We start from the raw sequence: 72089 nt of genomic DNA, 5'->3' as shown, positions 1-72089 counted from the left end.
GCCGAGTCATCATTAGTGTCAGAAGTGAAAGAGAAACAAGATCAAGATCCCATTTTGCTTGAGTTGAAGGCAAATGTTCAAAAGCAAAGAGTATTAGCTTTTGAACAAGGGGGAGATGGTGTTTTGAGATTTCAAGGTAGATTGTGTGTACCTCTGGTAGATGGACTTCAAGAGAGAATTATGGAGGAAGCTCATAACTCCAGATATTCCATTCATCTGGGTTCCACAAAGATGTATTGTGACTTGAGAGAAGTTCATTGGTGGAATAGCATGAAGAAAGGTATTGCAGAATTTGTGGCTAAGTGTCCAAATTGTCAACAAGTGAAAGTTGAACACCAAAGGCCCGGTGGTTTGGCTCAGAGGATAGAACTTCTGGAATGGAAGTGGGAGATGATCAATATGGATTTCATCACAAGGTTGCCAAGGTCTCGCAGACAGCATGATTCTATTTGGGTGATTGTCGACAGAACGACAAAGTCAGCCCATTTTCTACCAGTAAAGACTACCATTTCAGCAGAAGATTATGCCAAGTTGTATATTCAAGAGATAGTGAGACTTCATGGAGTCCCAATCTCTATTATTTCAGATAGAGCTGCACAGTTTACTGCACAGTTCTGGAAATCTTTTCAGAAAGGCTTGGGTTCAAACGTGAACTTGAGTACTTCCTTTCATCCTCAGACTGATGGGCAAGCCGAGCGTACTATTCAGACTTTAGAAAATATCTTGAGGGCTTGTGTGAATGATTTCAAAAGTAATTGGGATGATCACCTACCTCTCATTGAGTTTGCCTACAACAACAGTTATCACTCCAGCATCCAGATGGCCTCATACGAAGCTCTTTATGGAAGAAGATGTAGATCTCTTATTGGATGGTTTGAAGTTGGTAAAGCACAGTTGATAGGACCATATTTAGTTCACCAAGCTAAGCAGAAGGTGAAAGTGATTCAAGAGAGGTTGAAGACGGCATAGAGTCGTCAGAAATCCTACACTGATGTTAGGAGAAGGGAGTTAGAGTTTGAAGTAGACGATTGGGTATATTTGAAAGTTTCACCCATGAAAGGGTTTATGAGGTTTGGTAAGAAGGGTAAACTTAGTCCCTGGTATATTGGACCTTACCGCATAGCCAAGAGAATTGGCAATGTTGCTTATAAGTTGGAGTTACCACAGGAACTAGCAGCGGTTCATCCGGTATTCCACATCTCCATGTTGAAGAAGTGCATAGGTGATCCTTCATTGATCATACCAACTGAAAGTATCAGGATCGAGGATAACTTAACTTATGAGAAGATTCCTGTTCAGATTTTAGCTCGCCAAGTTCGTAGGCTGAGAACGAAAGATGTAGCATCAGTCAAGGTCCTTTGGAGGAACCAATTTGTTGAGGAAGCTACTTGGGAAGCCGAAGAGGACATGAAGAAGAGATATCCCCATCTCTTTGAATCCGGAGGAAATGTAGATTGAGGTATTAATTTCCTTCTTAGTGCTCTTTAATTATAATGAGCATGTTGTTGTTGTTGTTGTTGTATTTGCATGGTTGCATGTTGGGTGTTTGAGTTGATGTTACACCCTTAGCCTAGTAAGAATAACCTCATTCGAGGACGAATGTTTCCAAGGGGGAGATATTGTAACATCCGGCAATTTGAAATAACTATGAAGAGGCTTAGAATTGGAAATAGTCATTTTGGAAGGAATTCAAAAATCTAGAAATTTGGATAAGTGTGGGAAAAAGTGAATTTTTGGCCAACTTTGAGCAGTCATAAATCCTAGCTCAAAATGAGTTAGGAGTAGTTCCAGTTATTTTTGGAAATCCCTTGGAATTATCTTTCCAACGCCGCCGAATTTGCTCGATTCCGAGTTCGTATGAGTGAGTTATGCCCTTTGGAAGTTGGGCAGTTGGCAGGGAAATCCGTCTGGAAATTTTAAGGGTATTTTGGTCTTTTCCCTAACCAATTCTTTTGGTTATATTGTTGGGTTAGACTGATTTTTCGATCAGTTTGTCCCATTTTAAAGGAGTGAGAGTGAGAGTGAGAGTTAGGGTTCTTGAGAGAAGAGGAGAAGAAGAAGCAAGGTTTCGTTAAGGATCGTCGTGGATATCGTCGGGGGTGATCCCTACTAGGTATGTGAGTTCATAGTGTTGGGGTTGGACCTTTCCCCCACACTCCAAACTCGTTTTATTTTCAAGAAAAGATTGGTTGTGTTGTTGAAGTTGTTGGTTGTGTTGTTGATTTTGTTGTTGAAGTTCTTGTTGATTTGGGACATGATTTGGTTGTGTTTTTGAGTTGAATCTCTTGTATGTTGAGGGATTTTATGATCCTTAGTGTTTGGGGTTGAAACCTTTGAAGTTAGGGTGGTTTAGAGTTGTGAAAAAGAGGAAGAAAATTCGAGTTTTCTGGGGAAAGGGGTGGCGCGTCGCGCCTGTCAGCGCGCCCCAAAGGAGCTTCTCAGCTTTCTCCATTGGGGCGCCACGCCTAGCAGTGCGCCCCAGCAGTCCTTCTGAGCTTCGAGGGCTGGCGCTCCGCGCCTTGCAGAGCACTAAGGACGCCAAGTTTCCCCATTCTTTTCACACTTTATCATGCATGTTCCTTGGTATTGTACCTATGTTTCCTAGTCGTTTCCAACACTCCAAAGTACTTCTAAACGTCAAGAACTCATCCATAAACGTGTGATTATATACCTTGAATCCATAATCCAATTCAAGGCGAGTTTGGATCAAAGTCAAGTGAAGTTAAGGGTCAAGTCTAGTAGTTAAAGAAGTAAGTCAAAGCAAGTCTTTAAAGTTTTTCAAGAGTCTTTATTGAACGTTTTAACTTCGTTTTATGGTTCAAGTTTCAAGTCAACCAAAGAGTATAGAGTTTCAAGCTAAGTAAAGAGTCTCAAGTTTCAAGTCAAGCAAAGAGTAATGAGTTTTCAAGTTAAGTCAAGAGTTTAAAGTTGAGTTCATTTCTCAAAAGCTATTAGGGAACTAAGTATTCCCAAAGAAGTTTATAAATGTTTTTACATTTGAGTAAGAGGGGAACCATGTTTTCCAAAAGAGCCTTTGGGCTAACTTTTGAGTAATTACCTCAACTAAACTAAAATGTGTTTAAATACACTTATGAGCCAAAGTATTTTTGGGAGTAGTATTGAGCACCGAATTGGGGACACGAGTTCATATTAACTCAATTCTCCATAAGAACCACGCGCCAACATGGGACTTGACAGGTCATTCTTTTTAAATGACCACGTAAGATTAAGCTAGCGGATCCACTAAGTAAAGTAAGGTCCTATATCACGGCAAGGTATAGGATGGTCCTTGGGCAACGTGAGGTAAAACGTTGTATCACCACTAGGACTCATAGTGGTGGTTGTCGGTTAAAGAATCTCCCACAAAAGATATATTACTTTTATATAAGCAAAGTTGAGTTGTTATTGTTTTATCATTAACGAGCTAAGTTGTTTACACTGTTTTACAAGTTATTTATATATTGCATGTGTCTTATTGCTTTATATATTGAGTTCAGTTATTCATGAGTCGAACAGAGCCGAGGTAAGTGTTCTCTTGCACTCTATCCAAGCTTTAGTTGTGGTTTAGCTTTCCAGCTCGCATACTCGTACATTCCATGTACTGACACCAGTTGGCCTGCATCTTATTATGATGCAGACGCAGATACCCAGGATCAGCATCCAGCACGCCGTTGATCCAGCTGAGCATTCCAGAGTTAGTGGTGAGCCTCTTTATTTTTTGGAGGACTCTGTTATTTTGTATTCTTAGTTTTGTTTTGTTGGGATGTTGCGGGGTCTGTCCCAACATCCATCTCAGTATTATAGAGGCTTCATAGACAGTCAGTCAGTTAGTTTTGAGTCTCTCATCTATGTATATATGTAAATATAATATTTTATCTTGAGACTCGAATTGCCTTTTTGGCCAGATTTTTATCAGTTGGTTTGTTTTATGACCGTTCGTTGCATTGAGTTATTCTGTTATGTTAGGTTTCCGCTGAGTTAAGAAAGCCAGGCCAAGGGGTCGCTTGGGGCCAGCAATGGTCTTCGAGTGCCGGCCACGTCCAGGGTGTAGGCTCAGGGCGTGACAACTAGCCTATGTGGAAAGGATTCATCTAAAAAGTAAGACCTTTTTCTACCCATGATGGCTACATGGTTTATGGAGGATGTGAGTTGTCTGAACTCTCCCCCATATCGGTGCTCAATACTACTCCTAAAAATATACTAGCTCTTATGTTTTAAAAACATACTTTTTTCTGCTGATTTGAGATAATTGCTCAAAAACTTAGCTCAAAGGCTATCTTGGAAATCTCAGTTTCCCTGCTTGCTTCATTTAGAAAGCTATTACTCTTTTCTGAAAACTAACCTGAAGGCCCTTTGGAAATCTCAGTTTCCGTTCTTATTTAAATGTGAAAACATTTATAAACTCTTTGGGAATACTTAGTCCCCAAGAAAAGGACTTTAAACTTTACTATTTACTCTTTACTGAACTCAAAATTTAAGTCTTAAAACAAAGTTAAAACGTTTGTAAAAGACTTCTTAAAATATGGTTCATACCGAATTATGGGCATGAACTACTCAATGAAAGGTTTTCAATAACCATAGATAGAACTCAAATACTTGGAACTTAAGAACTTCAATGATACTACTAATTTCAAGAATGCTCAACTCAAAGGGTTCGTGCGGAATTATGAGCATGAACGACTCAACTCAAGGATTCAAAGATACTTTTCTTCTTAAGACTGCTCGACTTATAGGATTCATGCGGAATTATGGGCACGAACAATTCAACTCAAAGATTTTATGGATAACATGTAATAGTCTCATGCTTAGAAATATAATCTCAAAGGGGATTAGGAACTCAATACTCAAGACTTAGAACTTGAAGATACTACTCCTCTCAAAGATACTCAACTTCTGGAGTTCATGCGAAATTTATGGGCATGAACGACTTGACTCGTAGGTCTACATAACATTATGAAACTCATGTATGTGACTCTTCTCATTCTATGACTTACTTCCTCAAAACATAGTTCAAATCGATAGTTGATCTCAAAGGATTCACAATTGAACTTAAAGGCTTCCTTGATCTCTACTATTAACTCTCTCTTGAATTTGAATTATGAATTATGAATTCAAGAGTTATGATTCATGATATGAAGGATCTCAATAACAATATAGCTATTCGATAATTAGGAATATAACTTTTAAAAGAAACGTGAATTCAAGAACTCAAAATCAACTTATCTCAAAAATACTCAAATCTAGGGAAAGTATCCTAGATTACTCTTTTACTGATCTGAAAATAGATGTAGGGAGTGAGGACAAACTAGTCCAACACTATGATAGCCTTACATACATAGAAGAACAAGATTCTTGAATAATCTTGAAGAAGAACTTGATTAGAAGCCTTGAAACCCTAGCTTGAAGGTAAACAATCAAGAAAACCTTTCTTGATATTCTTGAATTAGTTTTCTTGAAATCTCTATGGCCAAGAATTATGATTTTCATTAGTGAAGATGAAAATCTGATTGTTTTGAGCCTTTATTAGTCAAGAAATTCGTTTATGGTTTTCTTGGAGTTAAAAAGACAAAAACGATTGTTTTTAATATTTTCCCGTCGGCTAATTCGTAACAGCACTGTATAGGTTACTAAAATAGTCATAACTTTTTACTCAGAAATTGGATTGACATGAAATTGGTGGCGTTGGAAAGTAGATTCAAATATCTTTAATTGGATAGGTTATGGCTCATGTAACGCTTTATATTCTAAGAGATATGGTCGTTTAAAGTTGACCCAAGCAGAAACTTAGATCAAAACTTAATGAAACTTCAATAACACTTATCAAGAACTCATCAAGAACTTAAATCCTTAAATTTCAAGAACGAAATTACGCTGAATAAATCATGATTGGCGTGTGGGTGAAAGAACCCAACACTATGGAAGCTTACATACCTCTTAGGGATTAAACCCATGGTGAAATCTCGACGAACGCTTGATCCTCTCCTCTTTTCTCCTCTTTTCTCTTCTTCTTTTCTCTCAACTAAAACCCTAGGCGTAAACTAGGATTACAAAACTGAACCTAATAGGATTAGACCCTTAAAATATTACTAAAAATGAATTAAATCTGATTGGGTAAGGAAAAGACCAAAATACCCCTCTTTATTTTTGGCTAACTTTCCTTAACTGGATAACCTATGTTCAAAAGGCCATATCTCACTCATCCGACCTCGAAACTTAGCAAACTCAGAGGCGTTGAAAATATAATTCAAAGATCTTTCCTACGGTATATGGTAGAACACCTAACTCATCCTGAGCTAGGATTTATGGTCGTTTGAAGTCGACCCAAAACTCATACTTAACTTGCAAAATTCCAATTTAATTCTTTTTGGAACTCAAGGTGCTACATCTAATGACCTTAACACTTAAGAAATTTTTAATTTCTTGCAAAAATCTCACTCACTACGAAGAAAGGTTTGGGTCTTAGCTCAAAAATTTTCTGGGTGTTACAAAAACCTTTAGTGTTATTCCGTGAAATGCTTACGTGACCATCTATTTCGTTTTGTACACGGTAGTGAGTATGTTTCACTAGCTATAATTACGTGTATTTTCACTTTTATGGGTGGATCCCTAGTGGTGGATCATGGGTGCCAACCTTGCGATGTTCCCTTGATGGAGTGGGAAGATTAGGAAGATTTGGTTATTCCAAATGACATATTTGGTGTTGTCTTGGAATTGCTAAATTATTTAGTGGTTCTAGATATACCACCTTGCTTATGAGAATTTCTAGAGGAGCTACCATGCAAATTTGTGGTTGTCCGACAATCATAATGTTCATCTTGTCGTCAAGGTCATGTATCGATTTTGTGTGGTTGAATATGGGAATCATTGGGTCCAATTCTACTATTCTTAAGAGGTAATCTACAATTTCTAAATCTTGCATTTTGATAGTGTTGTTGGAGGGTTTGTGTGTTTGGACATATCCCACAATGAGTATTTGATTTATAAATACCAAAATTTTTATAACTTAAACTCATGGGAAATTGGGTTGTGAGATGGAGATGTTGATAAGAACTATGATTGTTTGGGTATTATGATTGTGTGTTGGTTGGTTCAAGTTCACCTCTAATTGTGTTTATTTTTTATCTAGGATTTTATCATGGTTATGTGAGAAAGGATTCGTCATGATGTTTGTGTCAAAGTCCTTGATAACATGTTGCAGACATGTGTACGATCAACTTTGGTGGTTATAGGGAATAGCTTTATTGTTAGTTAAGTGCACATACAACAATAATTATCACTCGAGTATTGTGATGACTTCATTAAGGCATTGTATGGAAGGATGTGTAGGTATTCAATTGGTTGGTTTGGGTACAAAGATTATATCATAAAGTGAGACTCAGTTGTGCTAGACAAGACCTTCTGTATGAAGAAGAATCGGTTAAAATTCTTGATCTCGATGTTCGGAAGCTAAGGACATGCGAGACAAGTATCCCATGTTGTTCAGCGATTCAAGTAATACTCCACCCTTACTTTAGACAATTTTCCTAAGTTGTCACTCGAGGATGAGTGATGGGTAAATTGGTATATATTGTAACGATCGGGTTTCGTCGTTATAGAAAATCCAGCGGAAAAAAAAAATTGGGTCGAAAAACTTTTTCGTAGTAACTTAAAATTCCGCAACCTAGTCCAGATTTGGACGAAATCAAAGTCATTAAGGTGTAGGGAATCTGGTAACAATCGATTGATCTAATTATAATTTTGATTACAAGTAAATAGCTAACGCATTAAGAAATCCGTACGACTTTACGAAAATGACTTCAGGTGAGTAGAACTCCCGAAACTGACCTTAGCGTGAATGGTTAGTTTCTGAGTGTCGTTGGTTAAAGGCGTGTTGTGAAATTGAGGTTTTGGAATTCTTTAAATAGCTCACTGTTTCATGCAAGCCGCTTTGGCAGTGGTTTTGGTCGCCAGGGCGGGGCCGCTGTAGCGGGCTAGTGCCGGTGTGGCGAGCCAGACGCGACTTAAAGTCGTAAATAAACCCCAAAAATATTTTATTCTGCAATTTTTTTAATTTGAGAGCTAAGGAACGAACCCCGGTCTTTTCTTGATGGTTTTCCACCATTCATGAGGCTAAAGGTAAGATTTTAACTCTCCGAATCCATTTTTCGATTTGTAGAACGTAATCTAATGAGTAATTATCAATGGGGGAGGGTTTTGATCTAGAATGTATGGTGGAAACAGCCCTAATTTGGATACTTGGGATCATGGGTATGATCTAGGGTTTATAAAATTGTTAGTAATTCGGGTAATTAGTGATTGTTTATTGATTCTCGTATTATATTGATTGTTTGTAGACCAAGAACAAGCAGAACGAATCCGGAAAGGGAAGGATCAAATTTCTTAGGGTTTCAAGCTTGTTTCGAGGTAGGTGATGGTTATGATTCTATGATTGTGTGATGTATGTTTGTCTTGCTTCATTATGATACATGTATGTATTTGGATGTTGCATTATTGATACACTTGTTGTAAATGAGGAAATATGATTGATGATTGCTATTGAATCATGACTTGATTGTATGATTATGATAATGTACTTTGTGATTGTGATTGTGGCTTGTTGAATAGATCGGGTGTTACATTCCGACACACTAACTTGGATCAGTTGTCATGTTCTAGCATAAACATTGGATAACTGTTTGGGTTTGGGTTCCATGAGAGGACCAATGACTTGTCATAATTGTGTATCTTTAGAAATGTGAAGTTGTTCGTTGTTCGTAAATGTTGATAATATTGTATATGTTCGATAAATGCATGTGATTACATTGTTGTATTAATTTATGTATGTTACACTTAGTGGGATAGCCGTGTGATCCTACCAGTACAATGTGGCTGTGTACTGATACTGCACTTGCTCTTTCTTTGTTGAGTACAAGGCATCTTCAAGTGGCTATTGACAGACCTCGCTTAGAAGATCAGTGATCATTCGAATTCAAGGGTGAGCCGTTTCTTTCGGGCTGCCATGAGTTCTCTCTCTCTCATCTATGTCCACATTTCGAACTTAGACTTTTCTAGTTAGTTATTAGTCCATTGGCTTGGGGTTGTATCTCTTCTTGTTTAGACTTTTGGTTCATTGTTAGATGTTTTTGGTACATTGACTTTCAAGTTCTAAGTGTATTTTCCGCATTGTTAGTTGTTAGATCTTTTGAAAGTTTATGGGAACTTCAGTTTTAGCTATTATTCATGTTTTCATATCCTTAAATGCTTTAGTTTTTTATTTAGTTGCATGATTTGGGTTGTAGTAGTAATTCTCCCACCGGAGGATTAGTGTGAGTGTCAATCACGACAGTCTGGGTCATGATAGAATCCCAATCTTTTCCCTTGTAAATAGATAATTGTAATAGCTAGCATCTTCTGATAAAGAAAAATCAGTATATCCAACTAAGTAAAAAAACATATTCGCATCAATCCTTGTGTGATGTGGGGAAAAGAAAGGTTGAGAAGATGGAATATTTGTGTATGTTGTACAAATGGTGTCCACATTATAACTATATCCGTACTTGTACAAAGACAAGAAGATATAATTAGAGGAAGGAATTTAATTTTGTAGATTCTTCTTCTTTAGTTCACAAAATGATTTGCCCAAATTCCCTTTATATTCCAAACAGCTAATATGTAGAATGTGTGTATATATATGTATACTTATCATCATATCAAGTGATTCTCACAAAGAGAAAAATGGCTCAAGGGATAGAAATGGGTCAATATTATCTCGAAAGGCCATATATAGTTTACATGGTAGAGCTACAACATGAGAATGTGGCAAAAAAAATGATTGTTATTTTATGATGACACCTAATATATTTACTAAAGAATCAAGTTCTTCAGTTGCTTTAAAGTATCGAATATAATTAACGCAAGAAGTTTTATAGTGAAAAACTCCTTGGTTAAGGGAGTAAATGTTGAGTTTAAGCAAGGAGTGAATGGAAAACTAGAAATGTGGCGGAACTAATTTGGAGGGAAATGAAAAGTCATTAAATGAAGTCATTGAAAATGAAAAGTCATTTCTCTTATATTGGCAGAAGAAAGGAAAAGTCATTTAATCAATCTCATTAATTAATTTCTTTTTTCTTAAAATTAATTCAGAATGTTAGTTAATTAATTAACGGAATTAATGTCGCGTAACGAAATTGCTTGAAAATTCGCATAACGGTAAAGTCACTCAGAAGGGACATGTTCCTTCCAAACAAATACTTCTTTTCCCAAAAGACACAAATGTTCTGGAAAGATATGTCTGAGTAGGTGCGTTCACACTAGCGTAATGGTAAAGTTGCTCTCGTTGCTGATTTTTGAGTTCGCTAGAATTATTGAAGTTTGAGATCGCTATTTCTTTAATAGTTAATTCGTTTTATCTTGGGAGGAATTAATCTACAATCTCGGGTACTTGAGGGGATTAAATTTCTTAAGGATAGTGGGTTATGTGGATTCAGATTATTTATTTTTTGTCTGTCTATTTCATCTTTTCTGTTTCCGTTTTACTAACCTGAATATAGGAGATAACAGTAAATAACCACGACCCTCTCTTCTCTTGTAGGTTTACCTCAATCTCCATTAAAACAAGAATTGTTTAAGGTTATAAATCTATAAGCCCAAAAGGAGGGTTTTGAGATTTAGGATTCAAGGGTTATAAATATGTTTAAAACTCTATTAATTAATAAGAGTAAAATGATAAACTCATCATATCGATCATTGTTTTTTTAATAGGTGTATCAAGTCAAAATTTGACAAGTAAAAAGAGACAGAGGAAGTAAACCATAACAAGCTAAGGACTAACTACTAAACTAAAAGGAAAAACTCTAGAATGAACAAAAACTATTGCACCATATACAAGTCCGCATGGTTAAATATTTATTGAGTCCTCACCATCACTAGTACTATCAACTATGCTATAATTAATATCAAAGGAGTGCTTAAGCAGCAATAATAATTTTACTTTTCTCATTATATTTTTTTCGTCAATTAGATAGAATACAATTACAAAACAATTTGCATCTATCCTATGATGTAACCTCTAATTGCCTACAAATAGAGTAATTAATTAACTACACAAAACAAAGATTTTATGCCCTCTATAATTGAACAAATGAAATTTGGCCCTTCAAGGTATCAACCAACATTTTTCTCCCTCATAGAGAATCAATTTATGATAAGAATAAAATAAAATATTACCCTTTTTATTTTTCATTTTATCACACACGTGGATTATATATATATATATATATATATATATATAAATAGAGAGAGAGAGAGAGAGAGAGAATCACCAAAGTTTGATACCTCTCATCCTGCTTTTCAAACAGCATGTACTAAGGATATCTTCTTTATATGGCACATGCTTCAATATACTTCTATTTCAAGGAAAAAAATTTATTGGTTTTAAAGAACTTCTAGTGCAACTTCAATTGGTATCATTTGGCAAGAGGTATAGGTCATATGTCCCCCTCAATTGTAATAAACAAGCTAAGATAGGGGTCGAGGCTAAACTCTCCACCATATTCAATAATACTCGAATGGATGGATTTTTTTCACTTTTTGAAATGTAAATGTCTTGTAAAGCTAGTCTCTTTGTGAATTTAGAATTGCGTCATGTGAAATGTTACTTCTATTGAGATTTTTTAACTAATTAAGCATCGTGTCATGTGAAATATTACTTCTTATTTTAAAAAAATCTTCCAAGACTCAAACTTTTGACTTATGATGTATGGAGGGACCCTAACAATTATTATATGATATCCCTCAGTATAGCTAAAGACACCTTGAAAAATACTTTCTTTGTCCATCTTATTAAAAATAGATACTCATTTATGTTTGTCAATTTTAGAAAATCAATGCTCCTCTTCTTCCCATTGAATAAATGAAGAGAGTAACCCTAGAAGAGGAAGCAATCTTTGATATTTTACTTATACTTTACTCCAACGAAATTTTTTACATACGGTTATAATTTGAATGGTCACTTTATTAATTTATAGATTTCTTTTATACATTTCAGCTTAGATATGGCACTCCTATTTGTTATAGGTAGTCCCATTCTTTGTTTGTTGTTGGAAAGCTGGAAACAGACAAAATTAAAACTTTTTTGCTAGGCATATAATTAAAACCTTATAGTATCAGAAAATATTGTAATCAACCTTTATCCTTCTTCCCTAATCATAGCAGCAACCATGACTGTCGCTTATTGATGCATATTAAGATATAATATATTACATCATTTTATATAAAAAAAAATTAAAAGAATAACCAAGCACATCTCAACTTTGGAAAGCATTAAGAAATGACCCATTTATTGCTTCAACCCAATTTCATCTGCCCAAATTCAACTCAAATAGCTCATTCATCACACCCCTATATATTTATATATATGACCTTTTGGACAGCAATGACCCTTTTCTCTCCCTTGAGCCATTTTCTCTTTGTGAGAATCAATTAATATGATGATAAGTATAAAAGTTTTACCCTTTTTAATTTCTAGATCATGTGTTGATCGATATATATTTGGATTATCTAAAGGATATTTGATTTGAATGCAAATTTCTTCCTCTTCTTATATCCTTTACAGTACATATATAGAGTAATGTGGACCCATTTAAACAACATATCTGAGTCATCTTCTAAGGGGATCGTTTATTATAGAGTCCGGAGCTAAAAGGGTAAATTCAAAAGGGCAACAAAATTGATTATACAACCAAAAGGGAAATTATCTAACGGAGAATTTAGCGAGGTTTAAATCAGGGAAGCCGCCGCAAGGCGCGGATTTCTATGCGCCTTGCAAGTCGCAGCCGTCATGAGCCTTGTAAGGCTCAACCGTCATGCGCCTTGCAAGGTGCAAAAAATACAGCGCCTTGCGGCGGCGGAATACAAAATGCTAAAGAAATTGATCTGAATAGATAAATACCAAAAAGGAAGGCGTTGTATTCCTTGCGCCTTGCAAGGTGCATGACGACTGAGCCTTACAAGGCTCATTACGGCTTCGCCTTGCAAGGCGCATGGAATTCGGAGCCTTGCGGCGGCTGCCCTTATTAGTTGCCCTTTTGGTTGTATAATCAATTTTGTTGCCCTTTTGAAATTTTTGACAAATTTTCTTACCCTTTTGGCTCCGGACTCGTTTATTAAAGTAGCTGGATACGCATAATATATGGTTAAAATCGAAAAAATTGGTCGAACCGATTTTTTTAAAATTTTGATTTCGGTTTTTCAGTCGGTTTCGATTTCAAATTTCAATATTTTAGTTTTTTGGTTCAATTTTTGGTTTTTAGCTAAAAAATCGGTTAACCGAAAAAATCGAAATTATATATATATAGAAGTAGGGGTGTTCATGGTTCGATTTGGATCGGTTATTAGTTAAAACCAAACCAGTTTAAATCAGTTTTTAAATTTCTAAAACCAAACCAAACCAAATAAATAAAATAACCGTCGATTTGGTTAACGTCGGTTTGGTTCGATTTGGTTAGGTTTTTTCAGTTTTTTTCGGTTTGAAAGTAATAAGTTTGTTGAGGACATACACATCTCGATAGACACAAATACTTAGTACATAAATAATGCACAAATAAGTTATCACACGAACAAAGTGATTCATCCAATGTACCAAGTTTAAGAAACTAGAAAAATTCATTGTCAATGGCATAAAGTTGGTTCAATATTTTGGAGATCTCAACATCTTATCAATAGACTTTCAATAAAATTACACCTTAAAATATTGAGAAATTACTTCTAAAAAAATAATATTTCATAGTCAAAACTAATTAATTACCACCTTCTTTAGCTTGAACTTTAAATTATTCAATATTGTGTTAGAAAATTTTAGAAAGAACAGAGAAAGTGTGATCTTTAAAGTAATGAATATTGAGGGATTTAGACTTAAGGTTTTAATAGTTGGGCTAAAATTGAAGTGTTGAGCTTTAGAAATAGTAAAATTAAAAATTTAAGTTAATTAAAATTTATCAAAATACTTATATTTTTTTATAAATAATTATACAATTTATATATACAACTTCTAGGTTCGATTTGGTTATTTTTGCAGTTCATTTTTAGTAAAACCAAACCAAATAATATCGATTTTTCAAAATTTAAAACCAAATCAAACCAAATATCGATTTTTTTAATCAGTTTGGTTCGGATTGCGGTTCGGCTTGGTTTTATAACCATAACCATGAACAACCCTATATAGAAGTATGATGAGCTAGGACGACCACAACATAATCTTATTGTACATTGTGCAATAAAAGTTAGACAGATTTGTACTTTTTAGTTATTTAAAACAAAAGTAGGGGTATTTTTGTCTTTTGGATCAGTTCTTTCTTCTTAGGAGCTTCTCGATCATTCTTCCCTTTCCTTCTTCTCTCTTTAATTTTTGTGTCAAACCCAGAGGCAAGGCTAAGGTCAAGCAACCGTATGAATCTTTTCAGAAGTTTAGGATTAGGTTTTTTTTAATCCTTTTTAAGTTTTCATCTCAGATCAAATCTTTTCTCTTCTTATGTTTTACTTAGAAATTATTCTTATTTCCCGTTTAGATGATATCAACTGGGAGTGGGAATTTACAACTATAAGTGGAAATTTACATATTTTTGTGTGGATTTTTTGTTTTGACTTTTGTTGTAATCAAAAACTTATACAGCTACTATTGTTGAACTTTCTCACAAGATGTTAGTTCTGTGTTTGGATTAAGAATATGGATTTTGATACCTAATTCCTTTGTTTCAAAAAAAGATGTCTCTTTCTTCTCTTTTTTGCAACTCTTTAATTTTCAATTTCCACATAACATGTTTACCACCACGAGATTAAAGGACATTTTGATACATTCTACAGATTTCTTACTTTCTTAAACTTCGTATCAAGTCAAAATTAGGCAAACAATTTAAAATGAAGAATATATATGATATGATTTTATTCCTTTCTACGCAAATCAGGGGTGGTTGGTTTCAGCAAGATAAAATTTGGTTCAGACTTTTGAGCTAGAACTGTGAGTTGTGATGAGAGTTTTGTGCAGTACAATGATTTTATTTTGTTCAACGAGTTCACTAAAAGTAGAACGATTAGATTGCTACACCATAGAGATTTTGCCTGAACAAAAAAAAATGTTTTAAGTGTTACTACTAGCTAAAAGTATTTGCATTGTCTCACTGGTGCTGATTGAGAATTATAAGTTGGAAAAAAGGTTCTTTCTCACTAAAAGCAAGCACTTTCCTTTAATTTTTTGCCCCTTCATTAATTTATTTAATAATGTTCTTGTTTTGGTCAGGGAGAAGGAAGTTCAGTTTGTTGTTTGAGCATTATTTTTATCGTGGTGTTAGCCCTCCGCCAAATATCTGTCATGTTTGCCCAACTTTTCTGAGCTTTCTCCTGCCTTTTTTTGGTCTCTCTTGGTTTGTTTTCTCTGGATTATGAAGTCACGATCTTTTTTTTTCTCACTCAGATTAATACTCATGGTCTGTAGTATCTTCATCTCGACAGCTTCATATTATCAGCTACAATGTGGATACTCGAAGCCATTTTCAAAAGGGAGAATTTGAGGTTTGAAATGAATGTCTTACAAATATTAATCTTTGGTCCATTTAAGGTATCATCACCTTCTCCCCATAAGCTACTTCTATTTTCATTGTTTTCCTTATTTGTTAGAAGTATTACCTTGTTTGCAGCTTGTCACTAGAATGAATATAGGATTTTTCAAAATCAACTTAACAAAGCTAAAAACATGAAGGCATGTACTTCTTCTCCTTAGCAAGTATATGAGTCTCTCTGATTACAGATAGATACCTTTGCAATTCTAACTAATATTATCTAAAAGACTTAATGTTTAAGCAAAATAAAACGATTGAACAAATGTATGTGTAGTTCCATAAATGTGGTTGTGGAGTGTGTTTCACAAATGAGCTATGCCACCTTATCCAATGAACTAAAGGACCCCTAAGGTTATTATGGTCCTTGATAATTTGTTACGAATTTCATGTTTCCTGTATCTTTATTCACGTTCAACTATATGCTCTTTTTTATTTTTTTCAGCTGCGTAGTGAACCTTTCAGTTCTCTTTATCTTCTTGGTCTCTTTTCATTACTCAGTTGTGTTCTCTCATCATAGGTAAGTTGTTCTCTAAATTTTTCCCAATTTTCTTCTCCTTCTTTTGTCATCTTTTTGTTTTGTCTTTTTTTGTATCTGTGCCTTTATTGGTTTTTTGTTTATACTTCTTATAGTCACATTGTGGTCATTTGTATTTTCTTAGCACGAGCCCAACATCATAGGATCGTTGTTCCCATGCAAAAGGTAGAAAACCCCAATATTAAGTTTAATGAGAAAAGCATGAGATATCTTCGTTTTCGTTATCAGACATATGATGGCATTTCAATATTAATCTTACTCCTCTTTTTCTTAATTTATATGCTTTCACTTTTTAATTCATCTTCTTCTCGAACTTTCAGCTTAAACTCATTCTGTCCTTCTCTCAGATATGTGTGGTTCAGTCTCTATTTTTGTGTTTCAAACTTTTTTTTTCCTCTATGAGGAACCCAAAAAAGTAGCACTTGAGAAAGGAAGAGGCGAAATTGTGATAATTCACATAAAGGTGGGTCTTTGTACACTTTTTATTAATATGTAATAACATCTTAGTTAGCACAAGGTATTTAAATTTTCACATCATAGTTACGAATTGGTTCTTGCAGGGATTTAGATCAAAATTGAATATGAAGAAGGAGATATTAAGAATTAGAAGGGGAGGGAAGGAAAAGTTATCTAGTGATACCTATTGGAATTTGCTCTAACCAATTCACTAGGCATATCTATTGGAATTTAATAGCATTTTTAAATGTTCTTGATTATAGTCTAATGATCTGCTTTTAAGTGTGGAAGTCTTATTTCCTTTGCACACAACATATTTGATGGAAGTCTCATTCAAACATTTAAAGAATAGTCCATTAGTTCTTAGCAAATTCTCAATTGATAATGTTGTTTCCTAGCTGCATAAAGCCATTGTAGTTATACCGTTTATACTACTAGAATCACCGCGTTAAGTAGCTTCTCTCTTGTGCGCTAGCATAGCATGATATTTGCTCCCATAAGCCATTAATTATCTTCTGATTTACTTCTCCTCCTTCCCTATGGTTTTTTACCGTGGAGAGAATGTACTTGATTCTTTTTCTGCCTTTCAGTTAATTTGTTCACTGTGTCAAGAATTTTAAATCCAATTCTTATAATGTGGCTTTAGCTATACCAAACTTGAAATTTCTAATGCCAAATTTTCTATAAGCTAAAACAGGTTTTCACAATCATAAAGCATATATGGGGCACTGGATTGCTAAGACTTATTGCAAACATTTCACCACCTCATAGTGATAAGAAGAATGGAAATATTGTTCCTCTTTCCCGACTCTTGACTTGTTTTGTTGTGTCAATTCTTAGTTTCAATTATCTTAAAATTTACCTACAAGCTCACCTGAGGCAAATATTTGCAGTGTGTAACCTTCAAAAGTAAAAGGTTCACTAATAATGACATATCGTTTAGATTTCTCCTTATTCCCTCTAAAATCGCTTGAATTACCATATTTTCTACATTAATTTTCATATTTCTTTGGCTTTTTGATAGTGGTGTTAAAGCTTGCTTAAATCCATCAATCCCTGAAGCTCACCAAATTTCAGGTTATGCGCTTCACCTCGCTTAATTAATTGATGCTTTAGTATAGTTGTTAAGGTGAAAAGTGAATTTTTATTTATTTATTTTTTTTCAAAAAAGGTGCTAAAGTGTGTGCACATTTATTGATAGGTTCCGTCTTAAGGATACTACAACATTATAACTTAATAATAGTTTCCTATTCATTCGTCCAAATAATTATTATTTATAGTAACATATTCTTGCATGCATTTATATTTTCATTTTTTTCTTTATTGTGCTTTTTTGATTCAGAATATTGTTGAAACAAGGTATATTGGGTCATTTTTCTCCTTTCATAGCTTGCTCACTTGAATATTTAAGCCTTACATTCCATTTATAGGTTGATGATCTGACACTATATATTTATTTATCAATATATCTCATTGAAAAATTTGTGTTATATATTGAGTAAAAGTATTCACTTTTTCTTATAAGTGAATGAATGAAAGGTATTTACACTTCTGTTGGCATGTCTTTGGCAATATCTTTCTTTATGCAGTTAGCCCTTTCGTTAATTTAAACCTTTTTCTTTTCTGGATATGTCAATTATGACATGTCATTGTCTAAATGTTGTAAAAGAGTGTTCTTGGTTGCAATTCACTAACCTTTCAATTGTGGACGACTTTCATATTTTTTTATTTTTTTTATTTTTTGTTACAAGGTTCTCTTTATTTTTGTTAGGTAAATGAAGTTAATATAGAATTATATTTTGATAAAGTGAGCACGACTAATGACTAGCTTGATGATTACAGGTCCGGAGTATGTATGCTGATCTATAACAAATGTCAAAGGTGAGACTTGCTTATTCATACACAATCAAATTGTGTTCATGTCTGAAATATCTAAAACTTGAGATTTGTACTTCATACAATAGCCAAAAAATCACTTCACTATAGGGAAAAAAAATCAGCTCTTATGACTATTTCTATATATTTTTGTACTTTTAACTAATTTTATAGAGTTGAGCCACACTCATAAAGGCAACATGAATGCGGCTGAAACAAAATTGTAGGCGGGTAATTTACTCACCTACATAGCTTAATCATGCATAATGCTTAATTTTTACATCTCCTTTCTGATTATTGGATTATAGAGAATGGTGAGAATTGTATAGTGCAAGTTTTGAGAATTTTTTGAGTTTTCAACGGTGGAAGTTTTATCAGATGCAAGGCTTATATACCTCACTCTCTACATGTGGATCGTCTTTTTGGATAGTAATTTGAATAACATTTGGAGTTTTTATTGGTTTTGCACATTGTATTTTTTTAGCAGTGTACCACTTATAATTCGATAATTTGGAGCTTAAATTAAATGTCTTATTTCATTCGTGGTGATTATATTAAGATTCTTGTTAAGTTAAATTGTTGCATTCGCACCACAAACCAAGAGAAGGACTTTTCAAACTGAACAACATTTTTGCCATAACAAACAATGTTCAGTGATAGCCCTCCTTAACTTTGGTTCTTCCATAAAGGCTTCATTCCTGGCCTCTGCTTTGAACTGTATGTTCGTTTAACTTTCCGTTTTTTGTTTTGTAATGTTAAGTATGATTTGAATCGGACACAAATTCAGAATTTGAAATCAGTTTGTTCATAATGAATGTCGTTTTTATTTATATAGCTCTTCAACTTCCTTTTCTCATATAATGTAAATGATCAAGTTGAAAGAAATTAGTTCAATTGAACATGTCGATCTTGCTTAAATCATTACCTAGGATAGTCTAGAAATTTTACTCGATTAAGATTAGTGTCTATGTTTTGTGTAAACACTTTTCAAGTCCAACATGTTAAATTAATGAAATGGTTTTCTATTATGCAGGGGTTAGGGATCACAGTATTTGGAACGGCACACAAGTCGTTCACGATGGTTTGGTTCACAAAAGATTCTTAGTTGGACCTGTGGCCAATGTACATTATCTTAGAAAGGTGACTGCAGCTCATTCGGTAATTTTAATCACACTTTGTGCGACTGTTCGGTAGTACGATTAATATTAGCGGTTGGCAAGATATTCTAATGCATTTGTTTGATATCTGAACTAGCAGCTTCATCATTCATAGAAGTTCAATGGTGTCCTATTTGGATTAATAAGAATTGTAAAATTACAGACAACATTGTTTCGACAGTAAACAAAAATAGTATTATTACAACATAAGAGGAAAATCTAAGAATGGATTAATGATGATTGATTCAAGAACTATGGATTAATGGTGATTGATGCATGAACTGGAAGAAGTAGGGGTGATGAAAGAGTTGGAAAAAAAAGTAAATCAAAAGACAACTTTCAAAAGGATCATGAATGATTGATCACATTGTTCATAATCATAAAAGTCATTTCACAATTCTTATCAATGGGGGAAGAGAATTTTTGATGTATTTGACAGTACAGAAAATGTAGCTCTATTGATGAAATGAATTTGTATTTATTTAGGCTCTTATTCAGTAAGAAAAAAAATATTATATTATTTTATTATATATTAGAAGATATAGTATATATGCAATGTCTTGTCTCTTCTCTCTTTTTTGTTGCCAATTCAAGGCTAAAAAGAAAGAAGGATGTTGTTGTCCTTCTTTTTTTTCGGCTGGGGGCGGGGTGGGGGGGAGGGGCATGACAATTGATATTCCAATCAACGTACGGAGTTTTGTCAAATGCAAGGCTTATATACCTCACTTTTTACAATTGGATAATCTTTTTTGGTTGGTAATTTGAATAAATATTTGTAATTCTTATTAGTTTTGCACATTGTACGTTTTTTAATAGTATGTGTTGCAATTGGTAAAATATTGTTAGTTTTTCTTCTTCATTGTTGGAAAAATAATAATGTGTGTGGGAGTTTCAATACTTCTCGAATAGTTTGACATCCATTTCCATATTTTAATTATTGATATTACTTGTCTTTTGCAGGTATTCATCCTAAACTTCTCCACACGGTGGTTTTTGGAATGATAAAAAAGTTATTTGCTAAGCTGATGACTACAACTTTTATTCATTGAAAATGATGAATTCAAATGTGCTTTGCTTATGATATATATATATATATATATATACTAGATAATTTAAGTCCCGTGACACGGACCCAAGATAATTTCACATATTTTGTTAGAAAAATTACATAAATTCACAACTTAAGATATCATAATTCTCTCTCGAATATATTCATATTCCCTCTCAGATACATCTATCCCCTCTCAGTTACATACCTATCTCCTTTCGGATACATTCTTCTCATGTTGCATTGTATCGGACAACCAAGGAATGTATTGGAAAGCAATTAAAAATTTGAGATTTTTGTAATTGAGGAAACTTCCTCGATAGGATGTAATTAATTACCCTCCAAAGATATGAGATTTCTATACTTCATACTATTTTTTTCTTTAGAAAACAACTTCAATATATTACTTAATAATCTATTTCAAATGTTCATACGGCATAAATGTGTCGTTTACAATCCAAATTGAGAAAGTTGAATCCTAAAAGTTCTATGCAGGAAGGAAATAGAGAATTGCGTTAGATTATGAGTTAATGATTTTGTGTTCGATGAATATATAAAATATTGATATCTTTGAAAAAATTCATCAATCTTCATATATTTTCGTAAGTGATATCTATTTTCCACAATGTTATTATCTTCGTTTTGTAATATTTGCACCATAAATTTTGCATCTTATAAAATACTAATCATCGATCAACCAATTCGTAAAGATCGATTCGAAGTCTTTCAGATCTCTATTGCTTCAACTTAAGTATATATTGTGTTTGTAGTTTGCTTTGTCGATGAATTTGTGATACATTTTATTATTGCCTCCGATAAATAGAAATACTTCTATTTGTTTTGATTTTAATATTGAAAGTACTAATAAAAAAATTGATTTCTAACTTCACAACAATAAAAACAATCATGAAAGTAACTTTATTTCTATATACAATAACAATATAATAATCGTAATGTTATATTCTAAATATTGAAAGTATGATTTATTTCTAACTCCACAACAATAAAAACAATCATGAAAGCAACTTTATTTCTATATACTATAACAATTATCGTAATGTTATATTCTAAATTACATTAATAATTTTTTTGATACTACACTCTTAATATCATGTTGTAAAAGAAAACTCTAAATCTTACCCCCACAAAATAACAAATATACTTGTTCTTTTTTTCAGGTTGTTTTTTCCTAATTTATATATTTATCAGGTTGTCCATTATTTTAGTCACGAAATTTGATATTTTCGTCAAATTAATTAAAAATTATTGATACGTCATTCAAAGACTTTTAATAATCAAGATACGAATTTAGTGGTCATATTATGTAACATAATATTAAAAATATGTTTACGCAGTAATCCTTTAAAGTATTTTTAGGAACAAAATATTAACTATTCAAACACATTTTGTTTTAATGAATTCAAAATTTTCTTTCTAAAACATGTCAAAACAAGCTTAGCATTTATTATTGTTGGTAAGAAGTTATAACTAATAGAAACTCTTCATTTTAACAAAATTACAATAATATTCTTAAGGACCCATACAAAAGTTAGACATATATGGATTCTTCTAGATTTTCATTTTGACCAGTAATTATATAATTATTATTTTACCCTTAAATGATGTTAAAATTACTAAAATGTCATTCGTCACAGTCACAGTAGCCATGTAACTATTAAGACGAGCAGCCAAAATAAAATATCTAACCCGACCAAGTACTTTCATGTGATATTTGTTGAAATCATGCACTATCTTAAAAAGTCAAATTAGAAAGAAAATATATATAGCAACTCCAGCAAAGCTTACATATATATAGTAAGTAATAGTGGTCCAACACAAGGAGCATGTATCTTTGTTTTTGGACCGAGGAAGAACACAAGCATGATATTTTCGTAATAGCAAGGTGAAAGGAGCAGATAAATTTCTGCAGTACAGAGTCACTAGGTTTGTTTTAGTTCCTTCCTCACAGACATGACATCTATCACTACTTCAGCAACTGATATTTTCGACATACATGAGGTTATTTGAGCTACTGCTATTTCATCAGTGACTTTATTCAATTATAATTTATAACAGTGATTCTTTGCCACAACACACAAATGTCTTCTTCAATATGATTAAAAATGGTGAAATGTTCCCTGCTATTTACAAACAAAAAATGTCATTTGTAAAATGAGTACTCAACATTGATATGCTAGCAATAATTAAAAACTTGAAATTAGAACATGCATGATATATTTTATATATGGATCACATCAAGGGAAGTGTTCCACTGTTTATAGCAAATAGTTGAAGTAGAGATGGCATGTCATTGCACTACTATAGTAAATCTAAGCATTATAAACAATACAGTAACCGATCTCCTTCGGTCAAACTGCACCTATCAAGTTATGAATTTGTAGATTAGTTTAACAGAATGGTAGATATACATAATGTTATGACCACAAACGACTTAGGAGATGATATAATACTTTGCATTTGTCCTAGTTTGTTTTCAACATTCATCTTTACCCTTTTTTCAATTTCAAAGGCATAGTTAATAAAAACTTATTACATGAAATAACAAAAAGAAGATGAGGCTACTACATACCAACTCCTTGCTTAATACTGTCATGTGATGTATCAACTTTAAGGGATAGCCCCGTAAGTTCATTATCAGCCTCTTTTGTTTGTGGTCATCAAAAAAACATCAGGACCTGTAACATAACTCGTCAAGACAGAAAATTACTACGTATGTGAGAATGTATATAGAAAAAATGTCATGTCGAAATAAATAGAAGTGTAGATAGTTTACCTAGTCTTTGATCTATTTAAATAGTAGAAAATTCTTTCAACAATCATAGTTTATATCCCCAAATTATAGTCTAAGTATCAGTACTTGGGTTCGTACCCTCAAATCAAAAAATTAAGATCCTGAAGGATCAGACTTCCAAATTCACATTGATATCGGACACCCACACCCAAATGCGATCAACTTAGGTTGAAAGCAACAGAGTTCTGCCCTAATGTATCTTGCAGACTACAAGAAAACCTTTGTAGTTCTTTCAACAATCACATTTTCTATCCTCAAATCATAGTCTAAGTATCAGTATCAAGACTAACAAAGAGAGGATGAGCAGTAGGACAATCTTAACTAAGTAATATATTTTTTTACCTCAGGCCTCTTAGAGCTTGTCTGGATTGACTTATTTTGAGTGTGTTTTTTAATTAAAAATAATTTTAAGCACTTTTAAAATGTTTGAGTGAATCAAAAAGGTGCTTACAAACTAAGGAGGACATTCTTCAAGCTGCTTAAGCACTTTACGTTAAACTCAAGATTAAACTAAGAAAACGTTACTCTATCAGAGCTTCAATAAATCCACATAGTACAAACACTTTAGGAATATAGTTTAGGCATTAAAAAGTGAAATTGTAGTCTCATTTTAGATAATTGCTTATAAAATTACTTTCAAGTCCACAACAGTGGTCAAACAAAAAACACTGAACAAAGCATAATACTTTTTTTTTTACCCTCCCTAAGAGCTCCCACCCCTTTTGCTTGGTGACTCGAACTCGCAACCTTCAGGTTGGAAGTAAAAAAAGTTGTAGCATTCAGTAGAATATATTGTGTGTCTTTATATAATGATAATCCTACAACTTATATACAGTGGCGGATCCAGGATTTCTATTAAGGGGGTTCGAAAAAAAAATAGTGCTTAAGATTTGGTCTTGGAACCTCGAGGTGAGTTTTGAACCCCTCAATCACTAAGTCAACCTCTAAGCTTACATTTAGGAGGTTCGAAATCAATATATATACATAAAAATTCTTTAAATTACCTTAAATATACAACATAATTTTTTTCAAGGGGGTTCGGGTGAACCCCTCGTCAACCTCCAAGTCCGCCCCTGCTTATATAAGGATCATTTTCTAACCGTTGATTGCCTATTATTAATTCTTATAATTCAATAAAGGGAAAAGGGACGAATATATATACTTCCAAACTATTGAAAATAGTATATGAATATCCTTTGTTACTATTTGGACACTAGTGTTCTTGTTGTCCGAAAAGTGGATCATTTGTGTCATTCACTCTTAAGAATTGGACACGTGGTGTCTTCCTATGCATCTTTCTCGAAATATTCACTAAATTTAAACCCACAAAGAAAACCATCCAAAATTAAAAAGATTTACCCAAATAACCCCTAACCCACCCATTACTAACACCTAATAATATACCCAAACAAACTAAACGGGTGGGTGTATATATATATATATGTACACGCGCGCATAAGTATATTTCTAAAAAATTATTTATATAATTGAATATCTTTGATATTTTTTTTTTCAATTTTTCGTGCTTAAAATCAATCTATATTATGTCCATTTTCAAAATATAAAATCAAACTAAAAAATCAAATTTTTCTTTGACTTGATTTTTCAATTTTCCACGGATGCGTCCTCTATTCTGAAGTGTTAGGGCGGCATATCAGTCGATTTGATTCAATTTTGAAAATTATCGGTTATGAATTTATAGATATGCTAAATCATTAACATATCAATTATAGAGATTGATTATTGATCGTTATCAAATTAATCGTTAAGATTACACGAGCATAATTTTCTTCATCGTAAATCATATAGACAATATGATAAATAAAACCCAAATAGAGTAAAAAAAATATCAAAACCATTATTTAACCGTTAATAAATTAATAAAATTGGGACTTGTTATTTTTTTTCCAAAAAAAGTTAAGGAGTATATTAGATTTTGTCTTTATTTTGTTACTATCTTTTTTTTCCAAAAAGAAAGAAAAAGAAAAACTCCATCTTCGGACATTGGGATTGTGGACTCCAAGTTTATCATCTTCATCGACTGGCTAGGGTTCCAAATTTGGCTTCATCTGCAATCTCGCCTAGGGTTCTATTTCAAAATTTTCGGTAATTTTCTTCCTTTTTCTTCTTTACTGCCTCGCTCTGCTCCCTCTCCCTTTTCTCATCTCTTTTGTTAGTTTTCTCTGAATGTTGTTGAACTGTTTTTCCTTATTAATTGACATGTTTTCTTCGCTATCGTATTCCTTTTTCCGTAAATACTTTGATTTATTGCACTTAGGATCTATCGAAAACAATGTCTCTACCTACGTGTAGTAGTTAGACTCTAAGCTCCCTAAATCTTACTTGTATATTACATTGGATATGATGTTGTTGAATTTCTTTATTTGTTTCAGTTATTAATTTAATTGAATATGCAATTTTCAGTTTTTTAAAATATTTTTACCGTAGTTATTTTTTAGTCAAAAATCTGAGCTTTATGGGAGTAAGTCCCTGCTTCAATTGGAGTTAAAATCCTTTTTCCAGTTACTGATTAGTGAAGAAAAGGACTTTGATTCTAATTGAAGTAGGGGGCTTAGTATAAGAAGATTTAGGATTTTTAACTGAGCTTTTTTTGGGGTAGTGACGATAGAGATTTGTGTATGAAAGAGGAAGACACGTAAGCAATTACAGTGAAGTAGAGCAGCAAATAGCATACTTCGTTTACATGAAAACTGAGTTCCTCATTTGAAATATGCTTCCGGAGAAATATAATGAGAGAGAAAATGGATTTCTCTAGTTTCAGCATTGCGAATGGTCTGCTTATGGCTTGGTATGTGGCGTCACAATGATTTTTTTCCCTAGAAATTACTCTGACGTCTTGAAGAAATAGGAAGATCCTTGATCTTGGGATCTAGATGATTATCAGTGAGGTGGCAGCTGATTCTTCTCATTTGTCCTTGCCTTGGTGGACAGAGTTACATGGTATGTGTTGCTAGTGGGAGGTGGCAGGTATCCCGTGGTATTAGTTGAGGTGTGCGAAAGCTGGCCCAGACACCACGGTCAACAAAAAAGAAAAAATAAATTATCTGTGAGGTGGAACCTTTCTTAGAAATGTTGTACACAAGGCAAAGGGACATCATGATTTGAAATGTTTGTATACAAGACAACAGTAAATTCATATTACAGTTAAGGGCCCAAAGAAAGGGGGCATCTTTTACTTTGGTGTGCTTCTTGGGGAGTCATTTTAACTGCGGAAAATTTGAGATATGTTAGTTAATTGGAGACTTGTATTTCATAGAAGTTTTGGATGACCGCTCCTTGTGGTCTTATGGTCTTATACTTGGAACATTTCAAAAAGTGATTTTTCTAAAGATAGTAAAATTACGACATAACATTTATTATGATTGATTTGTAAAATCTTCCCATCTATATTGCGATGCTTATTTGTTGTTCATATTGTTTCAGGGTTTTGAAATGGAGGATACACCTAAAGCAGAAGATCAGTTGCCTGAGGGAGCCTCAGAAAGTGCGCCTCAAAAGATGACAGAAACCCGTGAGGAGATGCTTTCTAGGCATAGGTATTTTATAAGGCCCTTAGAGGACATGTTGCCCTTGGTTTTGCTCTCCCCTAGTTGTATTTTTAATATTCTCTATATAACCCTCCACATGATTATTACATTGTTCTGCTTATAGGACCAGTCATACTACTTGTATCCCTACTCCCTAGCACGTTTATTCGGAAACGCTATCGACTTTGTAAGAAATTGCTCTTATTGATTAAAATATGAGTTTATGGAAGGATTATTGACTTTCTATAATGCTGATCCACCTAAAAAGAATTGGAAGTTTTTCTAATTGTTGAAATGAATATTACAAGAACTAATAATTAAGATTGGAAGTCTATATGAGGAGATGACTTATAACAGGCTTCTTGAACCATGCGTAGGCTTTCAATTTTTGACCTGTGATAAGTAATTGTGTTACCAATATCACAGATGGCTTGTAATAAGGTTTTCAGTTATTGAATGTCTAAGCGTTGTGTGAAGCACTTGCTTAATTTATCACTCCAAATTAGTTATTGGGAGCTTAATTTTTTTGTTGACATTTCATATTGATGTATGCAGGAAAGAAATCTCTAAGCTACAGGACAAAGAAATTTCTATGAAAAAGGCAGCAGCTAAAGGCAGCAAAGCTGAACAGAAAGCTAAGAAAAAACAAGTGGACAAAGAAGTATCTAAACTTTCTGCAAAGCTCAAAGAAGGGCATGCTGGGGAACTTGCTTCTTTAGGCTACAGTGGTGATAGTAATAATGATAATGGGAAGGAAAAAGGGAATCTTGACACATTGGTGAAGGCCATTGCTGGTGTTTCTGTCAGTAGTCAAACTGACCATTCAAAACCCAGCAAGAGCGTGAAGAGACGTGAGAAAAGAGCTCAACAAGAGGCAGCCAGAGAGCAGAGAATACAAGAAGAGCAGAGTAATATCATAAGTGATCGGGTTATTGAGAATGAAAAGTTAGAAAGAAAGCTTGAGCCCCTTGGATTGACTGTTAACGAAATAAAGCCTGATGGACACTGTCTCTACCGAGCTGTGGAGAATCAGTTGTCTGTCCACACTGGTGGTTCATCGCCTTATTCGTATCTTGAACTGCGACAGATGGTGGCAGCTTACATGAGGAAACATGCAACTGACTTTCTCCCTTTTTTCCTCTCTGAGAATGCAGAAGAGGGAGAATCGGATGATTCTCTTGTAGGAAGGTTCGAGAATTACTGTAGAGAAGTGGAGTCAACTGCTGCATGGGGAGGACAACTTGAGCTTGGTGCTTTAACTCACGTCTTAAAGAAACATATAATGATATTCTCAGGGTCGTTTCCTGATGTGGAGATGGGAAAGGAATACAAATCCGGCAGTGGGTCTGGCTCTTCAGCTTCCAGTATAATGCTATCTTACCACAAGCATGCTTTTGGGCTTGGTGAGCACTATAACTCACTTATTCCCAGTTCAGCTTGATAGGTTTGATTTATATTATGTGGAACAAATGTTCACAGCAACATGATAATTCAACTGATATCATGATTTACAGCAAACCGATCTAGCAACAGTCTCATTTGTGTCATAAGTTTCGAGTTCAATGCGTTTTGTCTTTCTACAATGTTATTATAGGACTAAATCCCAACTTATGGATTTGGTTTTCTGTTCTGTGACAACTCATACTTCCTTTCGTTCGTATTCCAAATTAAGAGTTTCTCTGTTTTGTTTCCAGTATGCACATTCATTGTCATTTTTTTGGTTAGTGGGCTGTTATCATGCTTGGTTGCAATACGCTGGACTGATATTCTCTCATATTTCATCCCTACATATCCAGGTTTTGGTAGAATACCAGGAAACGGTCTGCAGGTTCCTCTTTTCCAATACCTATGCTTTTTACTTGCTCACATCTTGGACATGTGAACTTGTGAGCAAGTATATCTTTATTTGATTTGTGTTTCAGTTAGAGGTGTCGGTGTATTTACCAGCATTCTATCGGAGAGTGAAATAGAACATGAAACTATGTGTAAGCTCCTTTTTTAGGTGTCTGCCTTTTATCTGTTAGGATGTTGTGTCAAGGGAAATCATTAAGGAAGAAGTTAGTGTGCAAACTTGACTTAGTGGCAATAGGAAGAAATTCCTCAAGGAGGATCAAAATAAGTCAATCCCGGTTTCTTTCTTTCTTTTAGTCCTAAAGGAACGAAATTGCCATCTATCTAAGTTAAAAAGACCCTTTACCTGTCTTGGCAATGAGTTAGGGTCAGTATAAATTTTGACATTGTTGATAGAATGGCTCATGGAGGCCAGTTTATCAGCCACTTTGTTGGCTTCTCTGAAGCAATGATCAGTCTGGATATCGTATCTGTGGACTAGCTTCCTAATTTCTTCAACTGTTTCTCTAATCCTCCAAGGAGTGGACCAAATATTTTGGATACAATTTTGGAGAAGTGAATCGATTTCACCAATTATACTGCTATGCCCATTGTTTGTGCACCATTTTAGACCTAAGAGAAATGCACTAGCTTCAACTGCGTTACTGGTTCCATTTCCAAGTGGAAGGATGAATACAGTTATCGTTTGAATCTCTCACAATGCCACCTCCGCCACTTGAAGTTTCCAACACAGGTCCCATCCGAGCTCATTTTGACAGAGGGTGAAGATGGTCTAATCCACTTGATAGTAACAGAGGGTAGTACCAGCAAAATTGGTTTCCATGAGTTAGAGAAAATTTTCCCAGATATCTGGATGGTTAATTTATATTTAGCATCTATTCTTAAACCCTAGGATATATGTTTGCGTTTATTAACCCTATCAATGTGTCAAAGTCATGTGTATATGTCAAAACATAAAATGTGCGCTTAATTATAATAATTAAAAATGGTCAAATTTTCCCATGTACCATTAATAATAGTCTACTGCTAGACATGTTAGCACAGACTTTTAGGGCAAAAAATAGAGATTTCTAGGTTGATTTCTTGAATGGGCAAATTGTTCCGGACATAATTTTTTGTATTAATAAAAATGAGTTTTAAAAAAATCAAAATAAAGAAAGTAGGCATAATTTATAAATGGAAAAATTACAGAAATCCCACATTTTAGTTTACTTATTACCATTATCCCCTATAAGTTTTACAAATCTCCAAAATTCCTCATTTTCGCGCATCAGATTAGCTTATTTCGCGCATCAGATTAATGTATCTCGCGCATTAGATTAGTGTATCATGTATAAAATGTAATGTATCTTACTTAATGATTAATGTATCTCGCGCATCAAATTAATGTATCAGCGCTTATATTATTGTATTCGTTTGAGGGATTTCTGTAATTATAAACTTTTAAATGATAGATTATAATTTTGCAGCTAAAATTATCTGAAAAATTACAAGAAAAGTTGGTGATAAGACGCTAAAATTATCTGAAAAAATAAATGTTGAGAGTGGGATTTGAACCCACGCCCTTTCGGACCAGAACCTTAATCTGGCGCCTTAGACCAACTCGGCCATCTCAACATCTGTTATTATTAAATCCATATAGAGAATTCAACTTAAGAGTTTGAAGGAGACTGACTTCCCTCACAGTGATTGGGCCAAGTGAACAGTATAGTCGATTTTGATTAGCCAAATCTAGAATTGAAACAGTAAAATTAGTGTTCGAAGTTAGAAATTTGAACTAAAGTTTGACATATATTATTTATGTATGCCAACTTCAAACATTTACGTCTAACTTCCAATTCAAATAATCAATAACTTCCCAATCCCAAAGGAGCATCAACAAATAAGTCCTTTTATCTTTACAAAGTTACACATGCCAAATTCAAAACAAAGTTACCTTAAATAATATGGTAACAATTAATTGACTAGCAAGTGCAATTGTATAATTCTACATACAGATTGGATAGGTTACCCACTGTTGGTCTTCTATAGATAGGGCTGAATTAGGCCCCTTCAAGTCACAATTTGTCTTCTAAATGAGTTCGTCTTTATTTTTTGTCCCTCATGGATTAGTCTTTAATTTATTTTTTCTCAATTGAACATTTATCTAGCAAAGCATAAATTCTTCAAGGACATGAGACATAACTTGTAAAATATTATGATGCAAAAAAAATAAATTTGTATAAGGTAAAAATAGTCAAGACACGTGGCCGTATCAGATTGTAACAAGTGGAAAATAGTGAAAGTTATTCAAAGCATAACAAGACACATGATCGAATCATACAGTGACACGTGAAAGATAATAAAGCATTACATTCGGAGGAAAAGTTAATAGCCAACACTAGTTGTTATGAAACTGACCTATAAATGACATAGAATATTATTTCTTCATTCTTAAATGTCATTCAATTAATCAGTTATTATGAATTAATGAGGGATTACTGCTTAACAATTAACTCCTAATATGTCACTCTAAATAGAAATAGTAGGATTACCACGTTGTAACATCATCAAATTCATTTTTATCAAATACTTGTATCTTTCTCTAGAATCATTACTCTAAGCTTTAGTGAAATTTACAAAAAATACAAAAAGATAATTGTCACTAGTAATTGTTGCTACAAATATATATTTAGCGATAATTAAATTATTATCATTAATTAACTATCGCTAAAAATTATTTTTAATGTAATTAATAGAAATGTAATTTTTATTTAACTAATTATAAAATTCAAATTATCATTTTTTATTTATTTATAGGTCTCTTTCACGAGAAAATGACATAAATAGTCATTTAACTATAAGAGTAAATCTAAAATAGTCTCTTAACTATACACTTAACGAATTTAGTCATTATTAACTATTCAAAAACTTATCAGTTTTGGTCCCTTAACTATACACTTATCGATTTTAGTTCTTTAACTATAAACTTATTGATTTTAGTCCTTTAAGTATTCAGAAACTTATCAGGTTTGTTAAAATGATGAATCAGACTTAGACAAGTTGAGTTATGGACTCGTTGTTTAGTTCATTATGATTCAATTTATCTTAACTCGTTTGGTCATATTTTATGAAGTTAAAATTTAAAATTGTGTTTAAGAAATTATAATTTTTAATTATATATTTGGTTGTACTTGAACAATATCTGAAGTTCTGTACGTAAAAAAACCAAAAAACTAAATAAATCAAAAATTAATCAAAGTCCATTTGTGAAAACATTTGAAAATTATATTTTTAAAATTTAATCAGATAAATATTTAAGAATAAAATCTATCAAACTCTAACTCAAAGCAATAAAATACAACTTGGTTAGAAAGAAACTAAATAAGAAAGAGGAACCTAACTAGATGTAACTATCTAGTTGGGAAAGGCTCACATCCCTAGAAATCAGCAGACAATTAAACAAAATAACAGAAAACAATTTACTATCGTACATTTTTCTCTGTTTTAATAATTTGGTTTTTTCTCCATTTAAACAGTACTTGAAGAAATGTCAAAAAGCTGGTGACAACGACTCACCAAAAAAGGCCAAATTAGCCAAATCGAATTATTATTAATTTTTTTTATTATTTTTACAACTGACAGTATGAGATATTATTTTGGTACAGTCTGGTTTAAATTAAATTCTACTATAAAATAATAATTGTCTAGAAAAGAAAATACATGTTCAATTTCTCACAAGAATCCAAATCTTTGTTAACTAATCTGAACTCAACAGTAATTTCCTCCTCTTTTTTATTTTTTTGTTTTTTATCTCGTCATAGTTTATCAAGAAATATAACAAAAGCTTCAGCAATTTTTTTTAAAAATAAATTGGTAAAAACTATTTTTTTTTAAATTTAGACATTTAATAAATTTATTCAAACATTCAAGTTCATTAACAACGCGGGTGGGTGGTAAAAGGCATAAATTTAAATACTATATTTATAATCTTCATTGGTAATTTGGTATATGTACAATAAATCTAATGTATATTGGATCGCTAATAACTTCCTAATTACAAGCGTTTAATTACAAATTTAATTAAAGTAATAATCAAATCATGATACTAAAGTAGACAAGTTATCTCTTTATTATATGAGTTACAATTATACTTATTGAACAAAATTGACTGAGTTCGATCAATCTGCAGACGGACTGCTAGGTTCATTCCTAAAGCTCGAAACAAAAGTGAAATATCAAATAAGAAGATTAAATTGTTCTCTCTCACAAAGATATTTAAATACATACAAATAGTATCTTGGATTTAACCTTCAAGTAACTTTATATAAATTTTCATAGTATTGATTCACAATCTTCAAAATAAATAAGGACTTAATAAAGTTATAATGTAGCCTTTTAAAATAAGGTATACATATATATATGAATAGGGTGACTAATTTTCTTTTTATATTGTAACTTTTTAAATTCATTTGTTTTAGCTTATGTTGCAAATTTAAGGAGATTGGATACTAAAGGATAGAAAAATTAAGCCAAAAAGGTATTGTAATAAAGTTGCAAAATGTTCCCTTTGTTTTCTTTATTTATTTATCTGATTTTATTCGAAATAGAATTTTAGCAAAAACACATTACTTTTACAATCTTAAACTAAAAAGATACATTAAATTTATTAAAATATTCTTTATTTAAAAAAAGAGACTTTTTTAAACACAACAAATTAAAATACGGAGAAATAATTCATGGTAGTTTGAAGATTGACGTATGTGATGATGGAATTAATGGGTAATTAATTAAAGAGCAAAGAGGGAAAAGGAATTGCAGAGGCAGTAATTAATAATTGCACAAATTCACGTGGCAATGTTTCTCATCTCGTAATCTGAGCTTCATTCGATGTTCAATATTCACATTAATGAAATATAATTAATTCGAATTCACTCAATATAAAACTCCATTTAGGGATAGTGTCTCTTCCCAATAATTTTTTTTCATATTCAAAACTCTAACTTAAGACTTCAAATAGAGTAGTTTCATCTGCGGCACCACAAACAACGAATTTGCAGCTTCATATTTCCAGGGGCATATCTAGAGAGGGTATCATGGGTTCACGTGAACTCATGCTCCTCTCTCTAGATCATATATAATAGTGTTATTTTTTTTAAAAAAAATGAATATAAATGTTTAAATTCATATTTAAAGTATCATATAATAATACGATGATGATTTGGTGCACTTCGAGAATAGAAATTTAAATCTTATATCTACGTTGTCTTTTTGAATAACACCTCTCCAAGTGATTAATAGTTACACTTTTGACATTTCAACTAATTTTTCTTTTATTTTTTCCTTAAATCTCTCAAAAGTTTCAAGTATGTTCAATTGAAATTTCCTAGAAAATTTAGCACCATAAAATTCTTATATAATTAAATTAAATATGTATATTAAAAATTTAAAATTAATAGTATTATATATTTTGAACCTATAATTTTTAAAATTTAATAATTTATATTAAAATCTAAAGTCAAATTAATTAAATTTATATTTAAAATATATTATTTTATAATCATGCGTTCATCTTGTCGAAATTCTAAATACGCCTGCTCTGCTTATATCCCAATCAGCTTGCTCCCTATTGCTACTCTACTGTTTACCTCATCATACCAAACACTATTTGAAGGACAGATATTTATGCAGAAAATGAACTATTGGTCACTCACAACTCACAAGTGTCTGGCTGGACATGATAAGCTTCACAGAACAACAACATGGGACATGCAGATAATGATTATTATGATGTACAAACATGATCTAACAATAAAGATCATTGAATTCGTTTCACTAATTTAATATTCTCTTCGTTTAAAAAAAAATAACTCAATTTTTTTTTAGTTTATTTTAAAAAAGAATGACTTTTTTTTACAACACTTTAATTTTAACTTTTCATTTGACATGTTTAAGGCCGTAAGATTAAAGAGCATTTTGGTACATTTGACATAACTTTAATTTAGAATCACAAGATTATAAAGTTTTCTTTCTTTTTTTAAATTACGTTTCAAGTCAAACTAGGTCATTCTTTTTTAAATAGGAAGAATAACTTAATTACATGTATATAAATGCAAACTACACTAAAGAATTTTAGTCTATGAATTGTACTCCCCCATTTCATATTAATTTTATTTTTGAGACATTTTTCATTTTTTCAAATTAACTTAATTGTTAAGTTTTCAAAATTACTTTTAGAGTGTTTTTTCAATTTATCCCTTCATTAGTTAGTATTGGAATTAGTAATTAATTAATATTTAGTTATTTTAATCATAAATTTGACAATAATTAATAAGGATAAAAATGGAAAACTATATTTAATTTATGTCTTAATCTACTTTTCTTAAAGGGTGTGAAATGCCTCAAAAATTAAATTAATATGAAATGGAGGAAATACCTTGCTATAGAATTATTTTAATGTTTTCCGAAAAAGAAATCTTCATCCAAATTAGAAGGAGTCCTAACCATTGTGTATTTTCATTATTTAATAGTAATTAAATATATAACAAACATATATTTATTTATTATTTATATAGATTTAGGTTAATCCGCACGAGTGATCCGAATCTATAGTTCCTTCCAAGGGTGGCAAATGAGTGGATTGGATCGGATTTGAATTGATTGAATATGAATTGAGTTAAAATGAATTGGATTGAATTAAAATGAATTGGATCACAATCCAGTCATATAAAATATGGGTAAATATGAATTTGGTCAAATATGATTTGGATAAAATGATTGTAACCCACATCATTCTCCTAAAGCTAAAAAAATATTAAAAGCTAAATTGTTAATATCTCAATCCCTACCACCCCACTCCACCCAACCAACCCCCACCCAACCCCAAAAAAAGTTTAAAAAATATTTGTTTTTGCCAACCCTAACCCCTCACCCCAAAAGAAAAAAATTAGAAAAAGTTTTTTTTGAATTTTTTTTAAAATAAAAATACCAACCCTCCCCCCTCCCACCCCCAACCAGGCCCAAAAAAAATTATAATTTTTTTTTATTGAAAAAAATAAGTTTTTTTTCAACCCTACCCCCACCCCACCAATTTTCTATTTTTTATTTTCAAAAACAAATACTGCAATTAGGAATTTTTATGATAAGTGAGTGATATATGGATATATATGGATTCTCATGTTTACCCATTTGTCCATATTTGTGTGAGTTTAAATAATTTGAAGTCCGTATTTACCCATTTAAGAAAATATGAGCGATCCATTTAATTAAATATAGAAAAAATGGATCCATTTCACTTATATGGGTTGAAATTTCCACCTATAGTTCCTTCGCAAAGTTGTTCACAAAGCTCATATGTTTTGTTCTAAATCACATTGCTCATTAACATAGTTAGGAGCTTTAGGGGTGTGCAAAAATCGAACTAATCGATAAATTGAATTGAAAATTTTTATTGGTTTGTTGTTATTGGGTAATTGAGTTAACAGATTTCTAATGGTTTTGTAAAAAAAATTTATCGGATTATCGATTTGATATTGGATTTTTAATATTGAGTTATTAGGTAAATCGATAATCCATTAAGATGATAGTAATTTACTACTTTATCCCTACATAAATATTAAATGTCAGTCTCAGTACCTTACTGGTTATTGTCTTTTCCTTGTAGCCTTTAATTCACACTTCATCATGATTTTGAGTTTACAACTTTATATTATACAAAACTTCAAAACCTAAAGCAAGAACCATATTCCGCTTAATTAATTTCTATTTGTGTTGCACTTCTATAGTTCTTTTCATGTTAGTATTGTTTCTATTTTATGAGCATTCTATAAATTTACATTATTGTCTTGTCACGTCGCATCATTGAACAAGTAATATATTTTTTTTATAAGCATTTTCTTATTGGTGAAATCGAAAATCAAAATTTTACAATAAATTGAAAACTGATTAAAAATATATTATCTTTTATAGTAGATGTCGAACTTGTTGTGACCCATTGACTAGGAAAGGGGCGAACACAATAGCTACGTGGACCCCTTCCTTTCAGTTGTTGTCAGTGTTTTCGTGAATTGATTATTGATTTAGTGTATTTAAAAATAACAAAATTGATAAATCAAACCGACTGATGCACACCCCTAACTTACCCTGCCTTTTTACATCAATACACTATAGAACTTACTTTCAGGATCAAGAGGTTAATAGTAATTATTATAACTTACTTTTGATTCTATTTTTACATTCAATTGTTAATCTTTAATTCATATTAGGTTAAACAATAATTATGAAATTTCTTATATCTACATAAATCCGTTAATTTTATATCTATTGCGAAATTATTATATCTCCTCCTAATTATAACAAAATGACCTTTAGATTATACATGCATATAATGGCAGAGCCAAATTGTTTATCAAAAAATTCAATTTATATATCTATATATATTCATAATTTTAATTATATATAATTAATGTAATTTTTGTACGGCCTATAATAAGCCCCAAATTGGATCCGTCTCTGTGTGCAATAGGACCCAAAGGCATGCAAAAGGAATTGGACACTAGCGATTCACTTTGGTTGTTCTCGAAACCCAATATGAATTTTATTCAAAGAATGCAACTACCCATAACTCACTTTGTTTTTTTATGTTATTAGTATGAAAGGTATGACTTAGCAAGAGTCCAGTCTAATCAACACTGAATCCATCCTGAAGATATTGTCTTTGTATTTCCACAGTTGTCTTTTACATTTTTGTTTAAATACAATAACTTCATTACCATATACTATATGTTTATTTTTACTGTCATATTTTGTTTTATGAAATAAAATGAATTTGAAATTCACTTTTGGTGAAATTTATTTATGTAAATAATAAATCAAAAAAAAAAATTAAAGCAAAAGACATATATATTATGGTAAACTTAAAGTTTATTAATATAAATTATCTTTATGTTACTTATTCTCCTGATAAGTTGATTAAATCAACAAATGTTGAGCCTGAGTTTTCTAAATTATGGAAAGTATAAAAGACAAATATAAAAATCAAGTTAGACCTTTCACACAATTCTTTTCCGGATTAATCTCGACTTTCCCTCTCTCGTTTGTAGTACTTTTAAGAATCGAATTTGGGTGAAGGGTCAATTTGACTACGTCATGATTTGAAATTTGTTGTGCAATAGGCTATTTTGAAAGAATTTTCGAAGTTATGTCCCGTACAAGCCACCATGTGACACACTGCTATAGCACAGAGAAAAAATGTGATCAGTCTGGACCGCTATAGTTAGTCACAATAAATGCAAAAAAAACTTTCCAAAACCGCACATAATCACCCAAAACATTTTGGAAAATAAAAAAAGGCAACCTAGGACGAATTTCATAGTTTTTCATTAAGAATTTTCATAAAGGTGAGTAATCTGATTCCCTACCTTAGTATTTCGATTCTTAGGCCTTAGAAGTGGTAATTATGGCCCAAGTTCATCCTAAGGTGGAGAAAATTCAGGTTTATGAAGATTTTAGGGCGTAAGACCTTGGTTGCTCATAAGAACTTTTGTTTTTATCCATTTGTCATAATTCACTAATGTAACCATAGAATTGATAGTTTAGGTTAAATTAATGGTGGATTTTTTTTTTATATATTTGAAGTGGAATAATAATGAGATTGGTCTAGAATTTGAGATTTGGATATAATCCGTAAATATTTAAGTCATTGTGATTTATGTTGTATTAGGTTTATTAATTTAGACCGAGAAAAAGCTAAGGCTTCCCAAAGGATCAAAAGTTCATGACTAGACTTCTATAGTAACTGTTTGGTGTCCAGATAGGCTAAGTCTTCTTAACTGAGTGATTAGACCTGTATTTATTTATATACAATCTTGTAAATTGTCAGGACATTTCATGCATAAGCCTTTATGCACAGATACTGAATGATTGAATATATGATTAGTTATGTTTTATACTGATGATGGACTTGATTAGTTATTATTGATATTATGATATTTGTTGGGTATTATTCCGCGGAAGATAATTGTAGATAATCAGATTGTGATCAGAAAATATTCGAGAAAGAATTCTCTCAGGTAGGTGATGGTTTTCTTGTTTTCTATCATATGTGCTTGTCAATTGTATTGTTAGTATTGCCTGCATAAGGTATGTATAAGGGCAATAAAGGAATGTAAATTGAATTGTTAATTGTTGTCAATCACATGCAATGAATGTGTTTACTTTAGTGTACAAGTGTGATTGTTGTTTATAGTCATTTTTAATTGTTTCATAAAATTTACCATTTTGCCCACCCGATATTGACCCCGAATCTTCTATGATTGAGTTTTGAAAGTTGGTTTCGGAATTTGACTTAAAAGTTGAGAATTTTTTGTAAGTTTTGAGTTTGAAAGACTTATATTGTTAAGAAAGTGGTTTTCGGTGCCTTTCAGAGTTTTGAGTGTCGGAATGAAATTTCATCGATTACATCCGTCCCGGACTATAAAATCTCATCTCTGAAAGTTGTTGGTTTCCGATTCGATGTCTTTTTGAGGATTTGAGGTCCTAAATTGTGAAATTATGGAAAAATTAGCTTTTAGGGTGGCGTTGATCAACATTCGGGGTTCAGATGCTCGAATTTGAATTTTGAGAGTTTCGTTGGATTCGGGGGATGATTTTTGGGCTAGGTGAGGTCTTGGTTGATTTTTTACCTATATGGCATTAAATTAGTTTTTTTTATGATTTTCACGGATGTCGGGTCAAGGAGACCTCAAATTTGTGTTTTAATGATTTTATTGAGTCCAGAACGTTGAGTATAACTGATTTGCATATGTGGTTTGTATTTACGGGGTTACGAACGAATACTGAGAGTACTAGTGTTGGTTGAGTTACTGGTGTCTGCAGGCATCGCTTTTGCGAAGGCCAATTGCCTAAGCAACCTTCGCAGAAGTGAGAGCCTCTTCGCTTAAGCGAGCTTCGCAAAAGCAAAGAGCGCTTCATTTTTGCGAGAGGCACCTTTTTGCATAGTTCGCTTTTGCGAACCCATAGTCTCTTTTGCGACATCAAAGAGGGTTTTTGCCTACCATTTTCGAAGTTTAAGCCCCATTTTCTATTTTTTAGCGCTGGGAACCCTTCGAGGCGATTTGTGAAAGGTTTTCTTGTACTAAATCATTTGGGTAAGCTTTCATAATCCTAAAACTTCATTTCCATTTGATTATTTATGGATTCTAACATCATCATAGTTTGAGATTTGATTTGGAAAATGGCAAGGTTTTGAAAGAACTTGAGTTTTGATCTAAAATGGTGATTTTGAGTGGTTTTGATCCCTTTTTCGAAATGATTTTCACTAATGAGTTCCTAAAGGCTTAAACATCATTTTCAGGTATTGTTTTCTAAATTCAAACCACCATTTTGAATTTGAATTTTGAGTTGATTGACCCATTTCTCTATATAATTGATGTGGAAATTGTTGTTTTCTGATGAGTGATTATGAATACTTGATTGTTATAGATTGTGTGACTTTGGAAGTGATTCGTAAGGGAAAGACTCAACTCTTGAAGTGATTATTAATTGATTTAAAGCAAATGATTTCTTAAGCTTTGTAATCTAGTAGAACTGTCCACTTCTCTTCATTGTATGTATGTTGGAGAGTAATCAGGAATGAGGTGAAGGTTCTTATTGCTCTGCCTTTCGTGATGATAACGACAATTTGTGAATTGCCTTGTTGTGATCCTAATTGATTGATTTGATGAAATATCTTGATGGCTTGAATGTGAAGTTGAATTACATGACTTGTTGTCTCTTCGTGTGGTGTAATATTGCTTGTGTGCATTGATTGTTGAATACCGTGATGAGATATGCGATTGTCATGATGCCGAGGTCTTTGTCGATGATCTTTATAAAGCCGAAATGGTTCCGGCTAGTGATTATTATAAAGTTGATGAAAAATGATTTCGGCTAGTGATTTGATATAAGGCGGATGGGAAAATATTCCGGCTAGTGATTTGATATAAAGTCGATGGAAAATGGTTCCGACTAGTGATTTGATATAAAACTGATGGAAAATGGTTCTGACTAGTGATTTGATGTAAAGCTGATGGGAAATGATTCCGACTAGTGATTTGATATAAAATTGATGAGAAATGATTTCGGCTAGTGATATTTTGCCGATGGGAAATGGTTCCGGTGAGAGATTGATTCTTGTAATTTGATACATTTCTATGCTTATGCGTGACTTACTTGTTACTAGTGATTGATGCACTTGTTATGTGTAATTGATCTACTTGACATTGAGTTTGACTTACATGATACGTGTTGATTGTTGACTGGTGACTTTGGACTGTAAATATTGAGCCACGTGAACTGTATATTGTAGAACTGTTAGGTTGGACTGATTTCTGTGGAGGTTGTAGTTTGAGGAGGTTCGATTAGGATGAAAAGGAGCAGTCAAATTCTAGCTAGGTTGCCTTGTTTATTAGGTTGCTTGTTGGGTACCGTGTTATTAGTACTCACTCCTTGCTTTTATATTTGTGTAGGTTTCAAGCCCGTACCCATACTGTGATCTCTTTTTTCTTCTTCTGATTTCGAGGCTTGTCAAGGATTTTGAGAGGTAGTTGTTTGTCATCCCAACAGACCCTCTTGTTCCTTTACTTTATGATTTGTTCTATTTGAGAAACAACGACTGTGAGACTTGTATTTATCTTTCAAATTTTGTTTATACATTAGTTGTTTGTACACGTGACAATCAGATTTTGGGGTGTTAATAGAAGAATAAATTTTCTGCTTTTACTTGTTCTTATTTTATCTTTCCATATTTCTTTCGTTTTCGCTGCATTGAGACTGACTTGTCTTGATGGGAATAGATAAGTGTTATCACATCCGTTTTTAAATCGTGACAATTATTCATGTTGATTTTGCATTATGACGTGGAATAAGAGTTAAATCTCATATTTTTTAATATATATAATACTAATTAAATATATAGGTTAAAATTATGAAATTGGTAGACAAACCGATAATAATTGATGCTCAGGGGTAGTAGTACGTGGAGTGACCCCCAGGAGTTATGAAATGCAGTCACGTGAAGAGTGGTACGATAGAATATGTGGAATCAGAAAAGAGTGTTATTAATTACACTTTGGGAACACAAGGGGAGGAGGACTTACATTTGACCCCCTATGCCTTGGGTACAAGTCGTACGCGTTATAATATATAGTAAATCTTTTCTTGTCACTAACCAAATTTTATTGCAGATAAAGAGATCTGGTGACAGTGACGAAGTTAGAATTTTAATGTTAGAAGATTTTAACATAGCAAAAGAGGAACTTGTTGGGCACGCGGAGACCATCAAGCTATCTTTCTTTGATCGTGGATTCGCAAGCAATATTTATACATTTTTATATTGATATAAGTGTTAAAAATATATTTAATTTTTTTTTTTTTTAGTTTCATACCTAAATTATTAAGAATATAAATTTCACATCTAAACTATCACTTATAAATATGAATATAAAATTTATTGGGTTCACTTAAATCCACTGTAACACAGTAACTCTGCCAGTGAGTGGGGTACTAAATATAGGTTTTGTTGACCAAAACCAGTGGATGAGTTGGCTATATCTACTTGCATCTCTCTGGAAGTATCTTTACACTAGAAGTTGCTGCTCCTGCTCTACCCTACCCTTCATGATTTTTCTTTTTTTTTTTGGTTTTTTCACATGCGGCTACGTACCTAAGGGGCTAAACTTGACACTAGTTAAGAATGAAGGAATATTTATTGCTCCATCATAATTTTTGTTGATACCCTTCATGATTTACTAGTATGTGACTTCATTATTACATACTTCTAATCAATCTTTTAACCGACAGTTTTGATATTCGCCCTATAGGGTGTGGTATACTACCACAATGTTTCTGAGTGAAGTTTATAGTGAAACAAAAATAACTTTTAGCGACAATAAATAGATATATTAATAAAGAGTGATAAAGTTTTTACTGGTATTATTTAAGTGTCATTAGATTCAATGTCGCTACAGGTTTTAGGCATATATACAAAGAATGCTAATTATCGTTAAATATACATATTGAACTATTATTATTGATTAATTGTCATTAAAGATCATTTTTTATGTAGTAACAGTTTATGTTTCTAAGTGTTAAATGGTATGTTCTAAATATGTTGCTTGGAATTAGTAATTTTAAATACATAAATAGTTTTCTTCCTCATTAGCAACTAAACAAATGTTAAATACCTTCTGAAAAATTATGAAAGAGACTATATTACATAAAATAGGATAGATAAGAGTAAATCACGGTGAAATTGCTTTTTATAAGTAAGCCATATTGTTGGATGTCAAAGTTTTAAAACTGATAAAGAACTAGTTCCTTCCCTCCAATTTGTTAATTTAAAATCATTACTTATACAAAGAGAAGAAAAAAAATCAGTATAATAAACAAATGGCTAGATTGCTAGAAGCATTAATGTTGATCAAATTAGAAAATTCTCTTGTCATAACAGATGTAATAAAACAACTTGTATAAATTAATTCAATAACTTTTGCTCATTAAACAGTGTATTTCGGTTTTAAAAAGTCATTAAACATATACACATTAAATTTAGAACCAAATTATTAACAACATGAAGTCGTTATTCTAAGATCAATCGAAAATCATAAAATTGATATCCTGATTCTGCTTTTATTCATGTGTGATTCTAATTGTTTCCCTTGAATCTCGTAAGGACATTTTCAAACATAATTAATTCTATCAACATTTCTTTCTTTTATTCATGTGTGATTCTAATTGTTTCCCTTGAATCTCGTTAAGGACATTTCCAAGCATAATTAACTCTATCAACATTTCTTTCTTATAGAAAATGATTTATACAAGATTTTTCGGTTGACTTAGTACGTGAGAGTTTAATTAAAACATATCTGATGAGCATATTTTTGGTTCATAGATACTCTAATTGGAATATGATCTTTTTGAACAATATGACTAGTCTTTTCACACGACAATATATCAGTTTTAGTGACAAAAAACTTATAAAGAAGCATTTATAATTCAACAATAGAACTAATAAGCTCCAATTCAGCCATAGATTTTAAAGTTGAGACTTATAAAATTAAAAGTTTTGTTTGGACATACATTATACTAGAAAAAATTTAGTAAGATTTTATGAGTGGAAGTCCCAAAAATCCAAAAACTAATGAACTTGAAAATATTTGAAGATCAAATTTTTTAAAATTTGATCAAATTTAATAATCAAACAGATATTTAAAGATGAAATTTTAAAATCTATAACCAAACATCTGTTAGGATCGAAATAATTAAGCGTCATGCGGAAGCTAGCAAAACAAACTTTGAAAGACCACGGTAAAAAGACAAATGAGAAATATATCAAAAGACACAAAAATTTAACGTGGTTCAATTGACCAACCTACATCCACAAATGAAATGAGTAATTCACTATATATACATGAGAGTACAAAATACTAGAGAGAATAAACATCAACCAATTCACTCAAAATACAAGGAGGTTCACACAAGTGATAACATATCACTTGTGTTCCACAAATTCTCTCCCCAAACCAAAACTCTCAAAACCCCTAGACTACATTGTGAATGTTGATTAAGCTAGAAGGAACGAGTCTCTATTTATACCGTCCTAAATATTTTCCTACAAAAAATGAAGTAGCCAAATGTGGAGACTGAAAACCTATTTTATGGTAAAAAAAACTTGAGCAATTAATACCCAACAACATCAGCTAAATATAAATAAACGAGATGATCATTATAGATCACGTACTTATAAATCAAAATCTATAATCAAACGCTGAACATGAATATCATTATATATCACTAAATTGCAAGAAAAAACAATATAAGTTTTTTTCCAAAACAAGAAAGCACAAAGTCAGGACTCTCTACATAGGTTCAAAATTGGAGTCCAAATTTATATGCTAGGAACATTATCTTCCATATCCTATCTCTGCCCCAAATTTAATAATCAAAATTCAAATCTATAGAGTTGAGATATATAGAAAAATATCAAAAGACAAAAAAAAACACACAATCCTAAAACTAAACATTCCTCTGCATGGCCACAACAGTGAGTGGATTCTTCATTTCACATGACAATTTTAAAACTTCTCCCAAGTCAACTGGATGGGCCCCATCCTCCACAAACTCGAAATGTTGCACCAACTTAGCCACCCATAACATAACCGTAACCAACCCCAAATTCTTCCCGGGGCACACTCTCCTTCCTGCCCCAAACGGTGCCAAACGTAGGTCACCCCCCCTCACATCCACATTCACACCACCTTCTGACACTACAAACCTCTCTGGCTTAAATTCAAGTGGATTTTCCCACACGTCAGAGTCATGAGTAATAGCCCACATGTTGACCATCGCCGTTGTATGGGAAGGAACAACCATGCCATTGCTAAGCCGAACGTCTGATGTGGAAAGCCGCGCCCACGAGAGAAGTGGACCCGGTGGATGAACTCGTAGAGTCTCTTTTATCACTGCTTGTAAGTAGGGCATCCGAACAACGTCCACATCAGTCACAACTTTTCCCATCGTCACATTATCGACTTCTTGTCGTAACTTGTTTTGCACTTCGGGGTGCAAAACAAGTTCCGCCATCACCCACTCCGTTAGAAGTGCCGTGGTGTCCGTCCCTCTAAATATCATTTCCTGCATATGAAAATATTTTATAAGGTTTCAAAACTATTCTTAAAATTAGAAAAAAAAAAAATACATTTTTGTGGGCTTTCTAGCCAAATAAGTGAGACCTAAATATTTGTAGATGGACTAAAAAAAAAAAATATATCATATAAATTGAAACAGAAAAAATAATAGTTACGTACCCAAAGAACGGCGACCATATCATCTTCGTCTAGCTTTTCTTCTCCATCAAGAGATAATAAAACGTCAACAAAATCACCATTATCAGTCATCACCATTTTTGATGCAGAAGCACGATAACGCTTATGTTCATCAATAATATCAAGAACAAACTTTCGTACACGTGGCACGAGAGCTTCACTCCGTCGAACAATGCCCGACGGATCATAAAACAAACTCAACCACGGAAGATAATCAGACCAATTAAAAGCACCTAATAATTCAAAACCTTCCTTCACCATATCTTGCAACTCTCCAAGCTCTAATTTACCATCAACATTATCATAACGCTTCCCAAACACACTACCCATAATATTATTCAACGCAGCAAATTGCAAATGCGTCCTCAAAACTACTTTTCCATTTTCAATCTGATCGTTAACTATATTCCGTAACATAACAGAACAGTCAAGCTGACGGCTCGTTTCATGAGCCGCAATTCGGCTAGGAGAGAAGAGATATGAAGAAGCAATACGACGGAGTAGACGCCAGTAAGTTCCGTTAGGAGCGAACCCAATGGCTCGGCTAAACATGAGGCTTTTAGCCGATTGTTTAATCGGACGGTCAGCGAAGTGAGGTGATGTAAGAATCTCTTTAGCTATTTGAGGATCGGAAGATACAACTAAAGGAGTTGAACCAAGGCTAAAAGCCATAAGCTGTTTAGCTTTATGACTCCAAGCCGCGGTGGCTAAAGTGCGATGAGCTAAGCCATCGCGACTCAAAGTGAAAAGGCTTCCGATTATCGGAAAGCCACGTGGTCCAGGAATATTTCGTCCTGGACCACTACTAGTATTGGTGGTGTTGTTTTTCCAAGCAACACCACCAGGAGTAGAAGCCCAAGTGATTAGAGTGATTGAAATAAAAGCTAAAATAATATAAAGGATAACACATTCATCAAGAAGAATTTTCCAACCAAGGAAAGTTGGTAGTGTAAATACCCACCAATTGGAGTCTTTTGTGACCATGCCTAAATCCATGAAATGAAGAAAAATAGGAGTGGTGGAATATATTTGGGATGTTTCAAAATGAAAAGTATGGCTAGCTTTATATAGGCTGCAAAATTTAATCATTTACTAGTAAGTCGCTTCTTTATAGTTGTCATATTGTGTTTTAATTTTGACTAATTTTCAAAATTAAATTAAATTACATTAATTTGATATTATATATTAAAAAATTATATGAATAGTACTATAAATTGCAATTTTTGGATATCAATATAATGAAAAAATACTTCATAAAATATTAGTCAAAATTTTAATTATTTGACTCTAAAAAAGAATATCGTAACAACTAAAAAGAAATGAAAGGAGTAATGGATATAGATTTTCTTTCATCATCACTTACCATAGCTTTATTTAGTGTGAATCTTCTAGGCATTTGACCATGAAATTCTTTCAGTTATTTAGAGTTGAATGAATTTCGAAAAATTTGAAAACATGTTTGACCAAAAAAATAATAATTTAGAATTCAATTGTCTTTCAAGAATTCGAAAAGTAACAAAGATGTATTTTCACTCCAAATAACTCAAAATAGTCAAAGACAACTGTAATTTATATTAATGACTAAACACAACTCCTTTCAAATATTATTTTTCTACTTTGAAAATAAAAATTATTTTTTTTTCTTCTAAATTTCATAATCAAACGTGCAATGTGATCTCATTTTCACTAGTTTTTCTTGGATTTAACTCTTCCAAATTACAGTCTCTCCATTTGTTCAACTACACACGTTTAGTCCATGAGTCAATACTTTTAACGCGGAAAGAAATTCAGTAGCATGTATGGGGACAATTTTATTCTTTCCACATATATCAATAAAATATATTTAATTTGTGCACATATACAGTACTATGTATCATAAGTTTTAAAAAATAATTAAAAATAAGTATGAGAAAATGAATTACAAAACATCTCAAACCATGACCTAGTGACAAATAAAGTAGGTTGAGCATTGTAAAATTTCAGATTCAAAACCTAATCGAGGAAAATACTAGTATTTTTTTTCATCAATTTAACCATGGTGGATTTTGTTGTCAAAAATTGTTCGAACACCATAATTATATTAAAAAAACACTAAATATATATACATCAATTGCATTAGTCAAAATATAACGGAACACGATAAAATGCAAGATTGAGCGTGTATTTAAGTTCAGTTAGTCAAGTTGCGAGGTGTTTTTAAGGCTGTCAATAATTCGGGGATGAAACTAATAAATTCGCACCTATTTTAGAGGTATTTTAGATACTTCTTTCTTACTTTTTCGAACAAATTCGTGTTCTTCTAGTTTTTCAACTTGTACAATAGAATGTCGAAAAATGAGGTTTTCTTTTTATCTCTCGACTAATTAGATCAATGACTTCAATCATTGTGAGAATTCATGACTCGAATTTTTCTTTTAAAATAACAACTGATAAACAAAGTCCATCTTCAATGAAAAAATCAAAAGAATTCACCATATGTTTGGATTAAATAAACTAAGATTTATCTAATCTAAGGAAGGGACACTAAGGATTTATTGTATTCAATCAGTGGAAATATTGAATTAGTTAATTACTTCCTTTTCAACAATTGACATATGATTTTCTTTTATTTCGCGTGTTGTATCTATAATAAGATTTTTAGGATTGAGTTCATTATATCAAATTATAAGTTCAGAAATAATAGTTTTTAAATTTTTTATCAAGTTTATATAAAATCCAATTACCCGCATAAAAAAATTGGATTTGAATAAATTTACAGCAAAATAACTTGATCAATCCCTATCAATGATGCATTTTATTTACAATTTTTTTTACTATTATGTGTTAAATATTATCGAATTTTGTAAGTGAAATTGGCAAGCACTCTTAGTATTTGCCTAAAAAAGAAATTTTTTAACTATGCCTATTTTGCACTTAACATTATTATTTTATCTCATTTTGCAAGTTGCATGAGAACCAAGAATGGATATATAATCTTGTATCATTGAATGTGATAATTGACTAATTTTTAATTTGTAATTAATTTGATTTAATAGTAATAATTAGAAAATATTTCTCGGTTTTAAAAGTCTGCCATTAATTTTAATTTTATTTATTTTTGGTTTATTTGACTTCTTATTCTTATATACATTAAAAAGACTATAAAACAAAATTATGAGATAAATTATAATACATTTCAACAAAGTTAAATATCGGAATTTCTTTCCTTTGAACAACTCTGGTACGGAAAACATGATAGCATATCTGAGGAAAAAAACATTGCTATAACAATAAGATTTTTCAAAGAGAAAACTACAATTACTTTATTTTAATAACACCCAATCTTTTTTTTCCATGGCAGCTGAAGCATTAAGCTTCTAATATGTGATTTCACTAGAAATCTTTGGGTATTGTCTTCACATAATTGACAAAATTTGCCAATTTTTCATACTGCAAACGAAAAGATCACACAAAGTTAATAATCAATTTACTAGAGCATTTCATAAATGAATATTTGATGAAAAGAAAATTAACCTCCGATTTCAATTGATCAAATTCCTTGTGCAACTTTTCAAGATGTTCCTTTAATTCTTCAATACATGCAGAATAAGTTAGTTTCTCGCTCCACTCATTTATCGATTCGTATTCTAGGGAGAACCTTTTCTTTTTGAAGTTAGTTGCATTGTTTCCTTTGTGCATCTCGCTAAGGATTGAAAATACCATAAGAACGCACATGAAGGCGGTAAAACAAATAGCAAGAAAAAAGAGAAAATGTGAAAAGGACATCGACAAGAACTTTGGAGAAGCCATTGATAAATATTTTTAGAGCACATTAATAAGAAAGAAACTTTATTTATTATAAATTTTTATATCACTTACTTTTTATAAGAGGGAAAACCATTTTTAAAAAATGTTTTTATAATTTTTTTACCAAATATATATTTGAAGCATCTAATAGGAAAATTATGAATTGATGGATAAGCATAGGTTAGAAAATGGTAAGAAATTAATTTTTATGCTTAATTTAATTAATGAGATGAATTGAGTTTGAATCTATCTTAAAGAGACTTGGATAATATATAGGTAGTCATATATTTTGGATAAGACATAAGATTTCCTAAACTATGATAGAAATCATAACGACACACTTTAACTTAATTTGGGTTCTATTACCCTCTCCTCCCCTCAAAATTCAATTTTTCTGTATTTTCATACACGTTTTATGCTGATGTGACACCTTCAATTAGGTAAAATTAGATGCGTGCATAACATGCTCCGCCACATGTGTAATTTTTTTTTTTTTAAATTTTTTTAATTCTTTTTTTTTAGAAAAAATCTTCTTATTTTCTTTATCTTGTATTTAAACTAAGTTAATACATGTATTTTTTTAAAAAACCTTTTTTGCCTTATATTTTAACTTTTTTTCTTTCAATTCTTAAACTTCATTCATTGTTTTTTCACTCTTTTGTTTTTCTATTGATTTTATTTATTCCTTTTATTTTCTTTGCCTTTTAAAAAAAAATTGATTTCAAATTTAATTCCAAATATCTTGTATTTAAGTTAATTTCGGAAGGATATGGAAAGTGAAGAAAATCAAATAAAACATTAAGAAAATTAAAACATTAAAATTAAATGACACTTTCTTAAAAAAATTATTATTATAAAATATACGTAATTTTTAAAAATAATTTAAAGTGGAAAGATAAGAAGTTAATTAGTGAAAGAGGAAAAAACTAAAAAGTTTAATCAAACTCCTTATGCAACATTTCACGATGTTTCTTTAATTCTTCGATACATGTAGAATAAGTTGGTTTCTCGCTCCATTCATTTATCAATTCGTATTCTAGGGAGAACCTTTTCTTTTTGAAGTTATTGCAATATTGTTTCCTTTTTTGATCTTGCTAAGAATTGAAAGCACAATAAGAACGTTCATGAAGATGGTAAAACTAATAACAAGAAAAAAGAGAAAATGTAAATAGGACATCAACAAGAACTTTACATAGAAAAACTTGACTATGCCTACTTTGCACTTGTACGATTATTTTACCTGATTTTGCAAGTTGCATGAGAACCAAATGTAGAAAAACTTGTACCACTAAATGTGATGTGACTAATTTTTAATTTGTAAAATTAGTAATTAGAAAATATTTGCTTCTATTGGTTTTAAATTAAAGGTATGCCATTAATTATTATTATTTTTTGGTTTATTTGACTTCTTATTCTTATACACTAAGGGCATGTTTGGAAGGACACTTTGGTAATTGGATTTGGTGTAATTGGTATTACACTGTCTTGTCCTGTTTGGAAGGACATGTAATTACTTGATCAACATGTAATTAGTGTAATTGGCAGGAGGTAATTACACTCTACAATTTACAGGCAGAGACTGTGAATTGCTGGTAATTACACCACCTGATTACTTTTTAATTTCTTTTTTTTTTAATTTCTATTTTAATTTTTTTTACTTTTATTATTTTAAGTTCTTTTTTTTACTTTTATTATTCTAAAAATTTGTAAAAGTTTATTTTATATTTTATATTATTATATTTCATTTTCTTCTTATTCTTAACCTTACTTTACGTGATTCTATGTAATTTTTTCGTATTATCTATTTCTTTATGCCATGCTTATTTTCTCATTAGCATAATTTTATTATATTCTAATTTTTAAATTAAAATAGAATTTATTGTTAAGTAAGTTATAGACTTATGTTTTCTTTATTAAGAAAAACTAACACCAAATCATATTTATTGCTATGTTGAAATTTGTTATAAGAGTATTATGTTAAAATTTTTGTTTTGAATTTATAACTTATGTTATATTTTCAGTTTCATTTGTTTTAGTAATATTGAATCTACATTGCACGTCATTTTTAATTAGAGTTGATAAATTATATTTTTGTCAAACATTTAATAATTTATGACATTTTATTTATATACTATTCTTTTTATCAAACATGCATTTCACGATGTTCGTAGAAACTTCATACTTTTAGTTGTTACGATCAATTCAATTGAAATATATTAATTTGAAAAAATATAAATCAATTATTTTTTCATAATATTCGTTACAGAAAATATGTTTATTAATTAATATATTTTCAAAAAAGAATATATATCTTAAATATTTAATTTAATGTCATTTATAAAGTTTCTTATTTGTCTAGTATAAATTTTAAATAATTAATTTTTATTTTAAAAATTTATTATAATTTTATGATTGCAATTGTGCATCCAAACAGAACATGTGTAATTACACTGTGGCATCCAAACAGGACATGTGTTGTAATTACACTGTGGCAACCAAACAGGACATGTGTTGTAATTACACTGTGGCAACCAAACAGGTCAGTGTAATTACTAAACAGTGTAATTACTAGGCTGATAATTACTACCCTAGTAATTACACCAATTCCAATTACCAGGTAAACAGACCCTAAAAGACTATAAACAAAAATAATGAGAAAAATTATAGTACATTTTAACAAAATCAAGGTACGGAAAACATGATAGCAATTAAATCTGAGAAAAAAATATTGCTATACAACTAGAATTTTCTAAAAGAAAATTACAATTGCTTTATTTTAATAATACCCAACCGTTTTTATTAGAAATCTTTGGGCCCAAACTCTACTTTTCATCCGATACTGTCTTCATATAATTGACAAAACTTGTAAACTTTGAATACTGCAAACGAAACGCTCAAATTGTAAAGTCAATAATCAATATATTAGAACATTCCACGTATGAATATTTGATGAAAAGAAAATTAACCTCCATTTTTTAATCGGTCTAGCTTTTTATGTAACTTTTCTAGACATTCCTTTAATTCTTTGATACATGTATAACATGTTGATTTCTCAGTCCACTCATTTACCGATTCATATTTTAGGGAGAGCCTTTTCTTTTTGAAGTTAGTTTCATTGTTTCTTTCTTGATCTCGCTAAGGATTGAAAGCACCATAAGCATGTTCATGAAGACGGAAAACAAATAGCAAGAAAAAAGAGAAAAAGTAAAAAAGACATCGATAAGATCTTTGGAGAAGCCATTGGTAAATATTTTTAGAGCAAATTAATAAGAAAGAAGCTGTATTTATTTTAATCTTCTAAATTACTTTCTTATTATAAGAGGGTAAACCTTTTTGAATAGATGTTTTTATAAATTTTTTTACCAAATATAATATTTGAAGTATTTTAATAAGAAGATAATTAATTTTGATGGATTATCGTATGTTAGAAAGTGATAAGAAATTGATTTTTATACTTAATTTAATGAGATGAGATTTTTAAGATTTTTAAGTTATGAGTTTAACCTTAATTTTTAGGATTGAATTCATTACATCAAATTATGAGTTCACAAATAATAATTTTTAATTTTTTAATCAAGTTTTACATAAAATTCATTCATTTGCATAAAAATTATTGGATTTGAATAAATCTATAACAAAATAACTTAATGAGTCCCTATTAATATGACACTCTTTAGTTGTATTTTTTCTACTATCATGTGTTAGAAATGTCGAATTTGTACTCTAATCAAGTATTTGCCTAAAAAGGAAATTCTTTAACTATGCCCATTTTCACTTATACTATTATTTTACCTGATTTTGCAAGTTGCATGAGAACCAAGTATGGAAAAACTTGTACCATTAAATGTGATAATTGACTAATTTTTAATTCTTAATTCATTTGATTTAGTGGTAAAATTAGTAACTAGAAAATATTTGTCTCCATTGATTTTAACTTTTAAAGGTCTGTCAGTAAATTTAAAAATATATTTTTTGGTTTATTTGACTTCTTATTCTTATACATTAAAAAAAAGACTAAACAAAAATCATGAGAAAAATTATAATACATTTCAACAAAGCTAAGGTACAAAAAACATGATAACAATTAAATCTAAGGGAAAAACTTTGCTATACAACTAGCTAGAATTTTCAAAGAGAAAACTACAATTACTTTATTTTAATAATACCCAGCCTTTTTCACTAGAAATTTTTGTGTTCAAACTCTAATTTTCATCATGCATTGTCTTCACATAATTGACCAAACTTGCCAACTTTCCATCCTGCAAACGAAAAGACCAAGTAAAGTTAATAATCAATTTACTAGGTCATTTTATGAATGAATATTTGATGAAAAGAAAATTAACCTTTGTTTTCAATTGGTCAAACTCCTTATGTAGATTTTTAAGATGTTCCTTTAATTCTTCGATACATGTAGAACAAGTTGATTTCTCGCTCCACTCATTTACCAATTCGTATTCTAGGGAGAGCCTTTTCTTTTTGAAGTTAGATATTGCACTGTTTTCTTTCTTCATCTCGCTAAAGATTGAAAACATCATATGGACGTTCATAAAGACGATAAAACAAATAAAAAGAAAAAAGAGAAATTGTAAAAAGGACATCAATAAGAACTTTAGAGAAGCCATTGATTGAAAAATATTTTTAGAGAAAATTAATAAGAAAGAAACTTTATTTATTTTAATTTTCTATATCACTTGCCTCTTATAAGAGGGAAAACCTTTTTAAATAAATGTTATTATAATTTTTTTACCAAATATAATATTTAAAGCATCTATAGGAAAATAATGAATTTGATAGATTAGCATATGTTAGAAAATGGTAAGCAATTGATTTTTATGCTTAATTTAATTAATGAGAAGAATTGAGTTTGAATATATCTTATAGAGATTTGAATAATATATAGGTAGTTATATATTTTGGATAAGACATAAGATCCCCTAAACTATAATATAGAAATCACAGCGACACACCTTAACTTAATATATGTCCTATATATTACCCTCTCCTCCCCTTTGAACTCAATTTTGTTTTATATTTTCTTACACGTTTTATGGTGATGTGGCACCTTCAACTAGGTAAAGTTAACTGTGTGTATAACATGCGTCGTCACGTGTGCAATTTTTTATTTTAACTTTTAAAAAAATATATTTTTAATTCTTTTTAAAACAATCTTCTTAATTTCTTTATCTTGTATTTAAACTAAGTTAATACATGTAATTTTAAAAAAATAATTAGAAAACCTTATATTTAAACTTTTTTTTCTTTCAAATTTTAAACTTCATTCATTGTTTTTTCACTCTTATTTTGCTATTGATTTTATTTATTCCTTTTATTTTCTTTGTCTTTCATTTGATTTGATTTCAAATTTAATTCCAAATGTCTTGTATTTAAGTTAATTTTCAGAAGTATATCGAAAGAAGTGAATAAAATCAAATAAAACATAAAAAATTAAAACATTAAAATTAAAGGACACTTTTTAAAAAATATTATTATTATTATTATTTTTATAAAATATACGTAAATTTTAAAAACAAATAAAAGTGGAAATATTAGAAGTTCGTAAAAGAGAAAAAAAAAAGTTTAATCAAACTCCTTACGCAACTTTTCAAGATGTTTCTTTAATTCTTCGATACACGTAGAACAATTTGATTTCTCGCTCCATTCATTTATATATTCGTATTTTAGGGAGAGCCTTTTCTTTTTGAAGTTAGTTGCATTGCTTCCTTTCTTGACTCGCTAAGGATTGAAAACACCATAAGAACGTTCATGATGAAGATGGTAAAACAAATAACAAGTAAAAAAGAGAAAATGCAAAAAGGACATCGACAAGAATTTTGGAGAAGCCATTGGTAATATTTTTTAGAGCAAATTAATAAGAAAGAAGCTTTTTTTATTTTAATCTTCTATATCACTTGCTTCTTATAAAAGGGAAATCCGTTTTAATTAGATTTTTTTTTTACCTAATATAATATTTGAAGTATTCTAATAGGAAGATAATAAATTTTGATGGATTAGCGTATGTTAGAAAATGATAAAAAAATAATTTTTATGATAAAAAAGAGTCATAAGTTCTTTTATTCAATAAATGCATACTCTTAGTTTTTTTTAACTTGTATAGTAGAATGTCAAGAAATGAAGTCTTCTTTTATCTCTTGACCAATTAGATCAATAGCTTCCAATTTCCATCATTATGAGAATTCATGGCTCGAAAAAAAAAAATAAGAGAAAAAAGAAACGAGTGATGAACAAATTAAAGTCAATCTTCAATGGAAAAATCTAAAGAAAATCATCATATTTTTGGATTTAAATAAACAAAGATTTATCCAATCTAAGGAATATCTAGCACATCAATAACTACTCATTAATAATTACTAACCCAAAAAGGAAAACAGAAAGAATCGAGAGGGAGAAAATTATTGAAAGTAAGGCTTATAGGCAATTTTTTTTGTCTAACAATTTATTATTTCTTGTCCATGAAAATCGAAAGTGTTTCATCAAAATTAAAGGATGAAAATTACTCATTAATATATTTAAGGGTCCATTATTAATTTACCCAAGATAGAAATCTCCATGGATAATTTTCAACTATATTTTTCTTAGAACATTAAAAAAAAAATCCTAAAATAAGGAGGGAGACTAAGAATTTATTGTATTTAATTGGTGGAAATATTATCGAATTCGTTAATTACTTCCGTTTCAATAATTGTTTTGTGATTTTCTTTTGTTTAGTGTGTTGTATCGATAATTAGGGTGGGTTCAAAAATTTTACTCGATGAGTTAAATCTTTAAGCTTCTTAAGACTGAATTCAATATGTCAAATTATAAGTTCAAAAATAAAAGTTTTAATTCTTTTTTATCAAGTTTTACATAAAATTCAATTATTCGCATAAAAAATATTGGATTTGAATAAGTCTACAACAAAACAACTTAATGAGTCCCTATTTATATGATACTCTTTAGTTGCATTTTTTCTAATAACATGTGTTAGAAATGTCGAATTTGGCACGTACTCTTAGTATTTGCCTAAAAAGGAAATTCTTTAACTATGCCCATTTTGTACTTATACTACTCCCTTAGTTTAAAAAACAAAGGAAAAATTGTATATAATAGCAAATTATTAATTTAAATTAAATGTTATAAATATAGTTTGATTTAATTGTACCCCATAGCAAACTGTTACTATTTCGCCTCTCTTCCTGGTGGAATCTCGCTCGCCACTCTCGTTCTCGCTGGCAGTCTCGCTCGCCTCTCTTGCTTTTATCCAAACACAAATGTATAAAATGTGTTTGTGTTTGTATAAAGCGAGAGAAAATTGTATATATGCATATATTTTCGTTTCCCTCTCCCAGATTTCGCTCGTCACTCTCCTAGATCTCGCTCGCCACTCTCACTTTATACAAACACAAATGTATACAGTGCGTTTGTGTTTGTATAAAGCGAGAGAAAATTGTATATACAAATACAAATACAAATGCATATATTTTTCGTCCTATACACTTATGATTATACAAATACGATCTTTCCTTGCCCCTTTTTTTTTGTTTTTCTCTCTTTATCTCTTTATACAAAACAAATTATACAATTGATTCTTTTGTACATGTATACCGAAACAGATTATACAATTGCTTCTTTTGTATATATGTATAGCTAAATAGCCATAGCTTTCTTTTGTATATGTATAGCCAAATATACATATTTATGTTTGCTATGAAGCGCAATTATGCAAACTATAGCTATAACATACAAATATGATTTTTGTGTTTGCTATATGTGAAAGTTGCTCAGAATGACCTAATTTCCTTTTTAGTCTGTTTAAAACAGAATGACCCCTTTACTTTTTTGGCAACACTTTAACTTCAACTTTTCATGTGACATATTTAAGGCCACAAGATTAAAGGACATTTTGGTACATTTGACATAACTTTAATTTAGAACCACAAGATTAAAAAATCTTCTTTCTTTTCTTAAACTCCGTTCCAAGTCAAACTAGGTTATTCTTTTGAAACGGAGGGAGTATTGTTTTACCTGATTTTTCAAGTTGCATGAGAAGTGAGAACCAAGTATGGAGAAACTTGTATCATTAAATGTGATAATTGACTAATTTTTCATTCGCAATTCATTTGATTTAGTAGTAAAATTAATAATTAGAAAATATTTATCTCCATTGATTTTAACTTTTAAAGGTCTGTCATTAATTTTAAAAATATATTTCTTTTGGTTTATTTGACTTCTTATTCATACATTAAAAAAAAAAAAGACTAAACAAAAATCATGAGAAAAATTATAATACATTTCAACAAAGTTGAGGTACAAAAAATATGATAACAATTAAATCTAAGGAAAAAACTTTGCTATACAACTAGCTAGAATTTTCAAAGAGAAAACTACAATTACTTTATTTTAATAATACCCAACCTTTTTCACTAGAAATTTTTGGGTTCAAACTCTAATTTTCATCAGGTATTGTCTTCACATAATTGACAAAACTTGCCAACTTTTCATACTGCAAACGAAAAGACCAAGTAAAGTTAATAATCAATCAATTTACTAGAACATTTTATGAATGAGTATTTGATGAAAAGAAAATTAACCTCTGTTTTTAATTGGTCAAACTCTTTATGCAACTCTTCAAGATGTTCTTTTAATTCTTCAATACATGAAGCATAAGTTGGTTTATCGCTCCACTCATTTACCAATTTGTATTCTAAGGAGAACCTTTTCTTTTCGAAGTTAGTTGCATTGTTTCCTTTCTTCATCTCACTAAGGATTGAAAACACCATATGAGCGTTCATGAAGACGATAAAACAAATAAAAAGAAAAAAGAAAAAATGTAAAAAGGACATCAACAAGAACTTTAGAGAAGCCATTTATAAATATTTTTAGAGCAAATTATTAAGAAAGAAACTTTATTTATTTTAATTTTCTGTATCACTTGCTTCTTATAAGAGGTAAAACCTTTTTTGAATAGATGTTTTTATAATATTTTTACCAAATATAATATTTGAAGCATCTAAATAGGAAAATAATGAATTTGATAGATTAACGTATAAAAATGGTAAGAAATTGATTTTTATGCTTAATTTAATTAATGAGATGAATTGAATTTGAATCTATCCTAAAGAGACATGGATAATATATAGGGAGTAAGATATATATTTTGGATAAGACATAAGATGCCCCTAAACTATAATAGAAATCACAATGACACACCTTAACTTAATTCGATTCCTATTATCTCTCCTCCTCTTCAAACTCAATTTTTCTGTATTTTCGTACATGTTTAATGCTGATGTGACACCTTCAACTAGGTAAGATTGACTGTGTGTATAACACGCACCGCCATGTGTGTAGTTTTTTATTTTTAACTTTTTTTTTTTTTTAAAAAAACCTTCTTATTTTCTTTATCTTATATTTAAGCTAAGTTAATACATGTAATTTTTTTAAAAATAAAATATTTTCCCTATATTTAAACTTTTTTTTTCTTTCAATTTTTAAACTTCATTCATTGTTTTTTCACTTCTTTTTTTCTACTGATTTTATTTTTTCCTTTAATTTTCTTTGCCTTTTTTTTTTATTGGATTTCAAATTTAATTCCAAATGTCTTGTATATAAGTTAATTCAGAAGAATATCGAAACAAGTGAAGAAAATCAAATAAAACATAAAAAAATTAGAACATTAAAATTAAAGGACCTTTTTTTTGAATTATTATTATTATAAAATATACGTATTTTTTAAAACAATTATAAGTTGAAAGATAAGAAGTTAGTAAAGAGATTTTTTTTTAAATCAAACTCCTTATGCAACTTTTCAAGATGTTTTTTTTTAATTCTTCGATCAATACAGAGTTAATTTCTCGCTTCATTCATTCATCGATTCGTATTCTAGGGAGAGCCTTTTCTTTTTAAAGTTAGTTGCATTGTTTCCTTTCTTGACTCGCTAAGGATTGAAAGCACTATAAGAATATTCATGAAGACGGTAAAACAAATAACAAGAAAAAAATAGAAAAAGTAAAAAAGACATCGAGAAGAATTTTGGAGAAGCCATTGGTGAACTTTTTTTTAGAGCAAATTAAAAAGAAAGAAGCTTTATTTATTTATTTATTTATTTTAATCTTCTATATCACTTACTTCTTATAAAAGGAAAAACCTGTTTAAATAGATTATTTTTATAATTGTTTTACCTAATATAATATTTGAAGTATTCTAATAGGAAGATAATGAATTTTGATGGATTAATATGTTAGAAATGGAAAAAAAGATTGATTTTTATGATAAAAAAGAGAGTCATAAATTTTTTTATTCAATAAATTCGTAATCTTTTAGTTTTTCGACTTGTACAATAGAATGTCAAGAAATGAAGTCTTCTTTTATCTCTTGACCAATTAAATCAATAGCTTCCATCATTATGAGAACTAATGACTCGAAAAAAACAATAAGAGGAAAAAAAAAAACAAGTGATTAACAAATTAAGGTCAATCTTCAATGGAAAAATCTAAAAAAAAATCACCATATTTTTGGAATTAAATAATCTAAGATTTATCTAATTTAAGGAATTTCTAGCACATTAATAACTACTCATTTATAAGGAATTTCTAACACATCACTATGTGTTAGATATTGTCGAATTTGTAAGTGAAATTGGCAAGTACTCTTAGTGCCCGCTTGAATTGGCTTAAAAATTGGTCAAATTTATTTTTAAGTCAGTTTTTGACTTTTGAAAGTGTTTGGCAAATATAAAAAATGACTTAAAATAAGTTACGGAGTGTTTGACAAGGTAAAAAATGACTTAAAATTAGTCAAAAATGACTTAAAATAAGTCAGAAATCAAAAGCAGGTCTCCCCCTACTTTTGATTTTTTGACTTAAAAGTCATTTCAGTTTGACTTTTTATTTTTGACTTAAAAGCTACTTTTTTTAAGTCAATCCAAAGGGCTCTTACTATTGGCCTAAAAAAGAATTTTTTTTACTATGCCTATTTTGCACTTATACAATTACTAGTGAACTCAACTGCGCTTTGCATGATATATAAGTAAAATTTTAAAATATTTTTTTATAAATCAAATTGAAACAAATGAGAGAATTTAATTTGCTTTGAGCCGCAATTTTTTTTACATATTAACAAATGATACCAAAGTAAAAAATGAATTATCAAGTTAAGTTGAAACACCATTAAAAACTAATCAGGAAAAAAATATTAGCATTTTGATTTAGATTTGCCCGATCAAAAAATAAAATAAAATAGGACCATGATCCTATTTTGTGATATTGACTTTTCATTTTTTACTAAGGACATGTTATACATTTTAAATTTGATCAAGATTAATTTATTTAAAATGATGAGTTCAACGAAATAGTACAATTGATGACCAATATCAAATTAATCTTCTTTTTATTCTAATTAACTTTTGAAAACAAAAGAAACAAAATTGGATATAATATTAATTTCAATTCCTTGACATGTAGTTAATTTAAAAATAAAATAGAAATATATAGTTGAACATAGTAATCTTCTTTATAATTTTGACATATGAATAATATTTTCTTAATTATCCACAGACAGATATTGTAAAGCTTAATATTAACTCTCAATTATATATAATCATAATTAGAACATTGGAGCACCTAAATGACAATGGTACCATATTTCATACTTCTATATGATAAAAAAAAGTTACTATAATTTTTTTTTTCTTTAGCTAAACTTATAAATTTACAGAGAAGAATGATACACAAAATACATTATATTAATATTTGAATTGGAATAACTTTTTATTTTATTCAAAAATCGATATATGATAATAAAAATTTCAAATACAACTTTCCAACTTGAAGTTGTGTTTCTAGTTTGAAATTATTTTTTCATTCCACTTTTCACTTTTAAAGTTATATTTAATTAAGTAAATTTCAAATATTATTTCCAATAAGTATAATAAAACACGTCTCAATCTTCCTAAAAATCAAATAACATTATTTTAAAAGAATCTATGTCCGAACATCTACTTAAAAGGTGAAAAAAGTTATATTAGGGATGTTGAATGGACTTTGCTTATTCAAAATTACATCTTGAATGAAGAATTTTGTCAGAATAATATTTTGTATCATCTTTACTCGTTACGTTCTTTCTTCTCCTTGTTTACTATCACGTCAATCGATTGAATTTCGTTTTAAACACTATGTAACCCATGAAAAATCACCATTACACGCAATTCAAAATCAATATTAAAAACAAAGAAAGTAAGGACATAATTTAAATAATAAAAAAGAAATATAAATATTGGGAAAGAATATGGCACCATGATAACCATTGAAAATTATAGAACTTCTATATAATTTTCAAATGTTGTTCGCTTATTTTCAACACAGGGTCTAGACTTTTAAGTTTAAGGGAGTGTTTAGATAGATTTTTTTAAGTGATTTATAAATGAAAGGCAAAAGTTGGAAAACCTTAATTTTTGGCTTTTGATTTATTTTTTAATTTTATTTCAGTTAAGCGTGTTTTTGTATTTCACAAACATTTTCAAAATCAAAAAAGAATTTAAAAGCTAAAAGAATTTAAAATAAGTTAATTCAAATACCCTCTCCAAACACACACTAAGTAACATGACTGTTGAATTTTTAAATTAGTAATGGTTCCTCCCTTTAATGATGCAATTATGGAGAGAATGGTGCATATGAGGACAGAAACAATTATAGCATTAAATATTTGGAATTATGTCATAGTTATAGCCTTAAATACTGAAATTGTAATGTCGTTTTTTTTTATATCTAAGATTCAACAACCTTTTTATAATGCAAGAAAAAACTTTAAAAACTGAAAAATTAGATAAATATCTTGCTTGGTCTCTCTCGATATATTCGCCCTTTTAATTGAACAATATTAAATGTAAATAATTATTTTGAAAAATTGATAGATTAACTTTATTTTTTGTAAAACTAGTTTAAGAAACATATAAGAGAAATTATCAAAAACAAAAAAATATCAATGTTGGACTAAGAAGAGTGTCACATCAATTTTTTATTTCAGCTTTATTACAATTATTATTATAATATTATTATTATTATTATTATTATTATTATTATTATTATTATTATTATATAATATATAAGTATTGATCAATTTTATTTTTTTTAAAAAAGAAAATCTAATTATGTTAAAAAAAATTGCAGTTCCTACTAAATTATAATCACTTATTTCTAAGAATACATAAATAAAAGGAAAGAAAAATAACAAAATATGGAAAATAAGTGATTTAAAGAAATAATATAAATACCATAAATGATGATATTAAGATAAGAAAGTAAAAGAAATTTATAGGTCATGGTGATATGAATTACATATGGTCATTTTTTTTTTTTTATATATATTATAAAATTTTAAGATAAAATTTTCAGTCTATTAAATTAGAAATAATGTCAAATAAAAAATAAAAGTGAGGCATGATTTTTTTTTTTTGAAGAGTAGCTTCATTTTTGAGGAATTATCATCATCATCATCATTATTATTATTATTATTATTATTATTATTATTAATATTATTATTATTATTATTAATATTATTATTATTATTATTATTATTATTATTATTATTATTATTATTATTATTCAAAAAAAAAGAAAAAAAAAGAGGCAAATCAAATACTGTAAAATTTGTATTTCAATTCTTATTAAGTGATAATAACTTATTTCTAGGATAAATAAATAATAAACAAAAACAAAGAAAGGAAAAATTGATCTAACGAAATAATATCAATAACATTAATGATGAGATTAAGGAAATGAAGTAAAAAAATTTAAAAGTAGTAATGATGGTAGGAATTAAATATAATCATTTTCTATATTTTATAAAATTTTAAGATAAAATTTCAAGTCTATTAAAATCAGAAATAATATCAAAAATAAAATAAAAGTGAGGCACAATTTATTATTTTGAAGAATAGCTTCGTTTTTTGAGGAATTATTATTAATATTATTAAAAAAATAAAAATAAAAAAGAGACAAATCAAATTCTGTAAAATTTGTATTTAAATTCTTATTAAGTGATAATAACTTATTTCTAGGATAAATATAATAAACAAAAACAAAGAAAGGAAAAAAAGTGATTTAAGGAAATAATAACAATAACATTAATGATGAGATTAAGGAAATGGAGTAAAAGAAATTAAAAGTAGTAATGATGGTAGGAATTAAATATGATCATTTAATTTAAATATTTTATAAATTTTAAGGTACATTTTCGGTCTTTTAAAATTAGAAAAAATATCAAAAATTAAAAATAAATATCGAGACATAATTTTTTTGGAAGAATAACTTCATTTTTGAGCAATTATTTTAATAAAAATATAAAAAAAAATATGTCAAAATAATTGATAAAAAATAATAAATATTAATATTAGACTAAGATAAGTGTCACATCACATTTTTTATTGATTTAAAGAAATAATATAAATAACATTAATGATGAGATTAAGATAAGAAAGTAAAAGAAATTTATAGCTCATGGTGTATGAATTAAATATGGTCATTTTTTTTATAATTTTAAGATAAAATTTTCAGTCTATTAAAAATAAAAAATAATGTCAAAAATAAAATAAAAGTGAGGCATAATATGTTTTGAAGAATAGCTTCGTTTTTGAGGAATTATCATCATCATTATTATTATTATTCAAAAATTTAAATAAAAAAGAGGCAAATCAAATACTGTAAAATTTGTATTTCAATTCTTATTAAGTGATAATAACTTATTTCTAGGATAAATAAATAATTAACAAAAACAAAGAAAGGAAAAAAAAATGATTTAAGGAAATAATATCAATAACATTAATGATGAGATTAAAGAAATGAAGTAAAAGAAATTAAAAGTGGTAATGATGGTAGGAATTAAATATGGTAGTTTTTATATTTTACAAAATTTTAAGATAAAATTTTAAGTCTATTATAATCAGAAATAATATCAAAAATAAAATAAAAGTGAGACAATTTTTTTTTTTGCAGAGTAGCTTCGTTTTTTGAGGAATTATTATTATTATTATTAAAAAAATAAAAATAAAAATGAAGCAACTCAAATTCTGTAAAATTTGTATTTAAATTCTTATTAAGTGATAATAACTTATTTCTAGGATAAATAAATAATAAACAAAAACAAAAAAAGGAAAAAAGTGATTTAAGGAAATAATATCAATAACATTAATGATGAGATTAAGGAAATGAAGTAAAAGAAATTAAAAGTAGTAATGGTGGTAGGAATTAAATATGATCATTTAATTTAAATATTTTATAAATTTTAAGGTACATTTTCAGTCTTTTAAAATTAGAAAAAATATCAAAAATTAAAAATAAATATCGAGACATATTTTTTTTTGAAAGAATAAATTTATTTTTGAGCAATTATTTTAATAAAAATATGTCAAAATAATTGATAAAAATTATTAAATATTAATATTAGACTAAGATAAGTGTCACATCACATTTTTTATTTCAACTTATTATTACATATAAATATAAATCGTTAACAGAAGAAATGATTAAAAAGTGACAAATCAAATTATGTTAAAATATATTTACAATTCATATAAAACTATTTTGAGTTTTTGTAATTAACTCCCTCCCCCACAAAAAAAATGAAAATCTGAATAATGATGGAGGGTTCACACAGTTTGTGGAGAGCTGCTTGATAGGACTATTCTTTTGCACGAATTTGTAATCTACTCAGTTGAGTTGAAAAAAAAATATTTAAAAAATATCATAGCGGAAGACAAATACAAATTCATTATTAAATGAATATAAAATTATAATTTGAAGGAAAAGTATTCAGGTTGGGGTGATCTTAGACACTACTCAACAAATCACTCTCCAGCTTACCTTGGAAGATGGAAAACAAATTATTACTTCTATGGTATATGCCAAATGTTCTGCAGAGGAGAGAATATAACTTTGGAATGATTTGTACTTTATTAGTGATAATTACTCAGGACCTTGGTTGGTTGGGGGAGATTTCAATGTCATATTGGGAGAACATGAAAAGATTGGAGTTCTGTCTGTGTACATTCAAGGATATGAGGATTTTGCTTTCTGTGTTAACTCATGTGGTCTGTTTGATATAAATTTTTCTGGTAGTTCGTTTACTTGGTGAAATGGAAGAGTTGATGAAGAATGTATTTTCAAAAGGTTAGATAGAATACTGATTAATCAAGAGTTGCAAGATCTCTTTTGGCAACTTGGGGCTTCAACATTTAGCAAGGACTGAATCTGATCATGCACCTTTATTACTAATTTGTGGAGGTCCATCTCAAAATTTTAAGAAACCATTTAGATTTCTAAATTTTTGGATTGTCAGGGCAGATTTTAAGGAGGTGGTTAAGGCTAGCTGGAGTGGAGACTACTCTAATGATGATTTCTTACAATGGAAGTTGAAGTTGAAGAAGACAAAATTGGCTCTGTCTAAATGGAGTAGGGAGTAGTTTGGAGACATTTTCAAACAACGTCTGATCAGAGAGGAAATAGTTAAGTTGAAAGAAGAATTATTTGAACAAGATCCTTCCATAGCTAATAGAGTTGTGCTACAACAAGCTTATGCTGAATACAAATTCTACTTACATTATGAGGAGAAGTTTTGGAGGCAAAAGGCAAGCATCCACTGGTTCTCAGAGGGGGATAAGAATACCAAATTTTTTCATGGCTTGGTAAGAGGAATAAGGAGAAGATTAAATGTACAGAGAATTATGAAGGTAGATGGCCAATGGGTAGAAGGAGATGATGAAGTGGCGGNATTTGAACAAGATCCTTCTATAGCTAATAGAGTTGTTCTACAACAAGCTCATGCTGAATACAAATTCTACCTACATTATGAGGAGGAGTTTTGGAGGCAAAAGGCAAGCATCCACTGGTTCACGGAGGGGGATAAGAATACCAAGTTTTTTCATGGCTTGGTAAGAGGAAGAAGGAGAAGATTAAATGTACAGAGAATTATGAAGGCAGATGGCCAATGGGTAGAAGGAGATGATGAAGTAACGGCTGAAGCTTTGAGTTTCTTCCAGTATCAATTTGTTGGATGTAATTTAGATAATAATTTTTCTTTATTATAGAATATTCAACCACTGGTGACTACAGAGGACAATGAATTGTTGATTGCAATTCCTGAAGAAACTGAAATTAAAAGGGTGGTTTTTGAGCTTGATGAGGAGAGTGCCTGTGACCCTGATGGTTTTACAGGGCATTTCTTTCGGGTCTGTTGGGATATTGTTGGGGCTGATATTGTGGGTATTGTGCAAGCTTTCTTTTTGGGGAATACCCTTCCCAAATCCATTACTCACACTAATTTGGTATTATTGCCTAAGAAGGATATTATTCAAACCTTCTCAGATGTAAGACCAATTAGTCTCAGTAATTTCATTAATAAGGTGATTTCTAGAACTATTCATGATAGACTGGAGGGTTTGCTACCAAGACTAATGTCTGTGAATCAGTCTGGTTTTGTGAAGTGTAGAAGCATTTTTGAAAATGTATTATTGGCTCAGGAAATTATTACAAATATAAGGAAGAGGGGAAAACCAACAAATATTGTGATAAAATTGGACATGACTAAGGCTTATGATAGGGTGAATTGGAGTTTCTTAGTGAAAGTGTTGGAACACATGGGCTTTAACACAGTGTTGGTTGACATGATTTGGAGATTGATTGCCAACAACTGGTACTCTGTACTAATTAATGGGCAAACATATGATTTCTTTCACTCTACCAGAGGGGTGAAGCAGGGGGATCTCTTATCCCCTGCATTGTTTATCATCACAGCAGAGGTGCTCTCAAGAGCCTAAACCAATTGTTCTTGAACACTAATTTTAGAGGATATGTGATGCCAAAGTGGAGTGAGAAGCTAAATCATCTCGTTTATGCAGATGATACCATCATATTTGCTGTTGCAAATAGGAAATCAATTGCTCTTATCATGAATACCCTGAAAGATTATGAAAATCAATCAGGGCAGAAGGTCAATAAGGAAAATAGTCACTTTTACATGTTCAGTAATGCCAGTAATGCTCTTATAAGAGAAATGGAGGAAGTTACTAATTTTGTGAGAGGTACTTTTCCAATAATCTATTTAGGGTGCCCTATTAGCCATGCAAAGATGAAGAAATCACACTTTAATGAATTGATTAAAAAGAATCAGAATAAGTTACAAGTTTGAAAAGGCAAGTAACATCTTTTGGTGGTAAGGTGGTATTGATCAAACATGTGTTGCAAAGTATTCCAATATATTTGCTATCGGTCCTAGTACCACCAAAATGTGTAATCAAGGACCTTCATAGGATCTTTGCGAGGTTCTTATGGAATTTCAAAGAAAATGGTAGGGCAAAGCACTGGATAGCCTGGGATGACACTTGTCTTCCTAAAGAGGAGGGGGGTCTTGGCTTTAGATCCCTCTTTGATGTGTCCAAAGCTATGTTCGCAAATATTTGGTGGAACTTTAGAACTAAAGGCTCTTTATGGTCTCACTTTATGTGGAACAAGTACTGCAATAGATATAGACCCCAATTGGTGGAATGGAGGGGAGGATCTCAAGTTTGGAAGATGATGTTAATGGCTAGAGATAGCTTTGATCAAGAAATATGGTGGGAACCTAGATGTGGTCATGCTAGCTTATGGTATGACAATTGAACACAACTTGGAGCCTCATATTACATCATGCCTGTTGATCATGTTATTGATGAGAATTTTGAAGAAGTTAATCGACTAAGAGTGGATGAATGGTGGGATAATAAATTGTTGACTGAACTTTTTGATTCAAGTATTTGTGATCATGTGAATCAAGTCATGGGTACAATTCAGCAGACAGACGAAAAGGACAAACAATGGTGGATGCCTAGCAGCAAAATAAAATTTTCTGTTTGAAATTATCCGAAGCAGGAAGGATCCTCACAATGATATAATGTTTATATGGGAGAAGTGTTTGCCTTTCAAGTTTTCCTTTCTGATGTGGAGGATATTATTTCAAAGGATTCCAATTGGAGAAGTCCTGGTTAGAAGCATGATAGTTGATCACATAGAGTGTTGTTGTTGTGACACTAATACTCCAGAATCATTTAAGCATTTATTTGTACTATGTCTGGATGCTACATATCTCTGGAAGTTGTTTGCAGGGGCTATTGGAATGCAAGGTCCATTCATTCAGCTAAAACAAGCTATTTATAAGTGGTGGGAAGAAGATTGTGCAACTAAGTTGAAACCTTTGTGTAGGGCAGTACCAAGTTTTATCATCTGGCAATTATGGAAAAGGAGAAATATAATTTTACATGGGGAAGCATGACCAAACAGACTATGGTACTGGAGATTAATAGGAATATACATCTGATGGCAAAATCAAGATATTCTTGGTTAGCAGAAATGCCTAATACTTGAATTTCTGGAAAACTACACACCATTAATAAACAATACAGTGGTAAGGTGAACGTGTCTGAAGGGGAAAGCTACAAATGCAACTCAGATGGGTCTAGCCTACGTTCAAATGCTTTTTGCATCAGAAATGGTCAAGGAGAGTTGGTGTATGCTGAAGATTGCAAAACTGAGTTTTGTTCTGTATTATAGGCTAAAGTAAAAGGATTTAAAGGGGGTCTACTGTATTGCCTAGGTCACAATCTCCTCCTTCTGACAATGGAAACTAATTCGGTAACCATTAAGAAGATTTTGGATGGAATTTGGGAGGTGCCTTGGATTATTTCTGTAGACATTAGAGAAATTATGAAAGCAATGGAGAACAAGGCTGTGACACTAGTTCATACATTTCGAGAAGGGAACAAGCTCGCAGATTATTTAACTAACATAATTGTTAATCTTGCAGGTACATGTTCCATTCACTTTAATCATACTAATGATCTATCAATACCGGCAAAAAATATTCTGCAGTTGGATAAACAAGGAACATCAAGTATACGAATCAAGAAGGGTCAAAACAATCTGTTTAGACTACCAAATTAAGTTCAAGCAGTAAACAAAAGGAACAATCATGGTTAATTTCTTGTAGTTCAGAGGTACAGGGGTTACCCCAATTTTTTTATAAAACGTCAGAAGGGTTACCTCGGTTAGTGAGCATGAGGAGGGTGCTAATCTCGAACATGACTCGAGGCAGTGGTATCAGCTTTATGGAGCTCAATCTGCACAAGGCATGTACAAGTTTAGCATCAGACTCAGTAGGATCATTTCAAGGAGTTTTTTGGTAGGAGAAGGGCCATATCTGGAGGCGTTGTGGTTGAATTCAAGTTAGGAGCTGAAGAAGTCTTCAATGGAGTTGATTTCATGGCAAGGTGAGACATGATAAATGCTGAATGAAATACACCCAAGCTCGTGAACTATTGCTTCGTCGCCGTCTTTTCTGAGTAAGGCAAACTGGACATCTCACTGGATTCACAAGGAGGAAGAAGGCGTGAGGTGCTAAGTGCTTCTCCAAAGACCGTTCATTTCCCAGATATTTTCTCTATTAACTGTTTGTTTGTCCTTTTTTGTTCTTATTTTGATTTTTGTTTTCATTGTTAAAAAAAAAAGTTATGGAAAATGAAAAGGTTTTTTATCTTTTCATCTTCCATTTACTTAAATTTATATTAGTGTAATGTAAGTTTTTTGATCTTTTGAGCTTCCATTTACTTAAATGTATATTAATGTAATGAAAGTTTTAAAGAAACATGATTAATTGGGTAATGCATTTAAATACTTTCAGTTCTTTTGAAAATACAAATAAAATAGAAAAGAAAGATGAAAAATTCAAGAAAAAAGGAGATAATAGATAAATAGGAATGCTGGCCATAGAANCATATCTCTGGAAGTTGTTTGCATGGGCTATTGGAATGCAAGGTCCATTCTTTCAGCTGAAACAAGCTATCTATAAGTGGTGGGAAGAAGATTGTGCAACTAAGTTGAAACCTTTGTGTAGGGTAGTACCAAGTTTTATCATCTGACAATTATTGAAAAGGAGAAATATAATTTTACATGGGAAAGCATGACCGCAAACAAACTATGGTACTAGAGATTAATAGAAATATACATCTGATGGCAAAATAAAGATATTCTTGGTTAGCAGAAATGCCTAATACTTGAATTTCTGGAAAACTACACACCACTAATAAATAATACAGTGGTAAGGTGGAAGTGTCCTGAAAGGGAAAGCTACAAATGCAACTTAGATGAGTCTAGCCTAGGTTCAAATGCTTTTTGCATCAGAAATGGTCAAGGAGAGTTGGTGTATGCTGAAGATTGCAAAACTGAGTTTTGTTCTGTATTACAGGCAGAAGCAAAAGGATTTAAAGGGGTCTACTGTATTGCCTAGGTCACAATCTCCTCCCTCTAACAATAGAAACTGATTCGATAACCATTACGAAGATTTTGGATGGAATTTAGGAGGTGCCTTGGATTATTTCTGTAGACATTAGAGAAATTATGGAGGCAATGGAGAACAAGGCAGTGATAGTAGTTCATACATTTCGAGAAGAGAACAAGCTCGCAGATTATTTAACTAACATAATTGTTAATCTTGCAGGTACATGTTCCATTCACTTTAATCATACTAATGATCTATCAATACAGGCAAAAAATATTCTGCAGTTGGATATATAAACAAGGAACACCAAGTATACGAATCAAGAAGGGTCAAAACAATCTGTTTAGACTACCAAATTAAGTTCAAGCAGTAAACAAAAGGAACAATCATGGTTAATTTCTTGTAGTTCAGAGGTACAAGGGTTGCCCCAATTTTTTTATAAAACGTTAGAAGAGTTACCTCAGTTAGTGAGCATGAGGAGGGTGCTAAATCTCGAACATGACTCAAGGCAGTGGTATCAACTTTATGGAGCTCAATCTGCACAAGGCATGTACAAGTTTAGCATCAGACTCAGTAGGATCATTTCAAAGAGTTTTTTGGTAGGAGAAGGGCCATACCCGGAGGCGTTGTGGTTGAATTCAAGTTAGGAGCTGAAGAAGTCTTCAATGGAGTTGATTTCATGGCAAGGTGAGACATGATAAATGCCGAATGAAATACACCCAAGCTCGTGAACTGTTGCTTCGTCGCCGTCTTTTCTGAGTAAGGCAAACCGGACATCTCATTGGATTCACAAGGAGGAAGAAGGCGTGAGGTGCTAAGTGCTTCTCCAAAGACCGTTCATTTCCCAGATATTTTCTCTATTAATTGTTTGTTTGTCCTTTTTTGTTCTTATTTTGATTTTTATTTTCATTGTTAAAAAAAAAAGTTATGGAAAATGAAAAGTTTTTTTATCTTTTCATCTTCCATTTACTTAAATTTATATTAGTGTAATGTAAGTTTTTTGATCTTTTGAGCTTCCATTTACTTAAATGTATATTAATGTAATGAAAGTTTTAAAGAAACATGATTAATTGGGTAATGCATTTAAATACTTTCAGTTCTTTTGAAAATACAAATAAAATAGAAAAGAAAGATGAAAAATTCAAGAAAAAAGGAGATAATAGATAAATAGGAATGCTGGCCATAGAAAGGTCCCACATCAGATTGTCTATATTTAGCTTTATATATATATATATATATATATATATATATATGATGCAATTAATGCTATACACATGAAATATAATATAATAA

At 30.7% G+C, this 72089-nt stretch overlaps 2 protein-coding genes and 1 non-coding gene across 4 annotated transcripts; 1 reads left to right on the top strand and 2 right to left on the bottom strand.

The window, feature by feature from the left end:
• The first annotated feature begins 25446 nt into the window (after nt 1-25446).
• On the top strand, nt 25447-28703 carry LOC125855129 (OVARIAN TUMOR DOMAIN-containing deubiquitinating enzyme 5). 2 transcript variants are annotated; one of them, XM_049534808.1, is made up of 3 exons: nt 25447-25579; nt 26918-27030; nt 27577-28703. In XM_049534808.1, exons 2-3 carry the CDS (start codon nt 26927-26929, stop codon nt 28460-28462), a joined length of 990 nt encoding a protein of 329 aa, XP_049390765.1. In that variant the 5' UTR covers nt 25447-25579; nt 26918-26926; the 3' UTR covers nt 28463-28703. The 2 variants fall into 2 exon arrangements, with proteins under 2 accessions (XP_049390765.1, XP_049390767.1); XM_049534810.1 differs by having other exon boundaries at nt 25451-25578; nt 26915-27030.
• Nucleotides 28704-30408: 1705 nt separating this feature from the next.
• Nucleotides 30409-30489, bottom strand: TRNAL-AAG (transfer RNA leucine (anticodon AAG)). The gene has a single exon. It is a non-coding gene; the product is annotated as a tRNA-Leu (tRNA).
• Nucleotides 30490-44711: 14222 nt separating this feature from the next.
• Nucleotides 44712-46730, bottom strand: LOC125855116 (cytochrome P450 78A7-like). Its single transcript, XM_049534792.1, has 2 exons — nt 45696-46730; nt 44712-45522 (listed from the first exon to the last, which is right to left on the bottom strand). Exons 1-2 carry the CDS (start codon nt 46707-46709, stop codon nt 44905-44907), a joined length of 1632 nt encoding a protein of 543 aa, XP_049390749.1. The 5' UTR covers nt 46710-46730; the 3' UTR covers nt 44712-44904.
• Between the last annotated feature and the right edge of the window lie 25359 nt (nt 46731-72089).

The sequence above is a fragment of the Solanum stenotomum genome, chromosome 2, assembly GCF_019186545.1.
Source record: "Solanum stenotomum isolate F172 chromosome 2, ASM1918654v1, whole genome shotgun sequence".
In the NCBI taxonomy this organism is placed as follows: Eukaryota; Viridiplantae; Streptophyta; class Magnoliopsida; order Solanales; family Solanaceae; genus Solanum; species Solanum stenotomum.
This window is presented reverse-complemented; position numbering and strand designations above follow the sequence as displayed.

What these genes read in the sequence shown, in the direction of transcription:
- LOC125855129 (XM_049534808.1), top strand. Translation starts at nt 26,927, where the DNA reads ATGGAGGATACACCTAAAGCAGAAGATCAGTTGCCTGAGGGAGCCTCA. An exon ending in GAGATGCTTTCTAGGCATAG is followed by an intron (nt 27,031 to 27,576) that starts GTATTTTATAAG and finishes TGATGTATGCAG; the next exon opens with GAAAGAAATCTCTAAGCTAC.
- LOC125855116 (XM_049534792.1), bottom strand. Translation starts at nt 46,709, where the DNA reads ATGGATTTAGGCATGGTCACAAAAGACTCCAATTGGTGGGTATTTACA. An exon ending in ATATGGTCGCCGTTCTTTGG is followed by an intron (nt 45,523 to 45,695) that starts GTACGTAACTAT and finishes TTTCATATGCAG; the next exon opens with GAAATGATATTTAGAGGGAC.